Source organism: Staurois parvus, unplaced genomic scaffold (genome assembly GCF_062004578.1).
Source record: "Staurois parvus isolate SC_StPar_1 unplaced genomic scaffold, SC_StPar_1.0 ptg001272l, whole genome shotgun sequence".
NCBI classification, from domain to species: Eukaryota; Metazoa; Chordata; class Amphibia; order Anura; family Ranidae; genus Staurois; species Staurois parvus.
The window spans coordinates 564887-636975 of record NW_028319068.1 but is presented as its reverse complement, the minus strand read 5'-3'; the positions used below and the strand labels follow the sequence as shown (position 1 = coordinate 636975).

The 72089-nt window shown below is 43.1% G+C and overlaps 1 protein-coding gene across 1 annotated transcript; it reads left to right on the top strand.

Moving 5' to 3' along the window:
* Positions 1–25435: 25435 nt before the first annotated feature.
* On the top strand, positions 25436–39295 carry LOC149437667 (uncharacterized). The gene is made up of 11 exons (XM_089660785.1): positions 25436–25620; positions 33196–33222; positions 33320–33388; positions 33483–33587; positions 33680–33775; positions 33869–33925; positions 34023–34112; positions 34210–34281; positions 37067–37186; positions 38053–38127; positions 39070–39295. The coding sequence occupies exons 1-11, from the start codon at positions 25539–25541 to the stop codon at positions 39198–39200; spliced, it is 924 nt and encodes a 307-aa protein (XP_089516911.1). The 5' UTR covers positions 25436–25538; the 3' UTR covers positions 39201–39295.
* Positions 39296–72089: the final 32794 nt, after the last annotated feature.

Genomic DNA, 72089 nt, shown 5'->3' with positions numbered 1-72089 from the left:
GTGAGCAACAGGAACGGCAGCAGCAGCCTCATCTTCCTCTTCAGCCGCCTCACAAAATGCTTGTATGAAAACTGTCAGTACAAAATACAATCCTTCCTCATCGCCATCTTCACACACGAGGCTGAGAGCATATACAGTTGTGTTCAAAATAATAGCAGTGTGTTGAAAAAAGTGAATAAAGCTCAAAATCTTTCTAATAGCTTTTATTTCCATACACACAAATGCATTGGGAACACTACACATTCTTTTCTAAATCAAAACATGAAGAAAAATATATCAAATTTGTGTTGTTCCTCTACAACAAATTGAAGAAAAGAGAATATTAGACTGTTCAAAAAATAGCAGTGTTTGTATTCTTCTTTACAAACTCAAACATTCACTATATAAACTGAAAAATGTTTGAAGATTTTGCTTTCCTTTGAATCACTTAATGAATATTTAGTTGTATAAGCACTGTTTCTGAGAACTGCTGTACATCTGTGTTGCATGTAGTCAACCAACTTCTGGCACATGGGAACAGGTATTCCAGCCCAGGATGATTGGACTACATTCCACAGTTCTTCTCTATTTCTTGGTTTTGCCTCAGAAACTGCATTTTTTATGTCACCCCACAAGTTTTCTATTGGATTAAGATCTGGGGATTGGGCTGGCCACTCCATAACGTCAATCTTGTTGGTCTGGAACCAAGATGTTGCACATTTACTGGTGTGTTTGGGGTCGTTGTCTTGTTGAAACACCCATTTCAAGGTCATTTCCTCTTCAGCATAAGGCAGCATGACCTCTTCAAGTATTCTGATGTATTCAAACTGATCCATGATTCCTGGTATGCGATAAGTGGGCCCAACACCGTAGTATGAGAAACATCCCCATATCATGATGCTTGTGCAACCATGCTTCACTGTCTTCACAGTGTACTGTGGCTTGAATCCAGTGTTTGGGGGTCATCTGACAAACTGTCTCCGGCCACTAGACCCAAAAAGAACAATCTTACTTTCATCAGTCCACAAAATGTTACGCCATTTCTCTTTAGGCCAGTCAATGTGCTCTTTGGCAAATCGTAACCTCTTCAGCACGTCTTTTTTTCAACAGTGAGACTTTGTGGGGGCTTCTTGCAGATAGCTTGCCTTCACATAGGCATCTTCTAATTGTAACAGTACTCACAGGTAACTTTAGACCTTCTTTGATCTTCCTGGAGCTGATTGTTGGCTGAGTCCTTGCCATTTTGGCTATTCTTCTATCCATTCGAAATGGTAGTTTTTTGCTTTCTTCCACGTCTTTCAGGTTTTGGTTGCCATTTTAAAGCACTTGCGATCATTTTAGCTGAGCATCCTATCATTTTCTGCACTTCTTTATATGTTTTCCCCTCTCCAATCAACTTTTTAATCAAGGTACGCTGTTCTGAACAATGTCTGGAACGACCCATTTTCCTCAGAATTTCAGGGAGAAATGCACTGTAACCAGCATGTACAACATTTACTGCCTTCCTTCCTTCAATAAGAGCAATAATTGCCACCTGTTTTTCAAAGAATGAATGACCTCACTAATAGAACTCCACACTGCTATTATTTTGAACATGCCCCTTTCAATGAGTGATTCAATTACACAGAATCAGCAGCATGTATGTCATGACTGTTGGGTCTGTTGGATTTCTATTACTCTACTACACCTGCTAGTAAATTATTTGCCATGTAGAAATATCATTTCTACCAAAAACAGTGATTGATCAGGTTAATGATGTCTGATTGCTATTATTTTCAACACAACTGTATATACCCACCCGGCAATTGCGCACGTATGGTGGCCAATGGTAAATTTACTATAAATAGGATGCACATGCTAATCCATCGTTCTCTCAGAGCACCTATGCTTCACTAAAGGTAAGCTTACAATGTTGTTAGAGAATACATGTTTCACAATCTTAATAAATAATGTGCTATACCACACTATTACTTGTAGACAAATGTATCCTTCTCTACTTAATTGGCCCATCCTGTTTCTTGTATGTATGTTTTTCATTTAGCTCATTTTCAACTGCCTACAGCACCTGTAGTGTGCCAGTGGAGAAAAAAACATTTACGTAGGTTCTAATGTGTTGTTTATCTGACCAAATGTAGTATTTCTTCCTCTAGACCTATTAATGTATCACCTCCCATGTTGGTTGTGTCCTCATTTTTGACTTGGCCTCAGGGTCCCCCTCAAACAGGCCCTGGGCTTTCTCTGGAGGCCATAGACCTGACCTTTGCTCTTCTTTTGTCATTTTCTCCATTGCAGATTTAGGAAGACTTCAACCTCATCCCAGGCCAAGAGAGTCATTTGTTTTTTTTGGTAAGTGTGACCCCCCCGGGCATGTGCTGTGTTTGGAACACAGACAACTGACCTTTGCCCTTCTGTCTTTTTTCCCTTGGCAGACTTTTGATGTGGCCACCCCCACCCCCATCCCGAGCCAAGAGGGCCAGTTGTTTCTTTTGGTAAGTGTGGCCCTCCCTCTAGGGCATGTGCTGTCTGTGGAGCCCAGATATCTGACCTTTGCCCCTCTGTCTTTTTTCCCTCGGCAGAGTTTTAAAGTATCTGCTCCCACCCTCATCCAAGACCAAGAGGGCCAGTTGTTTCTTTTGGTGTGAGCTGCTTAGGGCTAGGGAAGGTCCATTTAAGCGCAGGAGGATCTATTATTATTTTTAGAATTTTGATGTAGCCGCCCCCACCCCATCCCGGGCCAAGAGGGCAAGTTGTTTCTTTTAGTAAGTGTGGCCCTCTCCCCAGGGCATGTGCTGTCTTTGGAGCCCAGACAACTGACCTTTGCCCTTCTGTATTTTTTCCCTTGGCAGACTTTTGACATATGAGAAATAGAGGAAAAAAAAAAAAAAAGCGCCACAAACTAAATAGAACAAAAGCTGCACTCCTAACCAAAAAAAGGTAAAAATGTGAATAAATCAAAGAGTGCGCTAAATATAATTAAATACAAAAATTAGTTTAAAATAATGATGTACGTGATAGACAAAATTTTATATAAAAGTCCATCCACCATAACAAAGTAATTAAACTTTTTCTATCACGGACATCATTATTTTAAACTAATCATTTTTGTATTTACTTATATTTAGCGCACTCTTTGATTTATTCAGACTTTTGACATAGCCGCCCCCGCCCCCTCAGGCCACGAGGGCCAGTTTTTTTTTTTTGGTAAGTGTGACCCTCCCCCTAGGGCATGTGCTATCTTTGGAGCCCAGATAACGGACCTTTGCCCTTCTGTCTTTTTTCCCTTGGCAGACTTTTGATGTGGCCACCCCCACCCCCATCCTGAGCCAAGAGGGCCAGTTGTTTCTTTTGGTAAGTGTGGCCCTCCCTCTAGGGCAGTGGTTCTCAACCTGTGGGTCGCGACCCCTTTGGGGGTCGAACGACCCTTTCACAGGGGTCCCTTAAGACCATCAGAAAACACATATTTCCGATGTGTAAAGAGCAGCTACTGTGTAGAAAGCAGCTGCTGTGTTGAAAGCAGCTACTCTGTTAAAAGCAGCTACTGTGTTGAAAGCAGCAGTATTGGATGTAAAACAACACTCATGAATTATAATTACTGGGTAAATAATTTTATGGTTGGGGGTCACCACAACATGAGGAACGGTATTAAAGGGTCACGGCATTAGGAAGGTTGAGAACCACTGCTCTAGGGCATGTGCTGTCTTTGGAGCCCAGACATCTGACCTTTGCCCCTCTGTCTTTTTTCCCTTGGCAGAGTTTTAAAGTATCTGCTCCCACCCTCATCCAAGGCCAAGAGGGCCAGTTGTTTCTTTTGGTGTGAGCTGCTTAGGGTTAGGGAAGATCCATTTAAGCGCAGGAGGATCTATTATTATTTTTAGAATTTTGATGTAGCCGCCCCCACCCCATCCCAGGCCAAGAGGGCAAGTTGTTTCTTTTAGTAAGTGTGGCCCTCTCCCCAGGGCATGTGCTGTCTTTGGAGCCCAGACAACTGACCTTTGCCCTTCTGTATTTTTTCCCTTGGCAGACTTTTGACATATGAGAAATAGAGGGAAAAAAAAAAAAGCGCCACAAACTAAATAGAACAAAAGCTGCACTGCTAACCAAAAAAAAGGTAAAAATGTGAATAAATCAAAGAGTGCGCTAAATATAAGTAAATACAAAAATTTTTAGTTTAAAATAATGATGTACGTGATAGAAAAAATTTTATATAAAAGTCCATCCAACATAACAAAGTAATTAAACTGTTCTGAAATCTTGTATAAATCAAACACCGTGCAAACAAAATCCACCACTGAATGAAATAGGTACACTCACCAGAGCTCCATGCTGACCAGATTATAAATCAGCAAAGATAGCGTTTGCTCTGGGAGCGATGATCAGCAGAAGTAATCCAAACTGGGAGCAATATACTGCAAGCAGCCAGTCAGCACAATATGGAATAGCCTTTAACAGCAGGTAGTCATCACGTCTCCATACCATAGATCATGTTCGGGAAATCAAAAAAGGAAATCATGGTGCAGTATGTTTAAAACCAAAATGTATTATTAAAACGTCAGAAATGCACTCACAAACAGGGTGTCTAGCCGATACCAGCAATGACAGCCTCAAGAAAACAGGGACGAGCCTCACTTACCGCGATATCACAGCCGACAGTCTACGAGGAGCATCCAGACGTCACATCCAAAAGAAGCCCTGCCCTACTAGTTTTGTCATCCGACGTCCTCAATGGATGATAGACGTCTCTACACAACTGTATATCACACACTCAGTCTGCATTGCAGACTAATTGCAGCCAATCAGAAACGGCATTATGGTAACTCAATACCGCTCGATCTCTGCAGATACACAAGAGTGATTGCACATAAAATACATATAAAAAAATTAATTCAATACAAGCAAGCGAGCGATCCCAAAACAATAAAAAAAAAATTTTCATAAATGTTAAATGGCAATTACCCACAAATATACAGCAATAATGAAATGGTAAACATAATCATAAATAATTAATATGTAATTTATAAACTATAATAATATGCAGCTTAAATAATAAAATACATCCGCCAAACCATATATACCGTATTTTCCGGCGTATAAGATGACTTTTTTTACTTAAAAACATACCCCAACAATTGGGGGTCGTCTTATACGCCAGATGTGCGGTAATACTGTATGGTAGCTTCAGCTACATACAGTGTACCGCGCTGAGCCAATCACGGCGAGCGATGTATTTTATTAATGAATACAGAGCCTGCTCGGATTGGCTGAAGTTGTGACATCATCAGCCCGCCTCTCTGACACAGCCAATCCGAGCAGGCTCTGTATTTTTTAATATAATACATCACTTGCCGTGATTGGCTTATAGTCCTCCCATTCTCCGCGCATGCCCGGCGATGCGCTGTGTCCCTCGGACACAGCTATCACCGATCACGGAAAGAGCCGGCTCGGTCATGTGATCAGCTGTGTCTAATCACAGCTGATCACATGTAAACAGGGAAATGCCTGTTATCGGCATTTCTCTCCTCTCGAGCTGTCACGCTGACAGCTCGAGAGGAGAGGAGAGCCGGTAATCGGCTTTCCACGGAGGGGACATGTACACTGATCATCAGGGCACTGATGATCAGTGTGCCCTGATGATCAGTGTAGCCCCAGCAGTGCCAGCTGTCAGTGTCCATCAGTGCCACATCAATGCCACATATCAGTGCCCATCTGAGCTGCCTTTCAGTGTCACCCATCAGTGCCAGTCAGTGCCACCTATCAGTGCTGCCAATCAGTGCCACCTATTAGTGCCATGTATCAGTGCTGCCTTTCAGTGCCCATCAGTGATGCCTGTCAATGCCCATCAGTGCTGCCAATCAGTGCCACCTATCAGTGCCAGTCAGTGCCGCCTATCAGGGCGCATCAGTGCCATGTATCAGTGCCATGTATCAGTGCCATGTATCAGTGCTGCATTTCAGTGCCCATCAGTGATGCCTGTCAATGCCCATCAGTGCCTCCTACCAGTGCCTCCTCATCAGTGCCCATCAGTGCCACCTATTTTATTTGGGTACAGTGTTGCATGACCGCACAATTGTCATTCAAAATGTGACAGCGCTGTAAGCTGAAAATTGGCCTGGGGGGGAAGTGGGTATAAGTGTCCTGTAGGCTAGGGGTTAAATGGTGTTGCCTCAGAAGGGGGGTAGTCTTATACGATGAGTATAGCCCAAAACCTATGTTTTAACTGGAAAATTAGGAGGTCGTCTTATATACCCAGTTGCCTTATATGCCGGAAAATACGATAGTAATAAATGCATGTAAGAATGATGTATATATAAAAATCACTATAATATAGCTATAGTAATAGCATCGAATACATTAAAAGACCAAAAATGGCATAAAATTAATTGAAGGGCCAATAATCTATCGCAAATCTTAATTTAACATCCCAAACTAGTCATAATTTAAAAAGAATGTGATAGTAACAAACAACCAGATATTATTGTTGTCTTATTATAATGATGCTTCATATCAAGCATGGAGATCCAGCCCTTCTCCGGATGACCAGGGTGTATTTATATATATACTATTCCCGCAGCAACCAATAGTCCTTTTCCAGAGAGATGCATTTATTCGGATAAAGATATTTGTTACAGATGACAGAAATCCAGCTGAATATTTGTAAAGATTACAATGAACAACAGCTCTCAAAGTCCTATTCAAGATACCTCATATCAAGCATAGAGATACTACACCATCCAGCATATGTCCAATCTATAATATGCACCTAGGTAGCTGCCATGCAACCTGTATTCTGTCCCATGTATCCTGACCTGTGCTCTATCCCATGTATTCTATCCTGTGTTCTGTGTCCTGTGTTAATATACACATTTTCCCCATTCAGTACAATGGCAAGCACTCTGATTGGCCACTTTTAGTAGCATGTTTGATCTTATGTGTCTAGACCTAGAAACTTCCCCTGACTCTCCATATATTTACCCAAAAACAGGTTAACCCAACACAACAAAGGGAAGGTAATTACTTCCTGCATACATTAACATAGTAAGGTGTCCTTTTGGTGTGTAAAGTGGTCTTATCACTGGCCTGTCAGTATGTGTTTCAATGTCTTCAATATATATATTACACACAATATACTACAATTATAAGGTAATAAAACCTATAAAACGGATATATTAAACGGATATTAAAATCCATCTATATATATACCATAATAATAATGTCAAATACATATGCGATGCGATTAGTCAGATAGAGTAAGATATTATAAAGTTAAACAACATATAAAAGGATATTATAAACGAATATTAAATCCATCTAAAATGGCATAGAATTAATTGAAGGGCCAATAATCTATCGCAAATCTCAATTTAACATCCAAAACTAGTTGTAATTTAAAAAGAATGCGAAAGTAACAAACAACCAGATATTATAAGGTAATAAAACCTATAAACGGATATATTAAAAGGATATTAAAATCCATCTATATATATACCATAATAGTAATGTCAAATACATATGTGATGCGATTAGTCAGATATAGTAAGATATTATAAAGTTAAAACAACCTATAAAAAGGATATAATAAACAGATATTAAATCCATCTACATATCTAATAGTAATACCGAATGCATAGGTGGACCAATAATATATAGATTATTAATATATAACATAGATAGAGAAAAAAGTCGAATATAATAAACAGCCAGATATTCTATGGTAGTGAAAAACTATAAATGGATATTGTAAACGGATATTAAATCCATCTACATATCTAATACCAAATTAATTCTAACAAAGAATGTATCATTCAACTATAGTACAGAAAAAAATCAATCAAAAATTAGTCAGAAAACAGTTTAAATCGATGTCAATATTCAAAACGTTTGGTTTTAAAGAGTTTAATTCATATATCCAGAATGTTTCCCTTCTGGAGATCTCATTAATCATATCGGTACCTCTCCAATGTCTTTTGACCTTATCTATTCCATAGAAAGTCAACAGACTAGGATCACTGTTATGTTTAAATTTAAACTGTCTGGAAACACTATGTTTATCATAGCCCTTTTTTATATTATTTAAATGTTCACCTATTCTGGTTTTCAATAATCTCCCTGTCCTTCCTACATACTGAAAATGACATGGGCATTCTAACACATATACCACGTGTGAAGAATTTCAGGAAATCAATGAATCTATCTTATAATCTTTATTCGTGGATGCCGAACGAAAGTGTTTTCTCTTTATTATCGAATCTCTTTTAACTGTTTTACATGCCTTACATTTATTGCAATGAAAAAAGCCTTGTAGGTTAGGGAAAAGGTTAATCTCTTTGGGCGGATCTATGACATTATGTGCTAGTGTAGTACGCAACGATCCATTCTTCCTATAGATAAACTTAGGTCTTGAAGGGATAACTTGTTTGAGGGTCTCATCTTTCAACAAAATAGGCCAATATTTTTTAAAAATAGCTTCAATATTTAGGTATTGGTTATTATAATCAGTAATGAAAGCTGTATTATCCATATTCCTTTTTTCTTTCCTATTTAATAAAAGAGAATCTCTATCTTTTTTATTAATCAGCTCCCTTTCCAATTCCAAAAAAGGCCTATCGTAACCCTCTTCTAAGTATCTATTGATCAAAACGTCAGTCTGATCCATAAAATCAGTATGTGTGCTACAATTTCTTTTGATCCTCGTGAATTGACTTCTCGGAGTGGAAAATAACCACCTAGGGTGATGCCCACTAGACTTTGGGATGTAGCTATTCTTGTCTACCTCCTTAAAAAAGGTTTTGGTAAAGATAAGTCCATTGTGTTTACATAGTGTTAAATCTAAAAAAATTCGCTGTTTCAGGATCACTAAAAACTGTAAACTTCAATCCATAAACATTATCATTAATACACTTTGTAAATCTGTCAAGATCTGTTTCTGAACTTTTCCAAATCATTATAATATCATCGATATATCGCCTATACATTAACATTTCTGGCCATTTATCAAAAATGCATTCCTCCTCCCATTTGTCTAAGGACTAAGCGAACTATGTTCATAAATACTTGGCAGATATTGAATGCTAGCATTTTTGTCAAAAACTTTTTGATATTCAATTTTCTCACAAATTTTTGAATATCAATGAAAACATCGAACTTTTTCAAGTTCCTCCTAGGTACATATTTCAAACCTAAATCTAAAACTTTTAATTCTTTGTCTGTCAAAACAGCATTACTTAGATTAAAAATGCCATCACCTATGGTTCTCTTTTTCTTTTCTTTTCGCTTGCCCCCTCTCTTCCCTCTATATCTCTTAAATCTCTTCCTATTCCATACATTTCTTGATCCCTCCATCCCCTCTCTGGGGGTCTGTAATTCCTTGAGGTCAAATTCCATCCTCTGTTGTGCTCTTGAAACCCCCCCCCCCCCCGCCCAGGGAAGTATTCCTGAAAACCCCCTCTCCTTGACCAGTTACCTCTATATCCTCCTGATCTTCTATAGCCAAAAATACCTCTACTGGGCCTCCCCCGACCTTCATAATAAGCCCCTTGCATAGGGTATGTTCTGTCTGGGATATTGTTTTGGTCCCTCCCATTTTGAAACTGTACTTTTTGTTTAGGAGGAGATACATTTTTGGATATAACTGGGGTTTTAACACCACTCTGCTGATCCTTTTCAGGAGTTGACTGCTTGGAATCACATTCACCAGTCTTCAAATTATCTTGCCATTTATATACTTTATTATTTTTATAATCATCCAAATCTCTTGTATTTTTTAACTTTTTTATTTTTCGTATCTTTGTCAATTTTCATAATGTAATCTTGAACCAGTTTGGATCTTTCTTTATAATCATTAGTATCACTAAGAGGCAACATAATATCTTTTAAATCTTTGATCTTGGATTCTAATTTCTTTAATTTCAATTGTCTCCTCTTAATGATAAGCTCCAGCAGTTTACTCTCACAATGATTAAAAAACCTAAACCATTCATCCATAAGATCCCTATCATCTAACCCATCATTAGCTGGTATATCCCACCTCAGTCTTCTGGGTGATTTTCTCTTTAAGATAAAGCTCAAGGGTGTTAATATCCCACCAAATCCTAATTTGTTTCTCTAATAAGTGTTTTAAACATTTGAAGTTGTCTTGTAAATTAATACCATCAATCTTATCAGTGGAATCAAAAATATCAGCCAGATCAATCTGGCGTTTCTCCATATAAGAAAAAATATCCATGGCAGCTAACTCTAAATACCTCCAACAGGGAAGTTACAAAGATAATATGAGAAAAAAAAAAGCGAGGTAAGCGAGCCTCGTCCCTGTTTTCTTGAGGCTGTCATTGCTGGTGTCGGCTAGACACCCTGTTTGTGAGTGCATTTCTGACGTTTTAATAAAACATTTTGGTTTTAAACATACTGCACCATGATTTCCTTTTTTGATTCCCCAAACATGATCTATGGTATGGAGACGTGATGACTACCTGCTGTTAAAGGCTATTCCATATTGTGCTGACTGGCTGCTTGCAGTATATTGCTCCCAGTTTGGATTACTTCTGCTGATCATCGCTCCCAGAGCAAACGCTATCTTTGCTGATTTATAATCTGGTCAGCATGGAGCTCTGGTGAGTGTACCCATTTCATTCGGTGGTGGATTTTTTTTGCATGGTGTTTGATTTATGCGAGATTTCAGAACTGTTTAATTACTTTGTTATGGTGGATGGACTTTTATATAAAAATTTTTCTATCACGGACATCATTATTTTAAACTAATAATTTTTGTATTTACTTATATTTAGCGCACTCTTTGATTTATTCAGACTTTTGACATAGTCGCCCACGACCCCTCAGGCCACGAGGGCCAGTTTTTTTTTTTTGGTAAGTGTGACCCTCCCCCTAGGGCATGTGCTGTCTTTGGAGCCCAGATAACTGACCTTTGCCCTTCTGTCTTTTTTCCCTTGGCAGAATTTTGACATAGCTGCCCCCACCCCCAGGGCATGTACTGTCTTTGGAGCCCAGACAACTGACCTTTGCCCTTCTGTCTTTTTTCGCTTGGCTGAATTTTGACATAGCTGCCCCCACCCCCATCCCGGGCTAAGAGGGTCAGTTGTTTCTTTTTGTAAGTGTGGCCCTCCCTCCAGGGCATGTGCTGTCTTTGGAACCCAGACAACTGACCTTTGCCCTTCTGTCTTTTTTCCCTTGGCAGAATTTTGACGTAGCCATCCCCACCCCATCCTGGGCCAAGAGGGCCAGTTTTTTCTTTGGTAAGTGTGGCCCTCCCACCAGGGCATGTGCTGTCTTTGGAGTCCAGACAACTGACCTTTTCCCTTCTGCTTTTTTCCCTTGGAAGACTTTTGACATAGCCGCCCCCGCCCCCTCAGGCCAAGAGGGCCAGTTATTTCTTTTGGTAAGTGTGACCCTTCCCCTGGGGCATGTGCTGTCTTTGGAGCCCAGACAACTGACCTTTCTGTCTGACCATTAACCCCCCTGCTGAGAAAATGGCCACTGGAGGTCCGCCTCCGGATCTTGATTGACATGAGGCCACCTATAAAAGAAGTTCTTGTCACCATGGGCGTATACCCTGATGAAGTCACATGACTAGCGTGACGTAACACGTTGGTATGCGGTGAGGAACTTCCGGTACGCGGTGATGTCATTTCCGGCGTGGGCGCCATTTTGGTACATCTTTTACTACCCATGCAGTACACCCATAGCATGGGGTGAAAAGCTGTTATTATATGGAGAAAATGTGAGTGGTCAATTTTTATTCTGCAAATGTTTTATTTATATTAAACATGATTACAATATGGAGGATCTTTTTGCTTTATTGATATGATCCTTTATGGGAGAGTGAGCGGTATTGCTGTTACCTGTGTTTGGAGGAGATCTTAAAGTGAGGATATTTTCCTGTGACGAGTCAATACCTGTAAGCATCGTGGTGTGATCCTAAAAGCGATCTGGCCCGTGTGGTCACTGTAAGGAGGCGAGGGGGCATTGTGGCCACTTGAGGATTTACACTATTGCTGTGACCACGCATACACGTCATCACTTGCATGATTTCATTGTTGGAGCATGAGTATATGTTTTCAGCTATTTTGGACAATTTTTTTTTTTGTGTTTATGAGCAATAGTTTACACTTTTATTTATGTGGATATTTTGATGTGGTTAAGTGTGTTTTTGTGGCACTTATCACTTTTGTATAGGTTTATATCCCCACAGCAGGAGATTCACTTTTACTTATTTGCACCATTGTATTTGAGAGTATCTGATCCCTCAATTGTGGATAAGGGGGATTGTGATTATTTTTCACCAATCTACAGGATTTATTCCTTTGTTTTCACATTGTCACTATATATTATTTCACCAATAGATCCGGGAAGGATCACATCACTAATTTTTGTATTATTTACATTTGTATGTTGGATTTATTTATTGTATTATTAGCGCCACACTATATAGAAATTTGTATTTATGTCATGTACACCTATTGGGTATAAGTTTGAGTGTGAGCAGCTTAGGGCTAGGGAGGGTCCACTTAAGCGCAGGAGGATCTATTATTATTTTTAGAATTGTGATGTAGCTTCCCCCATCCCGGGCCAAGAGGGCCAGTTGTTTCTTTTTGTAAGTGTGGTCCTCCCCCCAGGGCATGTGCTTTCTTTGGCACCCAGACAACTGACCTTTACCCCTCTGTCTTTTTTCCTTTGACAGAATTTTCTCTTTGCCAGCCCCTTCTCTGAAAGGGTCAGGTTTCCTTCAGAGAAGAGGTGAAAGCTGAGCTGAGGACCTCACCTGGGGCTGCTTCCTCCCCTTTGAGCCCAGGAGAAGGGACATCAAGGGGAGGCAGAAGGCCCCTGGTCCTTGCCCAAGTTTCCTCCCTTCTCTCGCGATTAGACCTGGGCCCTGGTGATCGCTTATGTTCAATGAGTTGACCGGATCTCGGGGCCCAGGTCCTCCTGCAGCAGTCAGACAGAAAATGACCGCCTGTAGGAGGAGATCACGGTGGCAGTAAATACAGTGGGCAGGAGGATGCACTGGAGCCTCGAAAATCTGAAGAACCGTATTTGTGATATGAAGTGGCTCTTCATGGGCAAGCTGGCTTGGTGGGCTCGGCAGGGGCATGTTACCAGGCAAGGGGTGTCCCCTGCCTATCTGCCACTCCTGACTCGGGAAGGACAGGCACTTCTGCCAATCATCAGCTTGCACACAATTTTTGGAGTGACAACTCATGGAGATACTGATGATTGGCAAAGTGGTAAGTACACTACACATGTCCATATTGTGTCTTCAAAGTTGGGTTATAAATTTATTTAAAGGAAAGTGTGTGAAATTGTGTCGCTTTACATTTGTTATTCATTTTGTCTTGTGTTGTAGTCTGTCCCGAGGGAGCGGCAGCCCCTGCCAGCCCACAGGAGAAGTGCCAGATAATCATGCATACGCTGATGAACAAGAGATGTTCCCTTCTGATAAGCACTCATTGGGAATGCACCACGGAATGTTGAACAGCATGCTAGAACATCAAACATCATCTCACATGTCAATGTCCTATTCACAGTGCAACATCAGCAGGAGGAGGGGCTCCCCCCACTGCAGCCAGGCCAGGAGGAAGATCTTGGTATGTATTGTTAATGTTGTATGTAAGATCAAATCATGCAAATCCCTAATCAATGTCACAAAGCTGCACGTATATAAGAGGATATCGTACCTTTATACCTTTACATTCACTATGAAGACCTTCACACCTCTGAAAAGCAATCAAGAAATGAAAGTGAAAACAAAATTATAAATATGTACATGCATATGTCCTATGAAGACCCTCACCCCTCTGAAGGGCGATCAAAGTTTGAGAAAAAAACCCAAATGAATAAACTAAGTGGGTACAATAATCAAAAACCATGGTATATGGTCAAATTAACCTGAAATGTCATACAATAGCTATGAGACCTATGAAGACCCTCACACCTCTGAAGAGTAATCAAGGTTGAGGATAGGTCAAATCTCACTGTGCAAATTGTTTCCACCTCAAATTTACATAAAGGTTAGTAAAAAGTGTAAAAACAATGACAAAAAGTCCACATAGACATAAACCATAGTCCATAAATATGAAAAAGAAAGTTCCACAAAAGATGGTATTATTGTAGACAATGCTGTAGATGCAAATGTGGATAGATTTACTTCGACCGGTCACCAAGGTGCACACCACCACCAAAATAACGAATGGAAGCTTACTAGAAATAGAGACCCCTTAATTACAGGGGGTCCCAACCAGCTTTATAATGTAGAGCACTGGCAGACTTTCCTTTATCACGCCCCAAAGCGTAGAACTTCCTGGGCTCCAACTCAAATGTAAACTCAAAGTGTAGTGCCAGACAAGGTCATGAAAAAAACATGCCTCTCAATAGTGCAATACGTATTAAAAAACGTATTTATTTGCGCAAATAGGATCCTACTTACAAGCTGTAGAACAATTAAAAGCATTCACAAAAACCATATCCAAGATGGCCGACAGCACGATGATGTCAGAGGGAGGCTCCACCCGATGCGATGTCCTCTAGGGGCTACAGAGCCACCCTCTGCCATTGCGCTTTAATAGAAAATATCCAAACCTTGATATGGAGCACAACCAGCAAAAACTGATCACTGGAAGTGGATGGCATAGGAAATGATCCCAAGCCTCGGTTTCACAATTCCATCCTCTGTTTAACCGTTACAAAAAGAATCAACTTGCAAACCTGGCCTCAACCTGAAACCTGAAATTGGCCAATATATTGTGTTTTTGTGCATTAAAAGCAAAACAAGTGTTTTTTTAAAAAAATTTGCTTTTGAAAAATTGCTGCTCGAGTACTATGTGACATAAGAAATTGTAGTACTCACCATTGTATTCAGTAGGGTGTCTGCTTTAAAAAAATATATAATGTTTGGGGGTTTTAATTAATTTCCTAGCAAAAAATACAGATTCTTTTCATGTGAACAAAAAGGCCCTGATTTACTATTGTGCCTAGGCACATTTCCGTGGGCGAAAGTCTACTTTTTACTAGCGACTGTCCACTTTTACCCCGCAAAGAGATTTACTAAAGAGAAGCGTCAACAAGTAGACGCCAAATCGAATTTACTAACCAGACACAGACCAGGAATCAGACTCAAAAAGCAGACTTGCTAAGAGGCATGTCTAACACCATGAAAAATCACTACAGAAACATGTTCACTTTGAAATTTGCTTTGCCAAATATCAGGACTTCACTTCAAACAATATCTGCCATTTAAAAAAAAAATTAAAATGTGTTAAGTTTTTTTTTAAGCAAGTCGACACAGTGAAGAACTAGACGCTCGTGCAGCGTATTTGGCCGATATAAATGCGCATGTGCAGAACACATTTTAGACGTCCTCTGTGGGCGCTTGCTTTTTCGACGCTGCTCAATAGTAAATCTCTGTGTGGAGTCCTCTGACAGACGGCACTCGGTCGCTTCTACTGTATTTAACAAACAGCACTAGGCATATCTTTATGTATTCTAATTTGATTTCCTTAGTTCTATTGATTCTATTTTTGTTTCTTATCCTTTATAATTATTTTTGTAATGATTTTACTTATTTCAAAGGTCTAGATAATATTTATTTTGACAGCTGAATGTAAAAATAAAGGTCTGCAATAAAAAAAAAAAAAAAAAACAGCAAGGGGTCCCCCCTCTCATCCATACCAAGCCCTTCAGGTCTGGTATGGATATTAAGGGGTAACTCCACGCCATAATTAAAAAAAAAAAAAAATAGCGTGGGGTTCCCCCCAAAATCCATACCAGACCCTTATCCGAGCATGCAGCCCAGCAGGTCAGGAAAGGGGGGGACGAGCGAGAGCCCCCCCCTCCTGAACCATACCAGGCCACATGCCCTCAACATGGGGGGGTGCTTTGGGGCAGGGGGGTGCTTTGGGGCAGGGGGGCTCCCCCCAAAGCACCTTGTCCCCATGTTGATGGGGACAAGGGCCTCTTCCCCACAACCCTGGCCGGTGGTTGTGGGGGTCTGCGGGCGGGGGGGCTTATCAAAATCTGGAAGCCCCCTTTAACAAGGGGGCCCCCAGATCCCGCCCCCCCCTACGTGAATCAGTATGCGGTACATGGTACCGCTACTCATTCACAAAAAAAACAAAAGTGTAGTGTAAAAAAACACAGTACAGGGTCTTTGACAAGTCCTTTAATAAAACAATGTCCCCCAAAGTAGATCCAACATCAATCACGGTGTCATACGCCGGCGACCAGAAAAAAGAAAAAAACAAAAACCCGTTCCGCACTTGACGAGGCTTACTAGCCTTATGCAGTGATCGAGGGTGACATTTCTTATATAGGTAAGGGGCGGGGCCAGCCGGGGACATCAAGTATGTGATCCCACCCCATGTGACATCAACGCTGTCACATGGGGCGGGGTCACTCGGATGATGTCCCCGGCTGGCATTTTTCTGTAACTTCGGGGAAAGTGACAGCTTAGCTTGTGAACTATAGTGAAGGACAAAAAAAGGCACGTCATTAGCATTGAAAAATCAGCACCGACATACACTTTGTATTGTGAACCAAATTATTCAAACATTTGTAAACTGACCAATTAATGTTTTGTTAGTCGATCCTTCTCAGATGCTCACATACTGTAGTTCGTAGCAGACATTTTATTAGGTGCTGATAGCTGCCATTATACATGTGTATATCCTCAGAACTGCAACCAAAGAGAGGCAATAACACAGTTGTACCAGTATCTAAGTAGTGAGACCCCTAGAGGCCATACACAGCATATAACATATTGCTACACCCTTTCTCTTTTAAATAAAAGAACAATGAAATATAACAAACACAAATTGGTGAAGTAGAACATAGCTATAAGTTAGATATAATCCTTGAGGTGAGCCGGCTTTCTGATTGTTCTGCCAGCTCGCGTAACATATGAGGTTTCTTCACAGAAATCTTGGTGTTCTTCTGATTCTGGCAGTCTATTTTCTGGGACTGTCTCTCTCTGCCTAGAGACCTCCCTATGCTCCTCAGCAGTCCCTGTTTCTTTGTTGCTGGTATTCATAGTCTCATCGCTTTGAGTGTCCATATACTGTTCCCAGGGCCCTGTATCATCTCCTTCTTGTGTTTTTCTCAGATGTCTCCGATTTCTCCTCCATCTTCTTCCTTCCTCTGTTATAATTTCATAGGACCGTGGTCCCAATTTCTCTATACAACCTTCGCTTTTTTCCAGTGTTTGTCATATTTGCCTATTGGCTGAATCCATACATTTTCATTGCGCTGGAGAACAGGAAGATCTTTTGCTGATTTATTATAATAGAAAGCTTGCCTATCTTGATTCTTCGTTAGTTTGGCTTTAAGATTGCCCACAAGCTTTGGCTTTAGTAGTTGACCTGCAGTTGGTAGGAGAGTCCTTGTACGTCTACTCATAAGCCGCTGTGCTGGACTGGTGTCTAGGCCTTGTGTGGGTGTGTTTCTGTGGTCCAGTATAGACAGGTATATCTCTGTACCTGCCTGTTTTGCCTTTTGCATGAGTCTTTTGGCTGTTTTTACTGCTGACTCCGCTTTACCATTACTCTGTGGATATCCAGGAGATGATGTCTGGTGCTCAAATTCCCACCTCTCCCTCTGCTCATCTCTGGGTGCCACTGTCAGGTCCACATACAGAGTAAACTCTTCCTTCCAGTGTCTCCATGTCTGTGAGAGATTGGAAGAAGTGACATCCAGTCTCTGAGGGGGTTTCAGGCCACTCTCCATAGTGCAGTCTGATAGGGACTCTGTACTTACAGTTGCTGATTCTCTGTACAGTTCTAGTGTCACACAATCTGTATTTGTAGACAGAAGACTTGCTATTCAGAGGTCCAGTGCCCAGCTGCCACCATGTTCTGTTAGTCGATCCTGCTCAGATGCTCACACACTGTAGTTCGTAGCAGACATTTTATTAGGTGCTGATAGCTGCCATTATACATGTGTATATCCTCAGAACTACAACCAAAGAGAGGCAATAACACAGTTGTACCAGTAACTAAGTAGTGAGACCCCTAGAGGCCATACACAGCATATAAGATATTGCTACAATGGTTTGGCGTTTGTACACCAAAGAAGTTCCCCGAGGTGTTGGTAAACCGCAGTACGCATGTATTAGTATTGCAATCCTTTGTATTGGGATACATAGAACCAACATACATCTGAATTGGCAACATAGCACAACATTTGTGTCACATTTGAGATATCTGGCTAGTTACACTGACCTTGCCCAGGGATTGATTCACAACACAAAAATAGAGGCTAGATTAGCATTGCGGCTCTGTGGATTAGTGGTTAGCACTGCTGCCTCACATTGCTAGGGTTGTTGGTTTGAATCCCAACCACGGCAAGAAAGTAGCATGATCTCGTTGGGTGGCTGTCTTCAAATAGATGTTCTGGCAACATCTTTGCTTTCTGTCTAAATGATCTCTAGAACGTGAATTAGAATGAGGCCTTGTCTGTTGAAACACCTGCAAAGCTGTACCTTATGTGAATGTCAAACAATGGGGTGAGATAAGGGGCTGGACTACTAATAGATTTGATAATGCTGGTTTACACTCCACCCCCTTTTGTGAAGGATTTGTCAAGCAAAGAGCTGAGAGAGAGAAGAGTGAGTAAGAGATACATACAAAAGAGTGACTGAGAGAGAGAAGAGCGGAGATACATACTGAAGAGTGATAAAGAGAGACATACAAAAGAGTGAGTGAGAGCGAGAGAGAAGAGTGAGCCAGTGAGACAAAGAAGAGTGAGCGAGAGATACATACTGAAGAGAGAGAGAGAGAGAGATAGAGAGAGAGAGAGAGAGAGAAGGCTTGGGCGGGGAATTCACACATCAAAATTGTTTCAAATACTGGCGTGGAATTTCCCCCAAATGCATAGCAGACCCTTATCCAAGCAGGCAGGTACCGCATGCCTTCAAAGATGTATTTCCTTTGTTGATTTACCTGCTTCGTTCACACTATATGCAATTGAAAATTGCGCTTTAAGTTGCCAATTTTACTGTGTTTTCTAGAGAATTTCAAACTAGTTGTGTTTTCAATTGTGTTTAGCATTGCGATTTCTATTGGAGTCTAGATGTGAAATTGCTATTAAATGGCCAAAAAGTTCAACAAGGACTACCTTTGAAATTGTGCCGCAACAAATCACGTATGTCAATACACTCACATTTACATTCATTATATCCGATATCATGCACGATGTCAATTCACAAATCGCACCTGAAATTGCACACCCTGGATGCGACTTGTCATGCGATTGGCATGGCCAGAAACTTTCCATTTGCATGGCAAATTGCACACAATGTTACTGGGGGCTAACACCACTGTCACACCTAATACGATGTGGCAATTGCCCAACTTACAGTAAAGTTGCACGAGTTCACAATCCAATTGGATGTGAACAGAGCGTACAGTGGACAATAGGGTGCGACATGGTCTATGCTTTGCAAGTCGCCTGTCATGCCAATTGCATGCCAAATCGCAAACAATGTTACTGGGGGCTACCCCGGTCACATTAAAGGAGATTTCTAAGTGGTGTTATTTACACCACGGTCACATCATGTGACTTACATTGACGTCGCATGATTTCAAAGTTGGGGTACATGGTGATTTCAAGTGCAATTTGCAAGACATCTGACACAGATCTCTCTGCAAATCGCATGAAAAGTAGTGTATTCATTACTTTATTATTTCTTGCGGCTCCGACCAAGTTTGAACCACAACAATATGAACGCTCCAATAGCAGGCACATTGAGTGGGACTTGGCATGTGATTTGCACAACATGCGAGTTGCAAATCATATGCAAAGTTGCACCCCATTGTCAGCTATTAGAGCTGCCACATGGGTGTGTTTCAAACACTGATTTCTTAAGTAGTACATGTACCACTTTAGTGGCAATTTGCATAGAGATCTGTGTCAGATGTCTTGAAAATTGCATTGAAATGCTCAACTTTACTGTAAGTCGCATGATTTGTAAATCAGCTTTGATGTGACCGGAGTGTAATGTTTGTTGATGTTTGATTTCTGGAGTGTTTTGCAGATTGATGGGAAATTCCCCATACTAGCCAAATCGAATTGTCATTTTCAGTATTGCATGCAAGATGTGGTCTTGTGACTGCCTTAACTCATGCGATAATCTGGAGGGAATTGTGACCATAGTAACAATAAAGGTTCCCATTGGGGTTCCCTTTCACATCCCTGTTGAATGTTCTGTTGTATGCTGCACAGGTACATTTCACTGTGTATTTCTTTCTGATTTGTGTGGCCTTGCTTGTTGTGGTTTGGGGAGGAAGAGATTTTGTGCTGAATTGCCCCAGACACCACTCAGGCTGTGTCTGGAAGTGGCCTGGAAATGTTCTCATTTTTTTGCCTTGTAAAGTGTTTGTGTTATTGTACAACGATTGTGTTTTTTTTCTCTTTGCATTGAAAGCCTAACACATGTTTTGTTTCGTTTCAAATCTGCTCTTGTTTCAATTTTGCTTGCTTATTTAGACTCCAATGCATTTTTCTGACAAACATACAAACCTGCTGAGAAATGTATGTGTAGGGGATTTGTAGAGGTGGGAGGTGTTCATCTTTTCATCTGTCTTGTTCTATTGATATTTTGATCTGTAGCCTGTTTTGTGACTAGATCTTCATACTAAGTGTGTATGTAAATTTTATGGGCCTGAAAATGTTACTTGACTCATCTTACCCTTTGTTTCCTGATATAACCTGTGCAAGCACAGTTCGTTAGAAGTATCATCTCTAGATTGTAAGCTCTTATGAGCAGGAGCGTTTTATTTTAGCAACAATCCTGCTTTTTTTTTTTTTTTGTGACTCACACCAAGATATGGACTGTACCTACTTGTTGCTGCTGTCCAAATAAATGAAGATGTATTTGATCAATAAATGTTTGTACTGTTTTTTATTTGGGTGCTTATTTCATGTTCAATATATTAACAACCTTGTAAGAGCACACATATGCAAGTATGTCCAAACTGACAATTAAAAAAAATAAAAAAATAAAAAGCCCCCTATTGCACCACAAGACCATGTTATGTACCAATGAATAGGTCATGTTCAGTGTGCAGCAAGCTACAGGTTTTCTACAATTTTAGTAACAGTAATAAACTAGTCCCCACTGTATGGTGATTTTGGGCATTTGGCAACAAATCTATATTAGCCAATGGTACATAAACAATGGAATGAGAAACATAGATTTGCGAAAGCTAATATAGCATGTGCGCATAAAAATAAGCAATCGCGCACAAATAAACGCCAAGTGGCTGTCACCCCGGAAATATGTCATCATGTTCATGTGCACCCGGAAGTGGTTGTGGGGAGTGTTAGTGGATGAGAGAGTGGTTGGAGGTTTGTGGTGCTGTATTGGTATTCTGGTTGGATTTACATTAAGATATGGCGAGATCCCAGTTCTCGACTGAGGAGATGATCCTCATTTGTAAAGTGAGTGTGGCCATTGCAAATTTGTTCCTAACATATGGGAGGGACAGCTTTTTGGGTGGGGCCTAGCAGAATGTCACTTAGTGCACATGTACATGCTACTTCCTGCTACACTAGTACATTAGCTCCTGGGTATTGATGGGTCACTGATATTAACCACTTGCCTACCAGGCACTAATACCCCCTTCCTTACCAGGCCAAATTTCCTCTTTCTGCACTGTCGCACTTTGAATGACAATTGCGCGGTCATGCAACATTGTACCCATATGACATTTTTATCTTTTTTTCTCACAAATAGAGCTTTCTTTGGGTGGTATTTACTTGCCACTGGGTGTTTTACTTTTTGCTCTATAAACAAAAAAAGAGCAAAAAATTACAACAAAAACGTTTCTTTGTTTCTATTATAAAATTTAGCAAACGGGTAATTTTTCTCCTTCACTGATGTGCGTTGATGAGGCGGCACTGATAGGCAGCACTGAAGGGCACTGATAGGCAGCACTAATGAGGTGGCACGGGTAGGCGGCACTGATAGGTGGAACTGATAGGCGGCACTGATGATGGGTAATGATAGTCAGCACTGATAGGCGGCACTGACTGGCTGCACTGCTGAACTGCACTGATAGGTGGCACTGCTGGGCACAGGTGGGTGGCACTGCTGGGCACAGGTGGGCGGAACTGGTGAGTGGCACTGCTGGGCACCGATTATCTGGGCACGGATCATCAGTGCCCTAATGATTTGTGCCGATCCCTGCTCTGATAACTGCTGGTTCTCGGCAGTACTTTCTCCACATTCTGACAGCGTGAATAAAGTGCAGTCGAGAACCGGCAATTGCATTTCCCGGTAATCAGCGCGTCATTGGACACGGCTGATCACGTGGTAAAAAGCCGCTGTGATTGGCCTTTTACCACATCACGTGATCAGCTGTGTCCTAAGGACACAGCGATCACGGAGATTGCCGGGGGCACGCAGGAGAGAGTGTTCTGGGTGGACGTCATATGATGCCCTCCCAGAACTGGCCGGACGCAGTGTAGCCGTCATTCGGCTATCTGCGGTTGGAAACTAGTTAACCAGCTAGGCCTTCATGTTTAATCTTTGCAGATATGTACATGTATACTGCGTATAATGCATTACAGTCTACAATGTGTTGGTGTACATGGTATTACAGTGTACAGTGCATTACAGTCTACAATGTGTTGGTGTACAGTGCATTACAGTGTGCAATGCGTTGCTTTATACTGCATTACAGTGTATTACAGTGTGCAATACATTGCTGTATACTGCATTACAGTGTACAGTGTATTACAGTGCGCAATGCGTTGCTGTATACTGCATTACAGTGTACAGTGCATTAGTGTGCAATGCATTGTAAACGCCATTACAGTGTACAGTGCATTACAGTCTACAATGTGTTGTTGTACATGGTATTACAGTGTACAGTGCAGTGTGCACTAACGCATTTTACACTACTGCACTGTACACAATAACGCATTTGACATTTTTAGTGTGCAATGCGTTAGTGTGTAATACCTTTGATAGTACACTGCATTTGCAATATTGGTGTATGTTTATTAAGCACAGATCTGATTTTAGTTTTTAGGGAGAAGTCTTCTCTGTCCCCCTGTTTATTAGGTGGAGGACATTTGTTTTCCAAAGAAGAGAGGAGACTTTTTTTTCAAGGAGATGTGTATAGATTTCCAGAGATCTGTGTAGATGGTTGAGGGACTGCATGTGATCTGCTGAGATAATCGATCACCTGAGTTAAACCAGTGAAAGAAAAGTAAAAAAAAACATGGAATGAAAATAATAAGCACTGACCACTGTGCTTTGGTAAAGCCACATTTGGCACATTCTGATTGCAAACTGATGTGGTGTGGAATTTGCAGTGTTTTCTGTGCAAACGCTGCACCGCATGACAACCGCAACCCCTTCATGCCACCTGCTGCGGCTTTGTATGTGAACTTAACAACACACCAAAATTGGTCCACAAAGCGTATTGTGATGTGCCAAATCGGATCGCTTGCCTGTTCACACCCATGTGCATACCCTGAAAAAGGGTCCTGCACCTTTTTGGCCCGGATACGGTGCAATTTGAGCTGTGCAAAATGTATGTCTCAAATTGCAACACACACAAATTGCATGTGATTTGCCCAGGAGTGGGGTTCCTGTCCAAATGACGTGTTATACCACAACACATACATGCGTTGTGGTATAACACACTACCAAATGACATGTGTTATACCACAATGCATGTATGTGAAGCCAGAATAAAAATGTGTATTTTGTCTACTTTTAATTGCGCATGTTAATATTATGTAAGTGCATTTTTCTTCAGTTTAACATGCTGTAGAAATGGAACATGCATTTGGATGTAGTGTTTTTGTATGTGCATTTTGGAAGTATTCTAAACACACATTGACCCTAGGGCCACACCATATTTTAAGCCGTGTTTGTCAGAAATGCTGTACAATACATTTAAAGCGGATTTACACTCGACCTATCAAAAAATAACAGTCATCAGCTACAAAAACTGTAGCTGCTGACTTTTAGAAAGCAGCCACTTACCTTTCCCTCGGTCCCGTGGTGTGTGTCCCGCAGCTCCTTTCACCGGCTGTCCTGGTTTCCATGAGGACGGCATCTTCATTGTGAGCACCCGGCTGTGACAGCTTCACAGCCGGCTACCCACTGTGCATATGCGAGTAGAGCTGCACTTCCTGAATGGTCACATGTCCCAAAAGACTACAAGGAGGGAGGACACCTTCCGTTTCCAAACGTCTAGGCGATCGTACCGGAAGTGGGAGCGTGTACCTGTCAAATTTGGGGACCCGCTCCCCAAGGGTGCCAATCCTTAAGGGGGAACGGGAGAGCAGTCCTTAAAGCGGAACTTCCCCTTCTGGATGGAGCTCCGCTTTAAGATGATTTCCTATCGGACATGTTTACACGTGCATTTTGGAAATGGCGTGTTTTGGAAAAGGTCAAAGCCTTTTTGGAACTCCAAAAGTGTAATGTTTTTGTCAAAATACTTAAATGGAAACACTGCAGACAAGAATGTATTTCATGTTGTCTGTGTTTTGCCATTTTAAATCTGCCTAGCAACAAAAATGAAAACAATAAGGCACAAAAAAAACATAAACTTGTGTCAAAAAACAAGTGCAAAAACAATGCAAAACACAATGCAGAGATGGCTACAACACAGCCTGTGTTGCCTTAGGCACTTGAGTGCACATTTGGCCACAGGTGATTTTACCAGGCGTTTTTTGGGTCAAAGCATGTGTGGAAAGTGTATTTTTGATTTAATTTTTGGTGTTGTTTTTTACGCATACTTTGGTAAACTGCACATCTGCATTCAACTTTGTGGTGAAAATTAACCAAATAATATGACATGCATTTGGCATGTGTTGCCAGAAAACACACAAAAATACTGTTACAAAATAATCCAAAATACAGGCTCAAACAAGACAAACATGCACATCCAAATTTCAAACAACATTTTACAAAACATATCTGATGACCAAAAAAGCACCAAAAATGTTGATTACAAAATACACCACAATGAGCATTAAAATGTCCAACAAAGCAAAAATTTAACTTTTGTGCCCATGGAGTGTTGTGTCTTTTTTCAATGCTCATTTAGGTGCGTGCCTAGCATATTTGTTAAATGCTAAAATGTGCAGCAAAATGCATGTTTGCTAACAGCACTTGGGGTGCCATTAACAATGAATGGCACCCAAAAGCACAACGCGTATTTAAAGACCATTTGAGCACAATTTAGAAGTGCAGCAACGTGTGCAATTCTGCCAACAATTATGCATTGCTCAGGTGAGAATGCACTGAAAATAACAATACAATACAATAATACTGTATGTATGTGTATACACACACACATACAGTATGTAGATATAGCTCATGTTTTAGCTTGCCTTTTGGGACAATTATCCCCTGCTTTGTGTGGGATATTTTGTATGTTTGATTACACAAACCTCTCACATTTAAATTCTTGACCTTTTTTTGTCATCCACAGATCCTACTGTTACGCAAGTATGACGGTGGCTGGTCCAATTTTGCCAAGCAGACCATCCTGCGCCACATCAAACTTCGGCTGTGACAGAGATTCCACCATCGCTCCACTATGCTACAAATACAGCACAGGTGGAGCAATGTGAAGCGGCGCAACCCAGATTTTTTAAAAAAAGTTGCCCATCGAATCTCTGGTAAGTCAAGTTGTTATTAAAAACTTTACTTTCATTTTTTGTATTGTGAACGATGTTTTGCTACATTCATTCTGAATTTGTTTGGCAATAATGTTGTCTTTGTTGACTTGTTCTAGCCACAGCTGATGGGTGCCAGGCGGCACCCATCAGCCACAAAAAAGCCACACAGGAAGATAGCCACCGTCGTCTTTTGCTGGCCACAGGCGGGGCATCCTGTCCAGGTCCTACCTTTCCTCAGACATTTTGCTGCTCAATGTGCTGGCATCCATCTTAGGTGTCTGCAAAGCATTGTGGGATCCTTTATGCTTTCAGCCCTCTGAGGCTCCTCCCCCAGGAGGTGGCGGCTTATCACATATAAGTCTGCTGTTTGTGGCTGTCCATTGCATTCGTGTCCTGTCTGTTGCACAACAGCAAGCTCCTGTTTAGCTGCTCATTGCTTACCTGGATACCAACTCGGCTTTGGCTAAGACTCCTCCTGGCTCCTGATCCCGGCTCTGGCATCCATTCTTCCTGGCTCCTGATCCCGGCTCTGGCGACCATTCTTCCTGGCTCCTGATCCCGGCTCTGGCGACGATTCTCCCAGGCTCCTGATCCCGGCTCTGGCGACGATTCTTCCTGGCTCTTGACCCCGGCTTTGGCAATGATTTCCATTGTTGGACTTGCATAGACTCTTGTCTTATTTTTATATTAATAAACCTACCCTTTAATTGCACCTCCTTCTGTGTCTGGCTCCTCGCTCCCTGACACTACACGAATGCCATGAATCCTGATGGTGCAGGTACGCGCCCCCTCCCTATGTTGGTTGCCAGACTTGATCAGCAGGATCTTTTGTTGGCTCAGTTCCCTCAGGCGTTGCAGACGCTGCTTGCACGCACAGCGCACCTTGCTCCTGGTGCTATTAGGCCGGTTGACACTCCTGTGGTCTCTCCCGTTGTTGCTCCTACCTCCGCATCTGCTGCCGCACCTGCGGTGCCCAGAGGTATGACTGGTTCAGCCCCCCTTCCACAGCGCTTTGGGGGTGAACCGAGTCAGTGTCGGGGTTTCCTTAACCAAGTGGGCATATATTTTGAATTGATACCCTACGCTTTTCCTACTGAGAGGTCAAAGATGGGCTTCCTAATCTTGCTGCTCTCGGACAAGGCCTTGGCCTGGGCAAATCCCTTATGGGAGAACAATAACCCTGTGATTCACAAGTTTGCCGGTTTTGTTGCCTTATTCCGTACGGTATTTGATGTGCCTGCTCGCTCTGCTGCTAAGCTGCTCATGTCCATACATCAGGGTTCACGAACTGTTGCCGAGTACGCCATAGAGTTTCGTACCCTGGCGGCAGAGGTGGGTTGGAACAATGAGGCTCTGGTGGCTGCTTTCTCTCATGGTCTCTCAGATGCATTGAAGAACGAGATTGCAGCCAAAGATCTGCCTGTGGAGCTTGAAGCACTCATTTCCTTCCTAATCCTGATTGACATCAGGCTCAGGGAGAGGCCTTCACTTAAGGAGCGTCTGCGGAGGCCTCCTAACAGATTGGCGCCTACGTTTTCTGTCCCACCCATTCCTTCCACTCCTTCCACGCCTCCTGGGGTTGGTTTGTCTGGCGGTGAGCCCATGCAGCTGGGGTTTGCTTGCCTTTCTGAGGGGGAGCGGGCCTCTCGGCGTCGGGAGGGTCGCTGCCTGTACTGTGGTCTCTGTGGGCATTTTCGGCAGTCCTGTCCGGGAGACGCTCGCACCTGAGATCCTGTCGGGGGAAGATCTTGGGTGGAGTTTCCTCGTTTCCTGCAAAGATAAGCCGCTAATCACCGTTGTCCTCTCTTGGGCGGAAGGCTCGGTGATGGCCCAGGCGTTGGTAGACTCTGGTGCTGGCGGGTTGTTTATAGACAGTTCGTTTGCTGCCCAGTACTCCATTCCTCTGCAGGCTCGAGTTACTCCATTGGTCCTCGAGACGATAGATGGCAGGCCCCTGCAACCGCCGCAGGTTACCCACGAGACCCTGCTGCTGGAAGTAGCTATTGGGGCTGTTCACAGGGAGTTGGCCTGTTTCCAGGTAATTTCTTTCCGCACTACTCCGCGGTTTTGGGATATCCCTGGCTTCAGAAGCACAATCCGACCTTTGATTGGCGGTCGGCCGAGATTCTCTCGTGGTCTCCACAGTGTGGGGCCGGTTGCATCAGTGGACCTGTTAAGGTGTTGTGTGCCTCCTCGGACTCTGTGTTGCCCACTGACTATGGGGAGTACCTGGACGTGTTTGACAAGGTGCGCGCCTGTGCTCTGCCTCCTCATCGTCCATACGATTGTGGCACAACCTTACAACCCGGTGCCACTCCTCCGCGTGGCAGGGTGTATCCTCTTTCGGTTGCGGAGAGGAATGGAGGAATACATTGCGGATGCGCTTTCCCGGGGCACATTCGCAAGTCTACTTCTCCAGCAGGAGCTGGCTTTTTCTTCGTGAAAAAGAAGGGCGGTGAATTGAGGCCTTGCATTGATTTTAGGGGTCTCAATCGAATCACGATTAAGAATGATTACCCAATTCCGTTGATAACCAAGTTGTTCAACCACCTCAAGGGAGCAACGGTCTTTACTAAACTCGACCTTAGGGCTGCGTACAACCTCGTATGGATCAAGGAGGGCGACGAATGGAAGACCGCGCTGAACACCAGAACCGGTCACTACGAATCCCTGGTTATGCCCTTCAGGTTGTGTAACGCGCCCGCGGTCTTTCAGGAGTTCATTAATGATGTCTTTTGTGACTTGTTGCAGCAGTGCGTGGTGGTTTACTTGGACGACATCCTGGTTTACTCTGTGTCCATGGAGTCTCATATCCAGGATGTTAAGCGAGTGCTGCAACGATTATGTGAGAACGAGCTTTTCTGTAAGCTTGAGAAGTGGGAATTTCACCGATCCCAGGTTGCCTTTTTGGGCTACATCATTTTCCACTGTGGGATTTTCCATGGACCCTCAGAAGGTTTCGGCGGTTCTGCAGTGGCCTCGTCCCAGTGGTCTTCAGTCCATTTAGCTCTTTTTGGGATTCGCCAACTATTATCGGAAGTTTATCAGGAACTTCTCCACACTGGCCAAGCCTCTCTCAGATCTGACCAAGAAGGGCAGTAATCCCCACGAGTGGTCATCCAAGGCCATCTTAGCTTTCGAAGCTCTGAAATCCGCCTTTGCTTCGGCTCCGATACTGTCTCATCCCAATCCTGGGTTGCCTCGAGGTTGATGCATCTGAGACGAGAGTAGGCGCCCTCCTCTCTCAGCGTCAGTCGCCCGGTGGACCCCTACTTCCCTGTGGGTTCTAATCCAGGAAGCTTTCCTCTGCTGAATGCAACTACCAGATTGGAGACAGGGAGTTGTTGGCCATTATTCAGGCTCTCAAGGAATAGAGGCACCTGCTCGAGGGTTCTGCGGTTCCGGTTCTCATTCTCACTGACCACAAGAACCTGACGTATCTCTCGGAAGCTAAGAGGTTGACGCCCCGTCAGGCCAGATGGGCTCTGTTCTTGTCGCGTTTTAACTATGTGGTCTCCTATTTGCCTGGCTCTAAGAATGTCAGGGCTGATGCCTTGTCGCGGCAATACTCTGAGCTGTCCAGGGAGGACTCCGAGCCGACCTCGGTCATACCTCTGGATCAGATCCTGGCTGCCATTCGTACCAGCCTGACTTCTCCCCTTGGGGAGCAGATTTTGGCAGCTCAAACTGATGCTCCCTCTGAGAGACCGGCTGGTAGATGTTTCGTACCTGAGGGATTGCGCATCCGCTTGCTGCGTACCTACCATAATTCCAAGACCGCCGGTCATCCAGGGAGGAACCAGTTGTCCTGTTCTGTCTGTGCCCAGAATAAATATTCTCGGCATCTTCCATTGGACCTTCTGCAACCCATTCCCAATGGGGAGCGTCCCTGGTCACACCTGGGCATGGATTTTATTGTAGACCTCCCTGTGTCTCAAGGCCATACGGTCATTCTTATGGTCATTGATCATTTCTCCAAGATGTGCCATTGTGTTCCGTTCAAGAAATTGCCGACTGCTCAAGAACTGGCTACGGTTTTCACCAGGGAGATCTTTCGCTTGCATGGGTTGCCTAAGGTGATTGTCTCGGACCGTGGGAGCCAGTTTTAGTCCAGGTTCTGGCGCGCCTTCTGCTCTCAGTTGGGTATCAAGCTCTCCTTCTCTTCAGCCTACCACCCGCAGTCCAATGGGGTTGCGGAGCATTCCAACCAGGCCCTGGAACAATTCCTTTGCTGCTACATCTCAGACCATCAACACAATTGGGTTGATCTCCTGCCATGGGCAGAGTTTGCGAGGAACTCGGCTGTCAACTCCTCCGGGATGTCTCCCTTCATGGCCAACTATGGGTTCCAACCCGCTGTATTGCCTGAGTTGTTCTCGCCACAGGACATTCCGGCTGTGGATAACCATCTTGCTGCCCTGTGTTCCTCATGGGGGCAGATCCAGAGGTCCTTGAAGGACTCAGCTCAGCGCCAGAAGCTCCAGGCTGATCGTAGACGGTTGCCCGCTCCTTCATGCCAGGTTGGAGATCGGGTGTGGTTGTCCACTCGTAACCTCAATCTTCGGGTGCCCGCTCCGAAACTGGCTCCCCGTTTTGTTGGTCCTTTCCGCATCCTCCGCAGGGTGAACCCAGTTGCCTATGCCCTTGCTCTTCCTCCTGGGATGCATATCTCCAATGTCTTCCACGTATCCCTGTTGAAGCCTCTGGTCTGTAATCGCTTTACTGCCTCTCCGCCTCAGCCTCGTCCTATCCGGGTCGACGGTCATGAGGAGTATGAGGTGAGCCGCATCCTTGACTCTCGGTTGGTCCGCGGTCGGGTGCAGTTCCTGGTCCCGTTATGGTCCCGAGGAGCGTTCCTGGGTTCCTTCCACGGATGTTCATGCTCCTGTCCTCCTCCGCGCTTTTCACACCCGCTTTCCAAAGAAGCCTTATGTTGAGCCGCGGAGGGGGAGGGGCCCTTGAGGAGGAGGTACTGTCAAGGTCCTACCTTTCCACAGACCTTGTGCTGCTCCATATGCTGGCATCCATCTTAGGTGTCTGCAAAGCATTGTGGGATCCTTTATGCTTTCAGCCCTCTGCGGCTCCTCCCCTAGGAGGTGGCGGCTTATCACATATAAGTCTGCTGTTTGTAGCTGTCCATTGCATTCGTGTCCTGTCTGTTGCACAACAGCAAGCTCCTGTTTAGCTACTCATTGCTTTCCTGGATACCGACTCGGCTTTGGCTAAGACTCCTCCTGGCTTCTGACCCCGGCTCTGGCGTCCATTCTTCCTGGCTCCTGATCCCGGCTCTGGCGATGATTCTTCCTGGCTCTTGACCCCGGCTTTGGCTACGATTTCCGCTGTTGGACTTGCATAGACTCTTGTCTTATTTTTATATTAATAAACCTACCTTTAATTGCACCTCCTTGTGTGTCTGGCTCCTCGCTCCCTGACACATCCCCTGCGCAGACTCCGCATTGTTGAAGGTAAGCACAAGCTCTGGAAGCTTGGACCTCATGATCTTGCCATTGTTGGCATCTCCACACTGATCTCCAGTGACTGTCAATTGTACATTAATGCCACACACATTGCTTGTAAATGACATGATAACTGTGACGGAAGCGTAGGCAGGACAGAACACACACGGAGGATGCTAAACACACCAAGCTTTATTGTTATATGGAAAGCACTCAATCAAGGTAGGAATTTAGCATCCGGGTACCCAAAAAGGGGGAGGAGAGGGGAGTAGCTCAAAACAATTGTAATTCAGCCCATGATAGGGCAATTTGTGTAGCGATGGCCCAAGCAAGTATTAATCCAAGCAGGCAGCTCCGGCAAAAGTAATAGGGAGGTTCAATGGGGCAATCCAGGCAAAAAATGTATGAGAGTTCCACGGGACAGTCCAGGCAGGGAAAATCGGGGGATCTGGGGGGGGGGGGGGGGTAGTTCAGACAGGAGGATTGGGGCACTCACGGTTTAGGCAGGAGTATCCTCGGGCACACAGAAGGTAGCAGGCAGGAGTACCCTCGCACACAGTGGATAGCAAGCACCTCTAGCCCCCCAGGTATCAGCAGAGTACTCAGCGGGTTCTTCGAGCTGGGGAGGTCTAGCCTCAGCTCAGACCTCCCAACAGCTGTGCATGGCGACGTACAGGGGACCAACAGTGGACTCGGTCCTTCTCCGGTCTTCTTAAGCCAGAGCAGGATGCTTCCCGGTTGCCCTAGCAACGGCCGGACCAGCGTCGGGTTGCCGGGGCAACAAGGCACACCCTGCTCACTCGGGCCGTGCTCAGGGAGCATGGCCTTTGTCCCCGGCGGCCACAGAGCGCGGGAAGTCTCGTGCCTGCGCTGTGCCCACTGGGAGGGCACGCAGGGACAACCCGGTGGCCTGTGCCATGTGGGCCCAGTGGGGTGGCCGACTCCTTGGCAACTTTGCTGAGGAGAGGTGCTACCCGCACCACAGGGGGTGTTTCCTCACATCCTGAACAGCCTTTGATGTAGGCTTGTGCAGGACCCTAGGAATATCCAAGGGTAAGGGAGGGGGAATAATGAAAGGAGAGCCAGGGGGGAGGTAGGGACAACAGGCTGGAGGGGGGGACGTGATTAGAACCATTTGTTAATCACTAATAGAGCTGTGTTTGGTGTCGTTTGATCCCCAATGGCTGTTTGTTTGTGATGCAAGATTTTTGCCTAAAAACATTATGGCTTAGATGTTCACAAACATATCCCATCAAAATCGCAGTCATAACATTTTGTTTTTACACTTGACAGAATTGGACTTCTTTTGACCCATTAAATTACAATATGTGTATGTTATGTATGCTGTTTGAAAGTTGCGTATACAAATTATGGAATATTTTGGACTAAAATGCAACTCCATGATGTACAGCCAATCTCATTTGGTGAGGCCCCATAAGATGACAGAACATGAGAAATATTCTACAATGCATAGTACGTTATTATTAACACATTAACAAATGAATACAGTATTATAGAGAGGGGACATCTGGTGGGATTTTTGCTTAGTTTTGGGGATGGGGGAATTTCATAATCTTGGCTTGTCCTTACACTGAGAATCATTGTAATGGAAATGTATAACATTGTCCTGACCTGCTTACATTACTACCATGTGGCCTTTTTGGTGATCTGGTATATATAGTCTACAGCCAATCATATTGACCAGGGTGCTGTGATTGGTCCAAATACCATGCGATAAGTGTAGTCCAATCCTATTAGGACTTCCAAGAGTTCCTAATATCTAAAGTGACATTGTGATTATGTCATTGCATAGCAAATACATGATCAACAAGCTTAACAAATCATCCTCCTACCATGACTTGCTATCTGCTGTATTCTGGTGGACAAAATTGTGGAAAAGGATGCAGTCAGACAGTGGATGTACATCCAAAGTCAAAACACAACAAATTAGGGGCACGAACGCGATTGTGCCTGTATGTGTGGCCTGACACCAGGAAATGGACAGTTGTCATTCAGCCCTGTGGCCTTAGCTTTGGCACACATGTTTGTGAGAAATTAGTAAACTTCTGCCATGTTTTTAGGTTGGTAATGTTACAATTCTGTGTTATTCTTTTTGTAGAACAAGAGAGTGAAGAGGAGGGCCACCGTAAGTGCCTTGAATGTGATTGGCTGTTCTCTGTGTGCATTATGTAACTTTGATGTCTGCAATGTGTTTGTTGTATTCTATCTTGTTGTTTATGTAGCACCAGCTATGTTGGAAGAGGGGGACGAGGAGGATGAGGAGGAGGAGGGCACATCCTCTCAGGCTCACTGTAAGTGCATTGAATGTGCTTGTCTGTTCTCTGTGTTTTTTGTTGTCCTTGGCTCTCTCAAAGGGGTTTTTGTTGTTCTTTCTTGTTTGTGTAGTACCAGCTAGGTTGCCTCCAGTGGAGGAGGAGGAGGAGACGGCGGCACGCCTGTCTCTACCATGGTCATCAATTCGGCTGGAGACCCCCTCACCTCCAGCTCACTGTAAGTGCCTTGGATGTGCTTGTCTGTTCTGTGTTCCTTATTGTCCTTGGCTCTCTCAAAGGGGTTGTTGTTGTTCTTTCTTGTTTGTGTAGTACCAGAAAGGTTGCCTCCAGTGGAGGAGGAGGAGGCGGCACCCCTGTCTCCACGGTCACCTGTTCTGCCGGAGACCCCCTCACCTCCAACTCACTGTAAGTGCCTTGGATGTGCTTGCCTATTCTCTGTGTGCATTATGTAACTTTGATGTCTGCAATGTGTTCTGTTCTATCTTGTTGTTTATGTAGCACCAGCCATGTTGGAAGAGGAAGAGGAGGAGGAGGGCACCTCTTCTGAGGCAGACTGTGAGTTCATTGAATGTGCTTGTCTGTTCTCTGTGTTCCTTGTTGTCCTTGGCTCTCTCAAAGGAGTTATTGTTGTCCTTTCTTGTTGTTTGTGTAGTTCACGCAAGGTTTTCTCCAGAGGAGGAGGCCCACCAGCCACCTCCTGGATTTCCATCACACCAGGAGGCCCCCTCACCTCCAGCTCACTGTAAGTGCCTTGGATGTGCTTGCCTGTTCTCTGTGTGCATTATGTTAATTTGATGATTGCAATGTGTTGGTTTTGTTCTTTCTTTTTGATTGTGTAGCTCCAGCCATATTGGAAGAGGGTGAGCTGCAGGAAGAGGAGAGGGATGAGTGCTCTCCCCCTCAGGTCCACTGTAAGTACCTTCAATGTGTTTGGTGATTTTCCTTCTGTACAATCATGCTGACCATAGCTGTAGGCTAATTTGACTGATTAATATTGGCCGGACTGTAGTTTCTTACCTAAGTCGGCCTTGTTTTTGTTTCCACTACTGCAACTTACTTAGGTGTTTGAAGCATTGGTCCAATACTTCATCTGACCCCCTTAGGTTGTAAGGGTGGTAACTCTGCTGTGACAGAGCGTAGGCAGGACCAAACACACAGAGAAGATGATAAACACACAAAGCTTTCTTGAATTAGGACAGTCACTCAATTTGGGTCTGAAGGTAGCGTCCAAGTTCCCGGGGCAGGGGAAGAGCAGGGATGGCTCCCAAAAAAACTGTAATCCGGCCCCAGGAAGGGCAAACTTAGAGTCTCTGTTAAATTGTAATCCAGGCAGGGGAGGGAAAGGAGGGAGAGTTAATGGCCCATCCATACAGGGGGGAAAACAGGGGCACAAACACTCACAGTTCCAGCAGGGGTTTTCCTGGCTCACAGCGGCCTACAACAGGGGGTGACACTTATCAGCACACAGCAGAAGGTCCACGTCTACAGCACACTGCAACACGTGCAATGCTGGCCTCACAGTATTAGGCAGTGTAGCAGCGAGTACTCCTCCTGAGCCCCGAGTATTAGCAGTGTTCAGCATCTAATAATCCTTGCCTCTGCGCAGACCTCCCAGCAACTTCGCAGCAGACGAAACACCCAGGAGAATCTTGCGTCGGCTCCCGGTTGCCCTGGCAACGTCCGGCCCAGCACTGCGTTGCCTGGGCAATGAGGCACACCCCCTTGACATGGGCCGCGCTCTCTTTGTCTCCGGCGGGTGCAGGCACGGGACGGCGGCCCTGCTCCGGAATCCCCTGGTGGGAGGCTATCCCTCTCCTGGCTGTATGGCCAGGAGAGGTGTGACTCCGGCCGCAGGGGGTCATCTTCCTCCCATCAGGCTGTGCAGGATGGGAGGAAGTGACAAGCGTCAAGGGGGGAGAAGTGACACTTCTCATCCTGTGCAGCCCAACTTCAAAGGCTGCTACAGGATGAGAAGGGGGTGGGTGAGGGGACACAGGCACCAGGAGGGGGGTGGGGGGTTCTGGGAGAGCAGGCACACTGTGACATCTGCAATCACATGTTTGCTGTCAGCTCAACCCCCCCCCCCCCAGCACTTACTAGGCTGTGGAGGGGGAGGCACTGGCAGGCTAAAACTCTTTGTTATTCGTGGCTAGGCTGATCCAGTTGCTGCTCCAGAGTCTGCAGTATATCATGACTTGAAAGTCGGGATCTTGATCCAGTCTGGCCATGCTGTGTGACTTCAGTGGACTTAATGCAGCTGTCCCCTGAAAATGTGTTGCAGGAGTGCCAAATGAACTACACTTCTGTAATCCACAGGAGAGGTACAGTCTAAAAATCTTTGGCTGGACTTCCCTTTTAATCTATGTATGTCAGGCTTAAAGTGTAACTAAACCCCAAAGCCCGCATATACTCTATCTGGTCTACGCAGACCCAGCATTGACTATATCTGCTCTCCCTGGACCCAGAATTCACTCTGTCTGGTCTCCCGCAGTAAACAGAACATGGCAATGCAAGTATTAAAGGCCATAAAAACAGCTAAATACCTTTCATCAGCAGCAGTTAGAGCAGTCTTGTGACTTCAGCAGAGCTCTGTTTAAACTTTGTTTGAGTATTTTTCTTTCTGCTGTAGGAGGATGTGAATATTCTGGCTCTCTCAGTGCTGATTGGCCCTGTGCTGATCACATGCACCCTCCCCAAACCAACACCCGAAAAGTATAGCAATGCACAGCAAACTGAGCATGTGCATGTGATTAAGGATTCAGTCTGTATCAGTTGGTCATTTCAACAAGAGGAGGGGCAGAGAAGACAGGATCAAACAGCCTTTTTACACAAGACAGAGTATTAACCCCTTAGGTTACACAGCGAGTATAACAAGGATGCTTTACTGCATATTTACACTGCTTTGGCTGTTGTGGGTTTAGTAATACTTTAAGTAATATTGCTTGCTTCCTTATCACACATAGTCAAGCAGTTTTGGGAATACAGCTTCCAATGTAAATCTTAGTGTAGTGGCCAAGCAGTGTAGGCCTGTACACATCCATACCTTTCTGAGACCAAGTTCTGCTCTCTAGCACAGCATGGGATGATAATTGGCAGCAGGTCAGTATTTTTGGGGCCTGAGGAGGATGCCAAGCAGTGGGGCCTTCATGCTGCGAATGCATGAAGGCAAGAAACTTTGGCCTTTTGACTAAATTTCCAATGACCATCCAACACAGGATATGTGCCCCCAAAATACACTAGCAGTGGGGTGGGAGAGCCTATCTCTGAGGAGCTTCTCAGCTATTAGTGTTTGCGAAGTGTTCCGAGTTGTGTATCTTTGAATATCCAATGGTTAAGGCCTTTCCCTTGTGTCGACCTTTGAAAAGGTTACAGCTAAGGGTACAGTGGCTGTTAACACCACAACCCCTTACAATATCTGACATAAAGATTGGACTTTGTTCATTTTCATGAGCGCACACTCTTCTATTTGGATGTTCATGAGCCAGAATTTCACGTTCGACTTTCTTTGAATTCCATGGCTCCCTAGGGTCATACACTATCCAAATTTATCTGGAGTTAGTCTGCACCTTGTGCTTCAAGTCTGAGAGAATGTAAGGCTTGGTTTCAACATTGTGTGTGTTTGTAGTAAACTCTTAAGATTACAAAGGCTCGAATTATACTGACATGTGGAGCTTTTATGCTTGTGTTTTTTTCAAGTTACCTGGCACTCAGAAAGGGAGTGGCTGCACTCCAGAGCCCCCAGGAGGCAATGGATGGAGGAGGAGTCTTTGGAGGAGGGTCAAGTCTCCTCCAGTTCCCCTAAGCCCCAGGGCCCAGGTATGTCCCATTTGTGTGAATGTGATCAACTTTACAATATTTGCTTTTGGACAGTGTCTATGTGTGGGGGTGTCACATGAGGTGTGTTGGGTAAAGGGTGGTAAGCCTGGCACCAGACTTATTTTTTTTTGTGATTCCCGATCTGCTCCAAGCTACAAATGCCACCTTGCAGTGTGCATGTGTTAACACTCGAGGGAGCATTTGTGTTTTTGCGTAGGGGAGGGGAATATTGTATGGACTGAGCCCTTTTACAGCTAGACTGTCAAAGACTTAGACCTTGTGACATCTTCCTGTGAAGCCTCAGATCTGCTGCCGACCTGTGACCTTTGCTTTGGGATGACTGAAGTCACTCTATTGTAGACCCCAGAAAGGAAAGTGGGAATGGCTGCAAGGGCTGACCAATGAGTGTTTCCACTATTACTGTAGTGTAAGCGTAGCTAAGCTGATGTGTGTGAGTCAATTCCTCTTGTCAAGAGCAAGCCTCTCCAACATTGGAATGCTGGCACCACGCCACTGGCAAGGAAGACTGTTCCTTATCATGGCTGTCAGCTGTGACAATTGGGTTACATCTTAAGGTGATCTAAAACATCGTCAATGGACAGCCAGAGAGTTTGTTAGCATTGTAGGATATGAGCAGCTTGCTGGAGTGTGGGTGCCAACAAGTGGCCAAATGAATTTGGCCTTAAGCTCTTCTGGTTCTGGTCATCTAGTTTAGTAACCCAAACTGAAAGAGGACTTTGCTATGTTGGTTATGGCTAGGGTTTACTACCTTGGGCCTGTACTATGTGACTGTTTAACATCCATGTGTTTGTCAAATTTCAGGACTCGCATCTTTACTTGTCTTTTTTTTGTTACTCTTCATGTAGTTGTACTTCCGGATGACCCACCTGCTATGGGGAAGCTACAGCCCCCTCTGGATGCAGAGGCCGACATCCCAGAAGGTCAGTTTCTAAACTGTTCACACATATGCACATGTAACGTATGTAGAAGGCTTTAGCTCCCCCTTGTCTAAATTGGTTGGCCTCATCCTGTGTTTAGGATGCCCCCCCCCCCCCAAAGAAATAAAACATTCACACTAAACAACACATCAGGCAGATAGGGGCTTAATCTTCACACTTAGACATGACAGCTGAGTTGTTCTACATAGGCATACATTAAAGTGTTTTTCTAATTAAGAAAGGGCAATAATCAAAGAATATGACACAATAGTTAAGCACTAACCTGACACTCCAGTGATCCAAAACCTGCTTCCCAAGTAACTAGTGTTTGTTCCACTCTGGTCTCTCCACCATCTTAAAGAATCACTACAAATAGATGCAGCTGACACATCCAGCTTCCTGGGAGATGGACTGCCTCCCTTCAAGGACACACCTGGTTAATCACACTGCCAGCTCTATAGGAATCTCTGGACCTGTGTGGAGGGAGTTGGGCCACTAGCCTCCAATAGGCTCACAGAGTTTGCTCAGCTCTGTGCCCTGGCTGTGGATAATGTGTGTAGGGCCCCACCCCCTCCCCTCCCTGCAGCTAATAGAAATCTAGGATAGATGTGTTTGGGAACTCTGTGGAGGAGATAGGTGTGGCAAAGTCATCTGTTGTCTTTACTGATGAGATTGCCCTTTTCATTGTTGCCCACAGATATATTTGTAGTCAGTGAGCAAACACTTTAATCTAGGCCTAAGGATTCCAAGCTCACTCCCTGGCCCATGAAATCCTCCCAGGCAAGAAATGTAAGCTCTGTGCTCCAATTATGAGTTGACAACAGCATAGAGTGCTTTCAGGATAATGGACAAAGTTAGACAAGTATTGCATGCTGTTTGTTTTGGAAGCAAGTGTGTCTCCTTTTTTTATTGCAGCTAATAATTTTTGTTCAACATTTTCTACAGGGTTCAACCATCCAACCATCCGAGGACTCATAGGGTGGCTGTGCCGGAGAGTACAAACATTAGAAGAGGGAATGGGGGTGGGGCCTGCAGAGGACCAGCCTGCCATAGTGGGTTATGTTAAGCAATTTTAGGGGTTTTTTATATTTGTAAAATAAATGTTCTATTTATATTTGACAGGGCACTGTGTTGTGGCCTTCTGTAGCCTTTCCAGGTAGGCAATCTTCTTAATTGCAGTTGGAGCTGATCTGCATGTCCCTAAAGCATTGCAGTAATCGTCTAGCTCCAGCTGCAGTGGCCAATCTTGCTTACCTTGAATTTTTGTTAATGTCCAAAGTCTTTTCTGGCAAGTCCAGCTTTAGGATTGCATGTTTCAAACAGGTAAACCAGTTCCTTCAATCCTAAGCTTGGATATACAGTTGCAAGAAAAAGTATGTGAACCCATTGGGATTACGTGGAGTTTTGCATGAATTGGGCATAAAATGTGCTCTGAACGTCATCTAAGTCACAACAATAGAAGAACACAGTCTGCTGAACATAATACTACACAAACATTGGATGTTGCCGTGGTTTAATTGCACATAACATGTAAACATTCACAGTGCAGGGAGGAAAAAGTATGTAAGGCCCTAGCTTAATGACTTCTCCCAGAGCTAATTGGAGCCAGGAGTGAGCCAACCTTGACTTCAATCAGTGTGATGATATTGGATGTGTTGCTGACAGCTGTCCTGCCCTTAAAAACACACACCTGTTTTGGGTTTACTGGTTTCAAGAAGCACTGTCTGATGTGAACCATGCCTCGCAGAAAAGAGCTCTCAGAAGACCTACCATCAAGAATTGTTGACTTGCATGAAGCTGGAAAAGGTTACAAAAGTATCTCCAAAAGCCTTGATGTTCATGTGTCCACGGTAAGACAGACTGTCTACAAATGGAGAAAGTTTAGCACTGTTGCTACTCTCCCTAGGCAGGGTCGTCCTGTAAAAATGACTGCAAGAGCACAGCGCAGAATGCTGCATGAGGTAAAGAAGAATCCCAGAGTGTCAGCTAAAGACCTACAGAAATCTCTGGCACATGCTAACATTTTTGTTGACACATCTACAATAAGGAAAACATTAAACAAGAATGGAGTACATGGGAGGACACCACGGAGGAAGCCATTGCTGTCCAAAAAGAATATTGCAGCACGTTTGAAGTTTGCAAAAGAGCACCTGGATGTTCCACAGCACTCCTGGCAAAATATACTGTGGACAGATGAAACCAAGATTGAGTTGTTTGGGAAGAACACACAACACTATGTGTGGAGAAAAAAAGGCAAAGCACACCAACATCAAAACCTCATCCCCACTGTAAAACATGGCGGAGGGAGCATCATGGTTTGAGGCTGCTTTGCTGCCTCAGGGCCTGGACGGATTGTTGTCATTGATGGGAAAATGAATTCCAGAGTTTATCAAGACATTTTGCAGGAAAATGTACGACCATCTGTCTGCCAACTGACGCTCCGCAGAGGATGGGTGATGCAACAGGACAATGACCCAAAGCATACAAGTAATTCAACAAAACAATGGCTGCAACAGCACAGAATACGCCTTCTGGAGTGGCCCAGTCAGAGTCCTGACCTCAACCCGATTGAAATGCTGTGGCATGACCTTAAGAGAGCGATTCACACCAGGCATCCATAGAATATTGCTACACTGAAACAGTTTTGTGAAGAGGAGTGGTCCAAAATTACTCCAGATCGTTGTGCAGGTCTGATCTGCAACTACAGGAAATGTTTGGTTGAGGTTATTGCTGCCAAAGGAGGGTCAACCAATTATTAAGTCCAAAGGTTCACATACTTTTTCCTCCCTGCACTGTGAATGTTTACATGTTATGTGCAATTAAACCATGGCAACATCTAATGTTTGTGTAGTATTATGTTCAGCAGACTGTGTTCTTCTATTGTTGTGACTTAGATGACGTTCAGAGCACATTTTATGCCCAATTCATGCAAAACTCCACGTAATCCCAAGGGGTTCACATACTTTTTCTTGCAACTGTTTAAAGATTGAAGTTGTCTGCTTGCTTTCTGCAGCTACTCCCAATCTTAGTTTGCTGCGGCTTGTGAAATGCTGCAACAGTTTACACAGAACACTCCATTCAAGTTACATTTGGAGTAGCTCTTCATTCCATCCAGGGACTTCAACATAGCTTGGTGGAGTGTAGTTGTGAAGACTGGCAAAAGGGGAGGTGCAATCAAGTAGATAATGTGTGGGTGGATGGATCCTGTGGGCCAACTCTGTCTAGATTTTTCTTCTCACCTCATTTCTAATTGGGATTGTCATTACACAGAAGCCACATGACTTGAAAGCTACTCTTGGAAGGACTATCAGTTATGGATGAGACCACTTACATGCAATGTTCCGCAGCAAAGAAGAGGCCCTAATTGCCAAATTGACTTTCTGCTCACCACACATCACTTGGATCCAACTTGTTGCTCATTCATATCAGTGTTTTGTCAACAGGAGGTGGGAAGGGAATGAAGTGAGGAACAAGTGTCCACTGGGCACATAAATTCCATAGGCACACACGTCTAGAATCAGGCAGCGTAAGATCCTATGCTCCCCAACCAATCTTGGGGCAAGATGTAACACTGTGTGTAAAGCAAACTTAGTCTGGGTCCAGTTAATCAAGCATAATGATAGTCCAAACAAAAGTCCTTTTTCTTATTCTCACAACTTTTAGGTGGCTCTAGCTTTCCTTGGCAAGCTTAATGTTTGTAAGTCGTGGCCTGGTTTTGCACCTGGTGGCCTGGCTATTGACACACTTCTTTTATAGTGTGTGCCAATGAAGTAGCCCAGGGAACGTATTTGGACAGCAGTGTCAGTCTCTGGGGAGGCAAGTGTTTGATGCAGGAGTCTTCTTCAAAATCAGCATCCCATAAAGAGAAAAGCTAGCCAACAATTTGCAAACAAGCTGCAATATTGTTTTTTCCCATATTTGGGAAAGTTAGCCTTGCCCACAGAATCCACTGATAATTCTTTGCTCAATTGGGTCAGCCAAATTGATAGCAGACAATGCCCAACTGCTACATGTGCCAGAGAACTTGTTTGATGTGGAACATCTAGAACTCTTTGAAGGACACACCACCAGGTAAAAAAAGCAGAAAGGCCAAAGAGTATAACCACCAATGCATTGGTAAATGTCAACTTTCAATGTTATTTAGTATGTGCTGTTTTTTTGAGTGTTAACTGTAGCAATCGTGCCCACAGAGAGGGACGCGCTCATCCATTTTGCTCCAAACCCCTCCATATTGTATCTCTCTCTCACAAATCAGATTCCTCTGATATCTCCCCCCCTCTGTTGAGTGATGTGTGGTCTGGATGATGACAGAGATCACAGGCAGCAAACTCATTGGGAGGGCGTCATGGCTATAAACCTTACTAGCTGGCGCCCCTCTGTCTGGGAGACTCTTGCTGGAGAAGGGGTTATAAAGCCATAAACCGAGCCGTTTGAGCTGAGCTTCAAAAGACATTCCAGGGAATCGTAAAACAGACTTACATTTTAAAACCCAGTTCTACATATAATTTTAGATCTCCAAATAGGAAATAATTACACAAACATGGAGCACATATTCGGATGGCTCACTTTAAGACAAGTCGCCTGGTATATTACACACCCTAGTTGTCATACAGGAGAGCAGAAAATTATATCTCCTTAAGCATCCAAGCAGGTATCTCATATGTAGACGTTTAGCAGAAGATTGTGCGTATTAATCTACTCGTGGATAGAATGTTCTATGTATCCAGGGTAAGTTATGAACCCTAATATAAGCAAGGAGTGATTTTTGGTCATATGTATATAGAAAATGCAGCGCTATCTGGTATTGCTATGTTATAGGCAATTATGATGATATCAGTACATAAGTGAAGAAAATATTAAATGCAAATAAATAAATAGAATAAAATAAGTCACAGTCCAAAGAAAATGCTTGCTGATTCCCAGTGCAGATGGTAGAAATGCACACTAACCAGAAGCGTATTGGTAATACGCATGTGTATAAAATATCCTGAAGATTCCCCTCTCTTTTCTGGTCTGATCATGGGCAGGAGCTGGAAAATGTAAAGATGAAGCGCCCTCGTGTGGTGAAGATGAGGTCCAGCAGGTCAGAGAAATCTTTTACAGAGATGTAGTTCCCCCTCTCAGGAGCTCGTACAGGGATCACTCTGGGCTGCAAAAGTTGAAAAGGCTCTTTCAGCTGGAATTTTACAAAGCATTATAGGCACAATCCATGGGTGTACTGCTGGGTCTCTGGAGTACCAAGATGGCACCGGACCAGAAGTACCGGAAGTACGTCACCACGTTGCTATATCTACGCGTTACGCTGCGCTTCATGTAGCTTCGTCAGGATCAGGTTGCCGAGCAGGAGCAAAAGAAAAAGAGACCATTAGGCGTTGGAGTATTCAACCTTAGTGGGGCGGATCTCTCTAGAGAAGAACTAGAGGTACTAGACAAAGGCTTGAAATTTGCTCCACCTAAACCTGCTAACAAATTTAATGTCTATGTGGATATGCTTAAGTTCACTAGGAAACTTAATATTAAAAAACATTTCTTAGGAATATCAGGGAGCTCAAACAGAACAAGTAGAGTGGCCAGTAAAATCACACATACTGATCTTAAGAACAAATCATTGTTCAACCCGCAGATCGTTAAAAACAATCAGATTGAAGTCTTTAAAAAGATGATACAACAAGACATTGAGAAACTTAAATTACCCCGTATACCTTGTAATAATATGATCCAAGAAGGTATAAATAAATTGTCACAGCGGGAGGATATAGTAGTAGGATAAAGGATCCTACTATGGAATAAAGAAAAGAATTGGTGATACTGGTATATAAAGGAATACAGAACAATGTCCTAAATAAGAAAGAAGCAAGATTTTTGATACCAGATACATGTAGGACACCGGTCATCTATCTAGTCCCTAAAATCCATAAAGATCTCCATAATCCCCCGTGGAGACCCATAGTGAATGGGATTGATTCTATTTTGTCTAGAATCGGGCAATATGTAGACATCTTTTTACAACCCCTAGTAAAAGACACAGAAGCCTACCTTAGGGATACTAAGCACCTTATCCAAATACTTGATACTATTCAAGATACTAAAGATTTGAGATTAGCTAGTGCGGACGTTTCCTCCCTATATACTATAATTGACCATGATAATGCTATTACATCCACCAGTTGGGGCCTGAGAAAATATAGTAATCTTCTATGGAAGCAACAGAATTATATCATTGATTGCCTAGACTTTTGCCTCACCCACAATTATTTTTGGCACGGGCACCAATATTTTAAACAGACCAAAGGAGTTGCCATGGGTGCTCGGTTTGCCCCAAGTGTGGCCAACCTGTTTATGGCCCACTGGGAACAGCACTCTATCTATTACCAAACACCTAAGGAATTAGTGCTATACAAACGGTATATTGATGATGTGATAATCTTCTGGAGCAGGGATGAGATTTCCCTTCAGGTATTTCTACAATCACTTAACACTAATGAAAAGAATATTCTGTTTTCATGGGAAACCAGTCAGGAATCTATTAATTTCCTGGATCTTAATATTTCAATAAAAAGAAATAAACTGGTTACCACAACTTATTTTAAAAATGTAGACCGTAATGGCTACATTGCTTTGGACAGTTGCCACTATCCCCAGTGGCTTCTGAATATCCCCAAGGGACAATTTGTCCGCTTGAGGAGAAATTGCACCACTATAGAAGACTACAATAATCAGGTCCAAAAGCTGGGTGAAAGATTTGAGCAAAAAGGTTACAGTAAAGACTTTATTTCCAGGAAGATTGAAGAAGTGGAAAAAATGGATAGAGCCCAATTACTTAATGATAGGAGTAGAGAGGAACATCTAGTTGACCAGGTACCCATTATCTTGGATTTTAATATGCATTATAAAAAAATCGAGAAAATATTTAGGAAATATTGGCCCATTCTCCAATCGGACCCTTATTTAGAAAAGGTCATACCTGATAAACCTAAATTTATATATAGGAAGGCCCCAAATATTAGAACCAGTATAGTTAAAAATGTGATTCATCCTCTTCAGATTAATCGGAGCACTACCATCCTTGATTTAAAGGGCTTCTACCCGTGTAAAACATGCTACGCGTGTAAGGAAACAAAGGGGGCTAATATGAGAATGAAACAATTCCAAGCAACCACCATAGGAGTGACATATACTATTAAGGACTTCATAACATGTCATACTGAAGGAGTTGTGTATTGCCTCCAATGTGATTGTGGGTTACAGTATATAGGAAGAACAAAGAGGCCAATGTGGAAGAGGATTAGGGAACATGTGCAAAACATCAAAAAAGGCCATTCAAAACATAGTGTTTCTAGACATTTTGCTACTCACCATCAAAGTGACCCCTCAAAACTCAAATTTTGGGGTATAGAGAAATTTAAGAATCACTGGAGAGGGAGCAACAAGGTTCGATCTATTAGCCAGGCTGAATCTAAATGGATTTTTCTAATGAGGTCTCAAGCTCCAAGGGGTCTAAATGTAGAATTCGACCTGAATTGCTTCATCAGTAATTTCTAATCAGGTTTTAGTTATTTCACTATTCATGACTAAATGGTCCCTATCACCTTATCTAAAGTAGGATTTATTCTTTTACCGTCTATATTATTATAATATTCTATGCATCTATTGGGATCTTTTAGCCTAAGTATGTCCTATAAGTATAGCCACAATATTGGTGTACTGTATACAAGGGCTTCTTAGCATTTTTCGGGTTTTTTAATCAATTTTTAATCAATTTTATATATATTTTTTAAGTATTATATTTTTGAATTTATCCTTATATTTTTACTTATATATTTTGCGTAATATCATACACGAGCAGATATATACCCCTATTTAGGGTATAATTACTGATTATGATGGGTCATTATTGTACATATAATTTATTATATTTTATCTTCACTTATTTTAAGGTTTATATATACCCTACAGTGAGTGGTAACTCACAAGAACCCCACTTGCTATGCACTTGGGCATCGAATTTATATTACCGCTGTATGGATTTGTAGAGGGCTGCCTTATATGTGCTCATTCCTGTGATCGGGGTTTGCACTTCACTTTAATGGCGGCTGCAATCCGCCCACTCTGATTATTGATTGGCTAATAGGCTAGATAAATCAAGCTCCACCAGGGATAGGCATATATCCTGAGGAAGTCACATGCCTATAGTGACGTAATGCGTAGATACGCCAGTGGGAGGAGTTTGTACGATCGACGGCTTGACATCATATCCGGCGCGGGCGCCATCTTGGTGCTCCGTTTTTCAACATACAGAACACCCTTTGAGTGGTGTGAAAGCTTATTCGTTTGGAGTGTTTTGTAAGTAGGATTTCGTTTCTTTATTGATACAAATAAAACAGTTTTACACTATATGAGTCTCTCTTGCCTTACTGGTGATCGTCCTGGAGAGTCATATACATCCGGAGGGACACCCACTGCATCACTAAAGGCTCATTGGTCTTTAGGGGCCTGGGCAGGAAGGTGAGGGGGCACCCCAGCTATAGAGGATTGGCACTTGCAGTTCACATCTGCATGGAATCTGTTATATGCACATGGACACTATCCACAAAGTTATTTTTGAGTCACTGTAATGCATGAGATCCCCATTTGTGTGTGTTCCACTTCACACTTATGATACCTTTATGTGTGTGCATATGTTTATGGTAATCCAGGCCACACACTATTCAGTGGCTTGTGTGACTGCATAATTATATATACACTTTTCTTTATTTGTGTATTTATATTTGTGACCCTTAGCGCCACACTGTTTGTTTATATTTTATTGTTACGCACTTGACAGCGCTGTTTTAGATTGGCTAGTCCTTCGGTCACCAGTTTGTTGAGAAGAGCTGGGGTCTGATGCTGCAATCGTCAACATTAACCATTTAGAATTACTGGTAGCAACACTCTACAAAAAAAACCTGTGTTGGATTCCCTACATGACCAACTCTACATTATTAGCCCAAACACATTTGACAATATGCAAGACACGTTCAGCCACTTTAAAAAATAAATTTTTTTAGTAACATAAATAAAAATATACACAGTAAATAAACATTGAGTGGCTAAATGGTTAGCGCTTCTGCCTGGCAGTACTAGGGTCTTTGGTTCGAATCCCAGCCATGGCACCTCCTCTCTGGATTTTGCATGTTTTCCCTGTGCCTGCATGGGTTTCCTCCGGGTCCTCCCATTTCCTCCCACACTCCAAAGACATGCTGGTAGGTGAATTGGATCCTGTCTAAATTGGCCCTAGTATGACTGAATGTGAGTTAGGGACCTTAGATTGTACACCCCTTGAGGGTTAGGGACTGATGTGAATGTACAATATATATGTAAAGCGCTGCGTAAACTGACAGTAAATTGACAGTTCTATATAAGTACCTACATTAAATAATGGGGGGGGGAGGCTACGGCTCTGGCGGCAGTAGTTGCTGCGGTGGCTGCGGCACCTGCAGCAGGTGCTGCTGTGGGGGGGGGGTATGAGGGTTGGGGGAGGGAGTAGGTATTGAGGGGCTGTGAGAGGGTATTGGGTATAGCCAGCTGGTGAAGGGGGGAAGGCAAAGTAGGGCTGGAAGGCAGTGTACATTGGTTGTGAGTCTGTGAAAGAGTGATAGGGAGGGAGTGCTGAAGAAGGGGTTGAATGTGTGGTTAAGAGGGGTCTGTTGGTAGGGTGAATGTTGGGAGGGGCATTGGTGTGTCGCTGGGCGTGTGTACGATGTGTGGGTAAGGCTGATAACGGACTTGGGAGGGGTGTGTAGGAACAATGTAAGGGGCTATGAAAGTGGGGGTGTGGTCAAGGGGCAAAGTGGAGCATGAGGAAGGTGCAGAAGTGTGAGGCATAGGTAAGGAGTCATACTGGACCTGGGGTTGAGGGGGCTGGGATGGGGTTTCTTGAGGGGGCTGCTCAGGAGTGGGTGGCTCCTGAATTGGCACCTCCAAAGATTGTTCCCCTGCTGCTTCCCCACCATTTTCAGCAGGGGAACTGTGTGGCACCATTGGCATTGACTCCAAACGACTCCACAAGGGTTGTGAGCCGCTGTTTAATGGTGCATTTTGATCAAGCCCTGCTTCACACAAGGCTCGGATATCATGCAACAGTGCATTGTTTTGCTGCAGCAGTGCATTGTTTTGCTGTAGTAGTGCAGTCTGAGCCTGGACTGCAGTGACAAGTTCAAGCAGGGCTATCTGTTGGAGCTCCAGTAAACTTGCTAAATTAGGTGGTGCATTATATAGCCTCCTTTGCTCCCATAATCTATCCATATGGAACACCAGCCTTTCCCCAAGCTCGAGAAGGGGGCTGGGTCCAGATGGGTGAGGTGCCGATCCAGCTGCATCCAATGTTGGCTGCAAGGAGAAACAAACAAAAAAATTATTAAAGAGTGTTTAACACACAGCACAAGCATACAGTAGGACAGGGGGCTCATCTGACAACACTAGCATGTTCTTGTCCCACCCCTAGGACCAGGTATTAGCAAATGCCTTTCCCTGACACATTACACTGGATGAACATTTGCCCGAAATAAATGATTTGGCATCTTTACCCAGACTGATACCTTCCTTCTCTGAAATGTGATTGGATTGGGATTTAGACAAAGTGAAAAGCTAAAATTCCAAATTGTCACATGCACATCACTCTCTCCAGCTCATGACTAAGCAATGATCCCAAAAAAGTAAGCTACACATCACGGTGCCAAATCTTGCCCAGCCAGGAACAGTTATACTCTAAATGGGTAACTAATTATGGATAACATCTTTAGCAACTCTTATCGGACGTTCAGGCAACTCAGGTGTAAGTGACGGACTTTGATGGAATATTGGAGTATCTGAACTTCCCTGCACCACAAAAACAAAAAAGGTGGATTACATTTCACAAATACACATACAGTTGTGTCCAAAATTATTCAACCCCCACTGAAATTGAGTGTTTTGGCCAGTTTGACATTGCTTTTGATCATTCAGTCATCTTGCTTACATTTACATTAAAGAGGCACTTGTAGGTCAGACAAATATAACATAACAGTTATAATGAAATAACCACAAATGTCTTTTCTGTGCTCACAGCATTATCAGTTTTATTCAACCCCCAAGTGACATTCAATCTTAGTACTTAGTACAGCATCCTTTTACAGTTATAACAGCTTTTAAACGTGAAGCATAGCTTGACACAAGTGTCTTGCAGCGATCTACGGGTATCTTCGCCCATTCTTCATGGGCAAAGGCCTCCAGTTCAGTCACATTCTTAGGCTTGCGCACTGCAACTGCTTTCTTTAAGTCCCACCAGAGGTTCTCAATCGGATTTAAGTCTGGTGACTGCGATGGCCACTCCAAAATGTTCCAGCCTTTCCTCTGCAACCATGCTCTAGTGGACTTGGAGGTATGCTTGGGATCATTGTCCTGTTGAAAGGTCCAACGTCTCCCAAGCCTCAGGTGTGTGACGGACTGCATCACGTTTCCATCCAATATCTCCTGGTACTGAAGAGAATTCATGGTACCTTGCACACGCTGAAGCTTCCCTGTACCTGCAGAAGCAAAACAGCCCCAAAGCATGATTGACCCTCCACCATGCTTCACAGTAGGCAAGGTGTTCTTTTCATCATAGGCCTTGTTCTTCCTCCTCCAAACATAGCGTTGATCCATGGGCCCAAACAGTTCTAATTTTGTTTCATCAGTCCACAGAACACTATCCCACAACTTTTGTGGTTTGTCCACATGGCTTTTGGCATACTGCAGTCGACTCTTCTTATTCTTTGGAGACAGCAAGGGGGTACGCCTGGGAGTTCTGGCACGGAGGCCTTCATTACGCAGTGTGCGTCTTATTGTCTGGGCTGAAACTTCTGTACCCACATCTGACAAATCTTTTCTCAGTTCCTCAGCAGTCACACGGGGACTTCTCTCCACTCTACGCTTCAGGTAGCGCACAGCAGTCGAAGTCAGCATCTTCTTTCTGCCACGACCAGGTAGCGTTTCAACAGTGCCCTTTGCCTTGAATTTGCGAATGATGCTTCCTAAGGTGTCTCTTGGTATGTTTAACATCTTTGCAATCTTCTTATAGCCATTGCCCTTCCTGTGAAGAGAAATCACCTCTTCTCTTGTCTTCCTGGACCATTCTCTTGCCTTCACCATGTTTGTAACCACACCAGTAAATGTCTAGAAGGAGCTGAGTATCACAGTCATTTTAAAGCTGCCTAATTGGTGCTTATTATGCTTGATTGCTGCTCGGTGACATCCACAGGTGTTTTCAATACCTGATGGAAAGCACCTGTATGAACCTCTGTTCTTCAGAGTGGTAGTCTTTAAGGGGTTGAATAATTGTGGCAATGAAGAAACCACATAAGAACCATTTACTACTGTATTACATAAACAATTGATGTCATTTTAGTTGCATTTGGGTAGTTACAACGTCCTTGTAGGATTTGATTCTGAATACAATTCCAAATGTACACTATAGTCCCTAAACCCCTTTACAGCATTGGGGGTTGAATAATTTTGGACACAACTGTATACACATGCAACATGCATTTGAACATCCCCACCCCATTACAGCAGTTCCCATAAGCCAACATCGGATGCAGATTGTTCACCCACTCTATCAGCTGGGGCATCCAGGTCCAAAAGATCTGAAAATAGATTTCAAGATGATTAGCAACAGACACAAGTTAGGCTGTATGTATGATCTGACATTTTTGTTCAGGGTTTGAGGGATTGCTCATTGTTATGTTTTTCACAACAGTTTATCCAATAGGACACTGGCAGCCACAAGCCACGAGACTGTTTGGGAATAGAAAGAGGCATGGTAAGGCTCAGGAGCAGGGGCCACAAGAATTAGTGGGCACCTTTCCTGCCAAACAAGGAGGCAGATGTGTTAGGATGGCTACAATATGCCCAGAAGCTACTGCAGGCTTTTAGACCTTGGCCTTCAAACATTTAATCCAAAGATATAACATTTGTTAAGGCAACATTCCAAAAAGGCTTAAATACCAACCCAAAATGCTCCAATCAAATATAAATGTGCCCCAAAATATTTACAAAGCACAACGCATGTAAATGCATCCCAAAGAATTGTTGATATAACTGTGGATCTGAAGAGATCAAGACCAATGCATACAAAAATCCTTGAATCACTTTTAAAAGTAGGTCTCATGACAACTCAAAGTTAAAAAGAAAATTATTATCTAATGTGCCAGTTCTTCAAACAGGTAAGTTTTCACCTTCACTGAGCTGTTGATGAGACTGCAGTGATGAGGTGGCATGGATAGGCAGCACTGATCTGCACCAATGATGGCCACTGATAGGCAGCACTGACTGGTGGCCGTGCTGGGCATTGATCATCATGGCAGTGCCCTGATGATCGGTGGTGAGCCATCCTCTGCAAATTGCCAGTTATCTGCAGTACATTCCTCACACGGACAGCGTGAGGAAAGTGCAGCCAACAACTGGCAATTGCATTGAGCGTTGGTCTGCCGTGATCACGTGGTAAAGGCCACAGAGGTCGGCAGGTGTGAGCCCCCAGGGGCACGCGGGATGGCATCATTTTTTTTTTTAATTTAAATATTTATTATTTTTTTCACAGTAATAACAATAGAAAAAAAAAAAGATAAAAACATTTTCATCTCATTTCATCTGGCGTTTTACTTTTCACTTTCTCACGTTTATTACAAAGTTTTCCCATTTTTCCCATTTCGCGAGATATACCTCCAGCTTATCTTCCTGTATATAATATGTCTTCTCCATCTTACTAGTCCAATTTACTCTATCCACTCCTCCTCTTTCGGTATTTCTTTTTTCTTCCAATACTTGGGGATCAGGCTTTTTGCTGCGTTCAAATAGTACCCTAAACCTAATTTCTTATATTTACTGACTGATAGCTCTGAGCTATGTAGCAGGCACATCCCTGGATCTAACCCGATGTTCATTTCGATGATGTTCTCTATTAAATGTACTATTTTTTTCCAGAATATTTCAATCTTTGGACATTCCCACCAAATATGATACACTGTCCCCACTTCCCCACACTCTCGCCAACACCACTGTGATTTCTCCCCACTTATCTTACACTCCACACTCGGAACAATGTGCCATCTTGTCAAACATTTATAATTTGTTTCTACATCCCTCAAACTTACATTTCCATGAACTAATCTATTTATTTTTTTCTGTTTTCCTTCATCTAATACCACCCCCATGTCTCTTTCCCATTTTGCTATGTGCATTGGTTTAGTGTTTGTGTCTAAATCTGTGAGGATTCCATATATTTTAGCTATTCCATGTTTCCCATCACCCCGTGCATCCAACAACCTTTCAAACAAATTCCAATCCTTTTTCATTCTCAGGGGTTTTGGGAGATTTCCCCAAAAACATTTTAATTGGTAGTAACGCCACTCATCTAGCCTGGTGAAAATATTTCCCTTTTCCTTTTCCAACTCTTTAAAGGTCTTCAATTTCCCTTCTCCCATTATATCTCTGAGTTGGACATCTTCCTTTATAAACCATCTACCTGTTATCTCTTCTCTACCTGGTGGAAAGAATTCTGTGTTTCTTAGTGGCATTAGTATAGAATTAAATTCCCATTTCATATATTTGTGTATTTTATCCCATTCCCTTAATACATTTACAGTGTACAAAATTAAATCCTCCTTCAATCCTCTATATTGTGCCGGTAACCATATTATTCTATTCAAATTAGTTCCACTAAGTGTATTTTCAATTTTTACCCAACTTTTCCCCTCTAAATTGAATGTCCAGTCAAAAATTCTCCCTAATATTACTGCTTTGTAATATCTCTTTATATCTGGAACTCCCAGACCACCCTTCTCTTTATCTCTACTTAGTATTTCATGGGACACCCTCGGTTTTTTCTTCCTCCAGATATATCCTGTTATCATTCTTTTTATTACTTTAAAAAAAGCTTCCGGGAGTTTGATTGGTATCATTTGGAATCTGTATAAAATTTTTGGTACAATTATCATTTTTACTAGGTTTATACATCCTAACCACGATGGAAATCCTCTCTCTAACGCTTTTAATTCCCCCTTTACTTCATTTAATAATGAAATATAGTTTAGTTTATACAAGTTTTTATACGCCGCACTAAGCCTTACTCCCAAATATTTTATATCTCTTTCTTTCCAAATAAAGGGAAATTCTTTTTGTATTTTTTCTTTTTCGCTTTTTGGGATGTTTATGTTTAAGATCTCAGTTTTTGTTGGGTTGATTTTTAAATTTGATATTTCTCCATATTCCTTCAGCAGTTTCATTAGATTTGGGAGTGTTATCCTGGGATTCCCCACATAAAACAGCAGATCATCTGCAAAAGCTGCCACTTTATGTTCTACTTTTCCTATCTGAATTCCCCTTATATCTCCGTTTTTCCTTATTGTTGATAAAAGAGGCTCTAATGACATAACATATAATAAGGGGGACAGAGGGCAGCCCTGCCTTGTTCCATTCGACATGCCGATGGGCTCTGTTTTTTCTCCATTTACTATTACCACTGCGGAGGGCTTACTGTACAGCTTTCCAATCCATTCCCTCATTCTAACTCCAATTCCCAGGGCTTCTAAGATATCCATCATGAGGCCCCAGTCTACTCTATCAAAGGCCTTTTCTGCGTCAATTGAAAGGGCCACCACCGGTACCTCCCCTTTTTTACTTCTCTGTATCAGCATCAGGGATCTCAACCCGTTGTCCCTGCCCTCTCTTCCTGGGACAAAGCCCACCTGATCTCCATGTATCCATTCAGGCATGAACTCCTTCAACCTATTCGCCAGGACCTTTGCATATATCTTAGTGTCTAAATTCAACAGTGAGATGGGCCTGTAACTCGAACACTGCGAGGCATCTTTCCCTTCTTTATGTAACAGTACCATATGAGCCTGTAAAGATTCTCCCCTCATGTCCATCTCTCCTCCCAGGGCGTTCATATATTTCTCCAATTTGGGGATTAATATTTCACTAAATTTTTTATAGTACCCTGCTGTATAGCCATCCGGTCCTGGGCTCTTCCCCATCTCCATGCTTTTTACTGCTATTTTTATCTCTTCTTGTGTGATCTCTGCTTCAAGGGAATTTAGTTGGTCTTCTTTTAGTTTCGGTAGTCCCGCATTTTTTAGATATATCTTCCTTTTTTCCTATTCCATATTATTTACTACAACGTAAGGGTTGATATTATAAAACTTCCTGTAATAATCCAAAAACACCTTTGCGATCTCTTTATATGAGTGGACCAATTCTCCCTTGGGGCTTTTTATTTTATCTATATAGTTCCTGTTTTTTTTTTTCTTTAAGGTTCTCATTAGATATTTTCCTGGCCTATCTCCCCATTTATAGTTCTCACTTAGCACTTTGATATAAACTCTCCTTCTCTCCTCTTCCATCAGAATTTCCAACTCCTCTTTCTTTTTTGTCCACGGCCTTTTTAGCCCACCATGGGATGACAAGTGGGCAGGGGGTCTGGCTGGGTGCTGTTTGCAGCAGCAGCAGGAACCTTGTCAACCAGAAGAAATCTGAAACACAAAAAGTGACATAAGGGCAAGGGTTAGTTGTCAGGCCTCAAAAGACAGTACATGCCCTGGAGGAAGGTCCACACTTACCAAATAAAAAAATATTTTTTTTGCCGCTGGCCGGGGAAGGGGAAGGATACGTCAGAGAACTGCAAAGAGAAAAAAAGACAGAAGGGCCAAAGTCACGCCTCCGCCCTCCAACCACAGCACATGCCCTAGTGGGGACCACACTTACCAAATATAAACTTGCCCCTGCCGGGGGTGGGGGGGAAATGCATCAGCAAACTGCAAAGAGAAAAAAAGGCAGAAGGGCCAAAGTCACGCCTCCGCCCTCCAACCACAGCACATGCCCTAGTGGGGACCACACTTACCAAATATAAACTTGCCCCTGCCGTGGGTGGGGGGTAAATTCGTCAGCAAACTGCAAAGAGAAAAAAAGACAGAAGGACCAAAGTCACGTCTCCGCCCTCCAACCACAGCACATGCCCTAGTGGGGACCACACTTACCAAATATAAACTCGCCCCTGCCATGGGTGGGGGGTAAATGCGTCAGCAAACTGCAAAGAGAAAAAAAGGCAGAAGGACCAAAGTCACGTCTCCGCCCTCCAACCACAGCACATGCCCTAGGGGGGACCACACTTACCAAATATAAACTTTCCCCTGTTAACGTCCAAATTCTGCAAAGAGAAAAAGGACATACAGTAAGAGCAAAAGTCTTTCAAAAAATACTATGTTTGGCCAGACAATAAACACATTATAAGATAAGTAAATGTTTTGGGCACTGGCACATTACAGGTGCTACAAAACAGCTGAAAATGAGCTAAATGAAAAGCAGATACAATCCAAAAAATGTGTAAATTAAGTAGAGAAGGATACATTTGTTTACACATAATATTGTTGTATAGCATATTTTTTGGTGTTTCTAGTAAGAAATGTCAGTAAAATTGTACTTGTTAACAACATTGTAAGCTTACCTTAGAAATGCTCTCAGGCCACATCTACTGTATGAGAACACTGACTTTCCACCTGCTCTCATTTATAGTCGTTCGCCGATGACGCATATTTGTGCGCCATTATCGTATGCGCATATATATGCACGAAAGCAGCCCAGTCTTTGTGGGTTGTAGAGATGGCAGGTGTGAGGTGGGAAGAGAATGTTGGAGATGAAGATGAGGCATATGATGAGTGCTTACATGTTTCAGCAACTGTGTTACTGCAGCTGTTCTGTGATGCAGCTGCAAATCAGGAACCTCCTCCACGTGCTTTGGTGCGCTTACGCCAACCAAGGCTTTTTTTACCCAGAGCATATCTTGAAAATTTGTGGGACTCTGATATCCGGCGTCGGTTCCGTTTAGGATGAGAAGCAATTCTGCACCTCTATCACCTCATAGAGGAAAAGATGGTGCCTACCACAAGGCGCAGTCATGCTATATCCGGGATGGTCAAATTGCTGACGACCCTCTATATTTTGGGTCGGGCTTGTGGTTGAATTAAGTCAACCAACCGTGTCCAGGGTTTTTATGCAGGTTATAGATGCCATTCTTGACCTGGTGCCACAATTTATTCACTGTCCACAAAATGAAGATGAGTGGAATGGCGTGAAGGTGGATTTCTATTAGCGGGCACAAATGCCGCAAGTACTGGGTGCAATAGATTGCACCCATGTCGCAATCCGAGCTCCCAGGAGAGAAGAAAGGAACTTTTGCAACTGCAAGCAGTACCACTCACTCAACATCCAACTGGTCTGTGACGCCAGATAGCGTATTATGAGTGTCAACACAGGCTTTCCAGGGTCGTGCCATGATGCTTTTATCCTCCAGCAGTCGGGTGTTTTCCGAAAATTCCAGAGTGGCCAAATGCCAGACGGCTGGCTTCTTGGTAAATTATTGTGTGTGTTTGTGGCTACACATGAAGTAGAATATTGCATGCATGTTACCATAAATGACATAGGCCCAGGCCCTGCAGTTAGGAGGCCACTGTGCTTGCCAATTACAGCAATAACATAATCATAAAGCTAACCTTTGCATGCATACATATAGCTCTTTCTCTGGCCCCACTGAGGACTGTGCTGGGAACACCCTCTTAGCCCAGCAAAAGATTCACCTTACGCCATATAGATGTGGACTCTAGGCCCTAAAACAAAAACAAGAGGTTGCAAATATGCACCGATCAGCAGATAATGTGGGAAAGACATAAGTAAGGTCCATGTATTCCAACACTGACTTCATGCTCTAAAGTGCTTTGACATTCTCATTGTACAAAACATGGTCACTGTGAAATGGAGACAGGCTATCAATTGTTTCTAGGTAGAAACCAACCTTCGAAATAATGTAAGGTTTGAACGTCTATATAATATATAACCATACTAATGCAATGACTTGACCACATTTGTTCTTTTTTTCACAGGGGATGCCGCCTATCCGCAGCTGACGTGGCTGATGGCTCCAGTCAGGTACCCCCAGAGCCTGGCCGACCAAAACTATAATAAGGCTCACGTCAAAATCTGAGCCATTGTAGAGCAGACCATAGGGCTGCTCAAGTCACGCTTTTTGTGTTTGGCCAGGCCTGTGATTGAGTTATTATATACTCCTCAGAAGTCTTCCAGGATCATCCTCGCCTTTTGCCTCCTACACAACATCTGTCAGGTGAGGAATGATTCCTGGGAGACGACTGAGGAGAGGGAGCCGGAAGTCCGTCAGCTGCGGGTGTCCCAAAGTCGGAATACTGACAATGGGATGGCCACGCAAGCTGACCTTATCGCCCGCTACTTCACATGTACATATTCTACCCTAGGTAGAGATTAAATTTGTTGCAGTTGCAATCAATTGGGTCCTTGTTTTGGTCTTGACCAATCGTTATCTTAAATTAAGTTATATCTTTTCGATGCATAGAAATGGCTAGTATATCTGAGGTGGGACAATATTAATGTTAGTAACAGACTACAATATTACCAAGAATAATCCACACAAGGATGCCCAAATCCAGGTCTTATTTATTGAACAAGAAAGTAACAGTTTGACAGAGCATATAGAAATCGGAGAGCAAAGATTAGACCTAATGTAAGTTCGTCCTCCAAGTTAGAGGTTTTCCATTTGATTTGTTAAACAATCAAACTCAGCAGATACCAAAAATTTGGCTGCTGACTTGTCAAATACAGACACTCAACGGTCCCTCCATCCAGCAGGGTACTCACCATGACTGGTTTTATCAGCCATCTTCTCGCCCTGGCACCACCATCTTCAATGTGTGCCCCTAGCTGTGACAGCTTTTGGCTTCACAAGCAGGTGCCCACTACACATGCTTGAGTAGCGCTGCACTTTGGGAATGGTCCCGTAGTCTTCAGGGACCAGACACCTCCAAGAAAACAACAAGGAGGGGAGTAGGGCAATTTCCAATCGCAGCGCAAGTGGGAGCAGGTAGCTGTCCCATTCAAAGACTCTATCCACAAAGGTGACAATCCTTATCAGGAGCGGGGGACATGCATTAAAGTTGAAATTCCCCTTTTGGGTGGAGCTCAGCTTGAAGTGTCTTTTCTATCACTGGCTAAAAAATGGTAAGAGGGGCCAAATCTGCCAATGAGATTTATACTACTCGAAAACCAACACCCATTCAATGCTCATGAACCAGCCCATATTCTCCTCTGGCCAAGAAGTTTCAATTTGGAAATTAGAAGGGGGCATCACTTCCAAACCCCAGGAAGTCCTTTGCTACCCTGAACCCTACGAGAAGTAAGTCATTTGCTCCACCAGGGGGGCCCACTCTATTGGCAGGAATTTTCATGTCCCAGGGCAGCATTACAGTCCACATGGGCCACCCTTTTGCTGGCAGGAAATCAGCCGTTTTGCACATTCATACCACTCGGGTCTGGGCTCCTGCTTTTTTCCCTCCATAAATCACAGGGGTGACCTATGCAAGAACATCCTTTGTGAGATGACTTAACATTAGTGACCCCTTGTAGCAAACACCCTGCTGTATCAACTGATTTGCTTGTTGCCTTGCAACAGCCATAAATGGCAAGTTTGCGGACTCTCCCTCCCATGGACACAGATGTTAACCACATGCCCTCCTGAGGATTTTACCGCTTCCTGACCAGGCCATTTATAGCATTAAAGCGATACGTGAATTTAACTGACAACCCAAATGAAATGTAAATCCTTTGTATCCCAGAATTTGAGCTTTCTTTTGGAGTTGTTTTGCCACCTGTGTGTTTTTAAATTACTTGTGCTAGATCACCCAAGCCATTCACTTTTGTGACCCAAGCAATATTTCTCCCTTTTTCTGTAGTGCAAAATGTATTCTGCTCCATGTCTTTGCTTTCTAAAATCACAATACGTGTAAATTATTTTGTTGATATGAACGTTCGAGCATCTACAAATGGTAGAATATATCCTGTTTTAATTGGGTTATTTGTATTAGTAACGGTGGGGAACAGCAATGTATAGCGGGACTGCGGCAGACATTCTTGCCACTGGGGGAAATTAACTTGGTGTCCCTGACATCCCCAGTGACACCAATACAGTGATCACTGCTGACCAAAAAGCACTGGCATTGTACTAATGGCACTGGGCAGGAAGGGGTTAACATGTGGGGCGAGGCAAGGGTTACCTGTGTGCTGTTTTACTCTGTGCTGTGTGCTTCCCTGTAAGGACACTGCTTAGGATGGCTGTGCTGGGCACATCCATCCAAAGCAGTATGCACAAGCTGACAGGGAGGAGAACTGTCTTGTTTACATGCAGTTATCCTCCCCATCAGAGATGCTTGTGAATTAGCAGGCACAGCTGAGTGATCGGCAGCAAGGACCCAGGGATTGACAGCCAAGGAAAAAAAGGCAACACGGCCAAGGTGGGGGCACCCGTGATGCCCTGAAACAGGATATTGGGTAGAGGGTGGGTGCCAAGCATTAGTTGTCATTTTAGTCAGTGTGTAGTCAACATGACAACAAGTTGTCCTGGCCAATCAAACATTACATGAATAAATGCTGTGGCTTTGGGCAAGAGAGTGAAGAGGAGGTAGAACAGCTGGCCAGTTTGGCCTATTGTCTGTGCCACCTGTGCTATGTATCTAAATGTTTTTATTTTTCTTTCAGCTGATTAACTGCTGGAGGAGAAGACACATGGAGACCCTGGGAAGCCTGTTGGAATTTGCTGTCTGATGTCACAGGTGGGTTTGGAAAAGTGATCTTAACAATTGTTCCAAACTACAATAATAAACATGTAGGACTAATGCCGTCCATAGACGGGTTGAAAATCGGACAATTTTTATAATGATGGTGTTAATGTCGGCCGATCGAACGGCCGTTTTTTTTTTTTAAGATCAGCCAATTTTCGACCCGTCTAACTGGACTGCTTTACCTGCTCTGAACAGCCACTTGCCACAGAGCAGCCAAGATCATTCATTTAGCTGCTCCCATGCCAGCATTCCTTGGCCCCTCTCTCCTGTCCATTGCCCCCAGAACAAGCACCTTGTTCTGGTGTGAGCCCAAGAAGACTCCTTCATGAGCCAGGTAGACCAGAGAGGCAAGCTTTTCAAGCACATCATGAAATCAGGATGGGGCTCTACTTCAAGTAAGCATTAGTGTGCCTGGGGGAGGGGGGGACCTTGTGCCTTTCCAAACACAGTAAATGCTCCAAGAATGTTTACTTCAACTCTTGAAATGGTTAAAAATGAAAGACACTCTAGATAGCCTGCACTGAGAATTGACTGTCATGATGACGTGTCAATGATTATTTGCTCTCATTTTTCAGGAGTGGTACTGCTTGCAGTTGAAGCTGGGAGAAATCCACCTTCACGTCCTCCACTCACCTTCATTTGTGGCCAGTGGATATTTTGTGGCTCCAGGCAAGAACTGGCATTGAGGACCTGCATAAAAACCCCGGCATGCCAGAGGTGGTTTGGAAGCAGCACAGCAATTTGACCATCCCTTTCCTCTATGTTGGTTTTAGGGGTGCAGAATTGCTTCTCGTTCGTGAACGGACTGTCGCCAGATATCAGAATCCCCATATTTTCAAGATATGTTTTAGCCATGTTGGCTTATTTTTCAGTTTAGTCAATTAAAGACTACTTTTTGTTTCCTTAAAAAAGTGTCAGATTCTATTCCCGAGACTTAAGATGGCCAGATAATATGCAATGTGATGAAAAGTCAGTGCAATTTCCTCCACATGTAGCTAAAGTCTGTAATAGGAGGACCTACCAGAACAATGCATTCATTTGGAGTGGGTCAGGCCCATACACTACATCATGGAGGCTTGCTATGAAGGAACATTCACGTTTGGATACTTGAGCTCATGCGGTTTGTGTCCAAATATTTCTGCCCATTGCAGCGTATTGACTATTGCAGCTCAATATAGATCAGGCATACAGAAAAGTGTACCTTGTCCATAGAATAGCCACTGGGAGGTCCTATCTGGGCACACAGATCTGGCCTATGCATAATTGGGGAAAATGAGAATTTGGTATGCTTTATAATATGAAGGGGTTAGTCCATGCTTGCTTCAGGGGAAACATTACAAAGAATTTAGTTTTTTTTTCATAGGAAAACGTGTCCGATCCCTAGATGCATTGAGGTACATAGCAGAGGTTCAAGATATTTAATAGAAGTTATTGTTCTTCCTAACTATACAGGTGACACAGACACAAGCATACACCCAGGGCCACTGTTTGATATCACGGGGCCCTGTACAGCATACCTGACAGGCCCCCACCACCAGAGAAAATATCCAAATTATATTTATGGTAAAAATACACTCAACATTTTCTTCATGGACACAATCCCAAACAAATTCCTGTTCAATCAAAATTATAAAACTGTACTGAGTTAATAAATCAAACGTTGTGTAATTGAGGTCTTGGGGGCTCATTCACATAGATGCTGTGGCCTGTAGAGTGTGAATCAGTGGTTGGTTTTTGTGGCTGTCGCCATTTGCAGGCAACCTTTGTAACACTATGGGAATGCTGCAGATCCTAATTTGACAAGCATATGCTTGCAGGTGTACAGCCCTGAACACAGACAGTGAGCATTCAGGTCCACTTCTCCACACCTGCACACCTGTCAGATTAAAAACCGTGTTCATACAGCTGCTGTGTCCCCATAGTGTAACAGGTGGCTCCAGCCACATGAACAACCCACTCATTCATGCTGTACAGGCCAGGGAACCTGTGTAAATGGGGCATTTTGTGTTTTGTTTTTTTTCCTCAGCCCATTAAATTCAATGGGCTGCCTAATGTGTGGAAACATGCCAAAATACTGCAGGCATATTATTTTCAAAGTGTGTTGCACCTAACCGCACAGTAGTGTGGTGCCATGCATTTTTGTGGCTGTAAGTGGGTCTGTTTTTAATAGACGTGTGTAGGTGCAATTTAGTACATTAAAGGACGTTTCAACGTGTTCCAGTACAGTTCTGTGCAGAAACAATGCAGCGTGGTCAACTTTGTTTACAGCACCTGCAATGCACTGAAAATGCAAGCGCTGATGTGAACTATGACATTGACAACCATATAACCTTCTTTGTGCTGCTGAAAAAGCAACTGAAACACATGTAGTGTGAACTGGCCCTAAAGATTATTAGAGGTAAGGGAACGGGACTGACCAGGAATTGTGGATTCAATCAGACTAGTGGTGATATACAATCAGCAATCGTATAATAATGTGAGATCTGAGCTGTAGCTGATAGAAAATGAGACACATTCACTTGATCAGCAAATAAATAGTTAAAAAGAGTGGGGCGGTGATCCATAGATTTGCATATGGGACAGGTGATGATGGGGTGGGGGAGTTGGTCAAGTTGTATAAGGAAACAGATTTAAAAGAAGATAAAAAAAAGTTACAATGAAATATACACAGCATGAAACTTGCACATTTCCAACTTGTCAGAAGAACAGGACGCAGGTAAGATTCATCCACTTTCTAGTCATTACGCAAAATCATAATTGATTGATCAATATTTCTGGCACTGACACAACCCAGAAAATTGATCTCCATTTTTTTAACGTTCATAAATGTCAAGAAGCTTATAATCTAAGGGCAGAAACTCCACGTACTAGGCCCAATTAACCTAACAGCATGTATCAGGAATGGATTATATGAACTTATTTTAGCACCATTTAACATTTTACATCAATATTGCAATTATTTGCACTTTGGTTTTTACATGCGTTCATTATTAATCACATGCATTTATAGTGCTGCACTATGACTTTAACATAGAATAGTTACATGGTTAAAGAGAAGGAAGCTATATCATTATATTGGGAAATTAGAACTAGACATTCCAAATTATTTGAGATATAAGTGTGAACATTTTTAACATTTGAACATAGAATGTATGACATTCATTAGTAAATGCATTAGTTGTCTGATCATTTTGGAGGAACAGCAAAAAAAAAAATTAGAATATAGGTGTACTTTTTATTTTACATTCTAAATATTCTCATATGCAAACATGAAAATGCCAACAGGACAAAGCCCATGCTTGTGCGCCACCTAGCGAACATATCCAGTATTGCACCTAAAAATGTGCCAAACGCGATTCCACATTTACTAATAGGAAAGTAGACGCTTCTCAATGAGGTTGCTAGATGCCTCTCAGAAGACTGACAGGCCTTAATTGATTTAATTGAGTCTACCTGAATGTCCAGAGTCTGCTGGTAGACTCAATTCTTAGTAAATTAAGGCCAAAGTGTCAGAAAAGGCTTGATCTTCAGGTGGTTAGAAGAGTGAGTGATGTGTGGCATAAACTTATAATGCTGCGCATAAAATGCCCCCACCCCCAAAACGACCCCTTTTTGGAAAGTAGACACCCAAAACTATTTGCTGAGAGGCATGATGAAACAATAGAAAAATGTATTTTTTTACCACAAGTTTTTGGAAAATGACAGATTTTTAGACCGATTCCTTTGTGTCCATTAGTAAATTCGCTTTCATGTCTATTTGTTATAAAAGAGTGTATAAGCAAGCGCAAAATCAAGGAATAAATATGAGTATACATGCAGCTGCTGGCACTTCAGGGCATAGGCAACACTCCCAATAAAAATGTATAAATGAATAAAGTGCAGCGCTATAAAACGCACAAACCGTATGAAACTATGTATATGGTAATTCTTATAAAATATATATATATATATATATGTGAAAGAATAAAGTGCTATTGAGGGCAGCTGTGCATATAAGTGAATCAATGTCCATGATATATCTAAAATTCAATCAGCAAATATCGAACGGTAATAGTCCTCAAATTGATTGCAATACATCCAAGTGAAAAAGTGCAGATGTGCATATATCCACAGAGGGAATCCACCACCTCAGACGGGTGTACACTCACTTGAAATTACACATTAGCAGGCATCTGTTATAATCTGTCACAGCTAAGGGTGCAAAAACAGAGAGGCAGCTTAATCATCCATATGCAGGTGGGGCGAGAATTCCTTGTCCTGGGAAAGATAGTTCAACCACAGGAGCCAGAGATGCTTTTCCTTTCTTGCATAATGCAAACTTTCATCCATCCACAGCTCACTCAGATATGACTCTCTGAGTCCCAGGCCAAGAGAGACATCACTCCGACGCAAACATGCAGGAGTCAGAATTTCAGCAGAGCACTCTCAATGGACGGCACACTCGAGTATACTGCCCATTCAGAGCGCAGCATGCATGTGTCAATGGCATTAGCAGCTGCAAAACATGTGATTATATCTTAAACAGTGGCCGTTTAGGAGATATTAATTTTACCTACAGGTAAGCCTTATTATACACTTACCTGTATGTAAAAGTGACAAAGAAGAGTTTACTATCGCTTTAATATCTATAGTATACAGCTTGATAAAGTAAAGTATGCTGTCTGGATAACAGATTTGTGTTAAAATTAATGACAGTCATAAAACGGCCATAAAGGCTTGCTGAACAGTTATAGTAATTGATCTTCCATGCCTAAGAGTCATTAGCATAGTGATATGAGTGAGGATATAGGTAGCTGAGCCAGCTAGAAGCAAGAGTACAATTCTAAATTTCTGCCTGTTTTTACCACCTCAATGAGAATCCCAGTAATAGGGACCCGGTGGTAACGACCCGGTGATCTCGTAATCGCTATGCGTTCACACGATCACAATGACGAAGCTTTTACGAAACAACCTTATTCATAAAACCATTGCTTCTGTTCCTCTTGAGCTGTGGTTGGTCCACAGCTCTCACATGACACATGGGGCCAATCAAAGTACCCTGCACCATGTGACCAGCTGAAGCCAATCACAGATCACTATTATATTGAACTGACATGCACTTAACACATTCATGACAGTTCATTGCAAGCTTTGATCTTCATTGCTCCTGCAATGCAAAGTGTAAAAGAAACCAAACACCCCCCCCAGAGTAGTACAGTGTTACTATGGTAACATTGCATTACTCTGAACAAAGTATTAAAAAAAAAAAATTCTTTAACTTTTTTAAAACTACTTGCCATCCACCCGCCAGCAATGTGGCAGTGGCAGCTCAGGGCAAAGCAACGTAATCTTATGTCACTTTCTATTTTCTGGTGTGCGTACGCCCCCCGCTGCCCCCTATGCCTTCCAGGGAGAGAAGAATGAACAGGGCACTGAGTAAAAGCACAATATTTCACACGCACACATTAGATTAGCACATTTAACTCTTTGATCTACCCTATTAACCCTTTGCTCACTTAGCCAGTGTCATTAGTACAGTGTTAGTATATAGAATTTTTCACTGATCACTATTACTGCCACTAACGACATCAAATAGCATCAGGGTCAGTAAGCGCACCTCCCAGCCAGGGTCAGCTAGCGTTAGATTGCCCATACAAGATCGCACTTATGCTATAGGTTGCTGATCACCGCCATTACTAGGATAGTGTTTGTACAGATCAATATATTGATGAAGAACAGAACTATATTAGTGCATGAAAGTATAAAAAAAAAGTGAGCGCTCCAATGGTCAGCAGCTGAACATTCAAGGAAAACACATAAAAGTCCCGAAAATATATATATAAAGAAAATGCAGCGCTGTGTGATGTTACTATATTGCAGGCAGATATAAATAACAAATTCATCTGCTGCAACAGTAGATATGTGGTTTATTTATTGGAATGCCCCTGCTTAAAACAATATGTGGGGAGAACGACCAGGAGACTTAGGGACCGTCTCCGTGAGCACATCAGCAACTTTAGGAAGGGATATAAAGAGCACTCCCTGTCCCTCCACTATAGGAGATGCCACAATAGAGACCCCACTAGTTTGAAGTTTGTGGGTATAGATACTGTCACCGCACATTGTAGAGGAACTTTTAAAACTAGGGCTGTCTCACAACTGGAGACAAAATATATTTATGAATAGGACACTTCACACCCCAGAGGACTCAATGTGGAACTAGATGTCAACTGTTTCATTGATAACAGTTGAATCTTTTCTCTACATTCAGTTGAGTTCTTAACCCTTTACCTTATCCTGAGTTGCATTAGGAGGTTATATACAGCTATTTGAAGAATTTTTTGCATTTTATATACACTTTATATATGAATTCTCATGATTTTAATACTTATGAGGTGCGTTTATTACATGTATATTCTCCTCTTGATTATTTAACTACATCAGGGGAAATATAAACTATGCAGAATTAATTATTTATTATACAGATGTTTATGGTTTTTTTAAAAAAACGCATGTGTATTTATTTTACATGCGTTTTTTAACATGCGTTTATGTTTATAAAAAAAGTCTTATTATTGTTTAATTATACTTGGGGAAATTATGCAGGACAAATTATTCATTATATATATGTCTAGGGCTTTTGATTAAAATAATGCATGTATATTTATACCACATGCGTTTATTTCACATATGTTTTTATGTTTTAAAAAAAATTCTTATTATAATTTTTATTTTTTCCTGATTTATTATATCATGTAGGATATGTAAATATGTGTGAGAGTTAGTTTTTTATGCCTTTTTACCATGAGGGTTATTTACACAAATGCAGAGTTTTTTACACATATATTAATAATTTTTTCGTATATATAATATTTTTTATTTAATCACTTCCAATTTTAATCCTTCTATGTATGTTAGGTGCCATAGACAGAATAACTGTTGACATTTTATACATTTAATATATGCAATTTATTTCTGTATATATTGGTCTACACACACACTACTTACTGTGCATTCTCTTTATTCCCCTCTCTTTCTGCACAGTAGGAATGGGATATACACCCTTGCTGAGGTATTATCTCCTGTTTATTATGCTAATGTAACGGTTTTGGCACCTTGTGTATCCCTTTTGTCACCTACATACAAGATTGGGGACCTGTCACCTCCCCTGACATTCTATGTCTGATTGTAGGAAAAAACCCATGGTAAAATGGCGCCGCACATGTGCAGTAGATTTTTGCAGACATTCCGACTCCGGCAAGATGGCGCCACACTAGTGTGCATGTGCCAGACACTATATATATAGACAGTGATCTGGTCATGGTGATCCTCAGCTCTACCTCTGAAGAAGTGCGTGCGCACGAAACGCGTCAGCTGGAGCCCAGGACGCAATTGACACTACGCCGCCGGTGCCACGTGGAGGCCCGGCGGCCATCTTTAATCTTAAAGGGTCAGTCATTTGATTAAACCTGGCACCATTGTGAGTTTTTCCTGAACACTCCTGTTTTTCTTGAATAAAATCATTTTCATCAACCTACTACATTATGGGTTCTTTCCTGTGTCTTCTGCGATAAGCCTTTTCAGCTTCTGCGGACCCAGATTGATCCCTGCACCAGCCTTTGAGAGGAGGAATTTTCCACTTCACACACTTCTGTAAGGATTTCTGTGACCTGCTGGACCTCCATTTTGCCACACGAGGGCGCTTCATCTCTACTATCTTCAGCTCCTGCCCATTACCAGACCAGAAAAGAGAGGGGATTCTTCATGATATCATATACACATGCGTATTAATACATTTCTGGTTATTGCGCATTTCTAACTTTTGCACTGGGAATCAGCGAGCACCATTACTGGACTGTGATTTATTTATTTATTGATTTATTCATTTGCTTTGGTTTCATTTATTATTTATATCTGCCTGCAATATAGTAACATCACACAGCGCTGCATTTTCTTTATATATAGAACTATATTAGTGCCTCCTTTGTATAGTGTCACCAAAAACACAGGATCAGCCCCGTTCATTGCCAGCAATGGCGTTTAGCCCCTCCGTTGTTTTTCACGGAAGATTTATATCAAATGATTGTGGGCCAAAGCAATTTATGTGCACAACAATATATATATAGCCGCCCACCCAAATTCTGCTCTTGCCAGACAATTCACATGGAAACCTATCCCAGTTTTTGAATTTAAAACTTTTTTGGGCCTAACCTTCAACATGGGCATTAAAAAAAAAAAAAGAAAAAAAAGAATGAATTGCGGTCATCTTGGTCCACAGACCTGATTCATCATATGACCATGTTCTCTGCTGTTACACATATGCCCAACATGGACCAGCAGCGTACTGGTACATTGCTGTATTTTGAGTGGTTATACCGGGATGATACCTGCAGCTACAGGCATTATCCTGGTATTGTTTCTTTCTTTCAGCTGGCAGTTGGCATTCATGTAAAAACAATCCTAGCTGCTAATTAGCCACTGGATCGCTTTTACAAGAAGCGGGAAGAGACTCCCCCACCCCTCCCACCACCTTCCAAGATTTTCTTGGGCTCTCCTGTCCCACCGGGGAACCCAAATATGCAGCCAGCAGTTCCATTGGCTGACAATAGAGCTGATCGGAGACTGGAATGCCTCCAATCTCCTCTATGGTTTAAGAGACCGGAACCTATGAGCATTTCATCATTTTCGTTTCACGGGATAAAAACAGTGCCATTTTAAAATTGGGAAAGCATATTATCGCACCGATGTTGGTGTGATTAGATGCTTTAAAGAGCAGAGGAGAGGATCTAGAGTCTAATAGACCCCATTTTTCTCAGAATATAATACCGGTCACTGCCTATTGCTATCACTTATTGCTTGTGTTTGCCTTTGCAGGGGGGGTGGGGGTAATTTTTTTTTTTGCTTTTTTAAATTCTTTTTACACTGTATGTTTTCATTTTTTTTTTTTACCCCCGATCACTTTAATTGTTATCACAGGGAATGAAAATATCCCCTGTGATAGCAATAGGCAGTGACAGGTTGCAGAGAATGCACCAAGCATGTGAGATATCACCGCAAATGTCAGATCAAGGGTTGTAAATCTAAAGTGGTGACCTGTACAGGCCTTTAAATTATATTACAAATTTATGTAATTTGTAGCAGTTGCACGGGCATGCGCAATTTAAAAGCATGTCATGTTTGGTATCCATTTACTTGGCGTAACATCATTATTTTATATTTTATCAAACAATTGGGCAATATATTGTGCTTTTGTGCATTAAAATTCTCTGTTTACCCCCAAAAAACTGTGTTTTAAAAATCGCTGCGCAAATACTGTGTCACGTAAAAAATTTCAACACCCACCGTTTTATCCTCCAGGGCCTCTGCTTTAAAAAAAATATATGTTTGGGGGTTCAAAGCAATTTTCTAGCAAACCCCCCCCCCCTCCCCAAGTAAACAAAATGTGTCAGAAAGGCTTGGTTTTCAAGTGGTTCGGATAGTAGAAGCACCCCCCACCTCCCCTTTCAGGAAAGTAGATACTACAAGGTATTTGCTAAGAGGCATGATGAGTATTTTACAGATCTTATTTGTTGTCACACGTTTTTGGAAAACAAAAATTTCTTTTCTTTTCTTTTTTTCAAAACCCTGTGACAAAAATATCTGCAAAATACTCACCATGCCTCTTATCAAATTTCATGGGGTGTATGCTTTCCAAAAAGAGGTCATTTGGAGAGGTGTTTGTACGATCCTGGTATTGTAGGACCTCCGAAACTGGGATAGGCAATGAAGAAGTGAGATGAGGAAATATGCCCTTTGAAAGCTTGAAGGTGGTCATTGAATTTTGGGGACGTGTATGTGGCTAGGCTGCCAACAAGTCTCTCACATGTGGTATCCCCATACTCAGGAGAAGTAGCAGAATTTGTTTTGGGTGTTATTCCACATGGCATGCATGCATGAGCAATATATAATTTAACAGACGACTGTGCAAAAAAAAAAACAAAAAAACATTTTTGTCATTTTCCAAAAAATTGTGGCAAAACACAAAATGTTCCATTGACTCAACATGCCTCTCAGAAAATTTCTTGGGGTGTCTACTTTCCAAAAAAGGGTCATGTGGGATTTTTTTGTACTGCCCTGGCATTTTAGCCCCTCAAGAAATGTGATAGGCAGTCAAAAAGTAAAAGCTGTGTAAATTCCAATATGCACCGCTCAAAAAATTAAAGGAACACTTTGAAAACACATCAGATCTCAATGGGGAAAAGTATCATGCTGGATATCTATACTGATATGGACTAGGTCAGTGGTGGGCAACCTTTTTTTTTCAACTGAGCCAAATCTCGCCAAAACCACGATTGAAATTTATTTTGAGAGCCACATTTTTAAAACTGAAAATACATAGGATGGTACACTGTTTTTAGTTTCAATACGTTTTTATAGTAATTCATCCCCCATAGTAATTTATCCCCCATATAGTAATTCATCCCCCATATAGTAATTCATCCCCCATAGTAATTCATCCCCCATATAGTATTTCATCCCCCATATAGTAATTCATCCCCCCTATAGTAATTCATCCCCCATATTAATTCATCCCTCATATAGTAGTAGTAAGTAAGTAGCAAGTAGTAAGCCAAGTCCCCCCTGTGTCAATACACTTACCTTTGCTCTGCGCGTTCCTCTCGCCGTGTTCCCGCGCCGTTCCGGTCTTCAGGGCGGACTGTGAGAGGAGCCTAGCTCCTCTCACGTTCGTCACGCTGCCCCGCCTACACACATCCTGACAGCCAATCACTGGCTATCAGGATGTGAGTGGCAGCGAGACTGGCCAATCATTGCATTTGAGCGCGCTGCCCTGGCTGTTTTTTTTTTTGATCACGCTGCAGAGTCCCTGCCGCCCGAGAGGAGGGAGAGGAGTGGGCGCCCGGCACACAAGAGCCGCATTAAAGCCTGTAAAGAGCCGCATGTGGCTCGCGAGCCGCGGCTTGCCGACCACTGGACTAGGTAATGTGTTAGGAAAGCAACGAGGTCCCATAATTTAAAGGAGATGAAAATTTTCAACCTACAGTGGACTGAATTCAAAGACAGCCTGAAAATCAAAGTGAAAAAATGATGCAGCAGGCTAGTTCATTTTGCTGAAATTTAATTGCAGCAACTCAAATTGGTGCTCTGTAGTTTGTATGGCCCCCACGTGCTTGTATGCATGCCTGACAACGTTGGGACATGCTCCTGATGAGACAACGGATGGTGTCCTGGGGCATTTCCTCCCAGATCTGGACCAGGGAATCACTGAGCTCCTGGACAGTCTGAGGTGCAACCTGGTGTTGTCGGATGGACCAAAACATGATATCCCAGAGGTGTTCTATTGGATTTAGGTCAGGCGAGCATGGGGGCAATTCAATGGTATCAATTCCTTCCTCCTCCAGGAACTGCCTGCATACTCTCGCCACATGAGGCCGGGCATTGTCGTGCACCAGGAGTAAGCCAGGACCCACTACACCAGTGGCGTAGGGTCTGACAATGAGTCCAAGGATTTCATCCTGACACCGAATGGCAGTCAGGGCGTCATTGTCTAGCATGTAGAGGTCTGTGCGTCACTCCATGGATATGCCTCCCCAGACCATCACTGACCCACCACCAAAACGGTCATGCTGAACAATGTTACAGACAGCATAACATTCTCCACGGCTTCTCCAGACCGTTTCACGTCTGTCACGTGCATTCAGGATGAATCTGCTCTCATCTGTGAAAAGCACAGGGAGCCCGTGGCGGACCTGCCAATTCTGGTGTTCAATGGCACATACCAATCAAGCTCTATGGTGCTGGGCAGTGAGCACAGGGCCCACTAGAGGACATTGGGCCCTCAGGCCGCCCTCATGGTCAGAGACAGTCACACCAGTAGCCTGTTGGAGGCCATTTTGTTCCTCCTTGCACAAAGGAGCGGATACTGGACCTGCTGATGGGTTAAGGACCTTCTACAGCCCTGTACAGCTCTCCTAGAGTAACTGCCTGTCACCTGCAATCTCCTCCATGCTCTTAGGACTGTGCTGGGAGACAGGGCAAACCTTCTGGCAATGGCACATACTGATGTGCCATTCTGAAGGAGTTGCCTGTGCAACCTCTGTAGGGTCCAGATATCGCCTCATGCTAGCAGTAGTGACACTGACCCTAGCCAAATGCAAAACTAGTGAAAACCAGTCAGAAAAGAGTAGGGAAAATGTCAGTGGCCTCCACCTATAAAACCATTTCTGTTTTGGGGGTTGTCTCATTGTTGCCCATCTAGTGCACCTGTCAGGGCTCTGTCCTCAGCAGAGGTGTTAG

Coding starts and splice junctions, on each gene's coding strand:
- LOC149437667 (XM_089660785.1), top strand. CDS start 25,539: ATGCTACAAATACAGCACAGGTGGAGCAATGTGAAGCGGCGCAACCCA. Junction 33,588..33,679: donor CCCCTCACCTCCAGCTCACT/GTAAGTGCCTTG, acceptor TTGTTTGTGTAG/TACCAGAAAGGTTGCCTCCA. Junction 33,776..33,868: donor CCCCTCACCTCCAACTCACT/GTAAGTGCCTTG, acceptor TTGTTTATGTAG/CACCAGCCATGTTGGAAGAG.